The 62449-nt window shown below is 42.9% G+C and overlaps 6 protein-coding genes across 15 annotated transcripts in view; 3 read left to right on the top strand and 3 right to left on the bottom strand.

Annotated features, from left to right (window-relative positions):
- Window positions 1-2908: 2908 nt before the first annotated feature.
- Window positions 2909-5380, top strand: foxh1 (forkhead box H1). Its single transcript, XM_056434750.1, has 3 exons — window positions 2909-3379; window positions 4037-4141; window positions 4418-5380. Exons 1-3 carry the CDS (start codon window positions 2909-2911, stop codon window positions 5378-5380), a joined length of 1539 nt encoding a protein of 512 aa, XP_056290725.1.
- Window positions 5381-8382: 3002 nt separating this feature from the next.
- Window positions 8383-22889, bottom strand: oplah (5-oxoprolinase, ATP-hydrolysing). Of its 2 annotated transcripts, XM_056434523.1 has the most exons (29): window positions 22656-22889; window positions 22002-22208; window positions 21152-21436; window positions 20285-20476; window positions 19724-19838; window positions 19205-19328; window positions 18428-18623; window positions 18062-18227; window positions 17530-17668; window positions 16861-16928; window positions 16128-16303; window positions 15915-16031; window positions 15640-15752; window positions 15355-15525; window positions 15074-15211; window positions 14684-14822; window positions 14450-14562; window positions 13918-14069; window positions 13583-13743; window positions 13315-13416; window positions 13040-13214; window positions 12399-12583; window positions 12173-12319; window positions 11948-12082; window positions 11681-11830; window positions 11427-11584; window positions 11167-11327; window positions 10957-11054; window positions 8383-9128 (listed from the first exon to the last, which is right to left on the bottom strand). In XM_056434523.1, exons 3-29 carry the CDS (start codon window positions 21320-21322, stop codon window positions 8976-8978), a joined length of 3915 nt encoding a protein of 1304 aa, XP_056290498.1. In that variant the 5' UTR covers window positions 21323-21436; window positions 22002-22208; window positions 22656-22889; the 3' UTR covers window positions 8383-8975. The 2 variants fall into 2 exon arrangements, with proteins under 2 accessions (XP_056290498.1, XP_056290499.1); XM_056434524.1 differs by having other exon boundaries at window positions 15074-15208; window positions 22002-22889.
- Window positions 22890-34653: 11764 nt separating this feature from the next.
- LOC130206320 (histone-lysine N-methyltransferase 2D-like) lies at window positions 34654-36566 on the top strand. 4 transcript variants are annotated; one of them, XR_008834084.1, is made up of 5 exons: window positions 34655-34759; window positions 34897-35497; window positions 35597-35707; window positions 35919-35993; window positions 36102-36553. XR_008834084.1 is itself a non-coding variant. In XM_056434229.1 (4 exons), exons 1-4 carry the CDS (start codon window positions 35094-35096, stop codon window positions 36209-36211), a joined length of 318 nt encoding a protein of 105 aa, XP_056290204.1. In that variant the 5' UTR covers window positions 35079-35093; the 3' UTR covers window positions 36212-36240. The 4 variants fall into 4 exon arrangements, 2 of the variants coding, with proteins under 2 accessions (XP_056290205.1, XP_056290204.1); XR_008834083.1 differs by having other exon boundaries at window positions 34654-34759; window positions 34897-35707; window positions 36102-36555; XM_056434229.1 differs by lacking the exon at window positions 34655-34759 and having other exon boundaries at window positions 35079-35115; window positions 36102-36240.
- Window positions 36567-37874: 1308 nt separating this feature from the next.
- shrprbck1r (sharpin and rbck1 related) lies at window positions 37875-48840 on the bottom strand. The gene is made up of 14 exons (XM_056434226.1): window positions 47694-48840; window positions 46352-46526; window positions 45523-45600; window positions 45137-45278; window positions 44909-44999; window positions 44422-44743; window positions 43234-43334; window positions 42889-43059; window positions 41188-41348; window positions 40882-40993; window positions 40159-40338; window positions 39688-39786; window positions 39363-39506; window positions 37875-39122 (listed from the first exon to the last, which is right to left on the bottom strand). The coding sequence occupies exons 1-14, from the start codon at window positions 47967-47969 to the stop codon at window positions 39042-39044; spliced, it is 2133 nt and encodes a 710-aa protein (XP_056290201.1). The 5' UTR covers window positions 47970-48840; the 3' UTR covers window positions 37875-39041.
- A 5446-nt stretch (window positions 48841-54286) lies between these two features.
- prlh2 (prolactin releasing hormone 2) lies at window positions 54287-56248 on the top strand. Its single transcript, XM_056434132.1, has 3 exons — window positions 54287-54360; window positions 54823-55062; window positions 55896-56248. Exons 2-3 carry the CDS (start codon window positions 54900-54902, stop codon window positions 56099-56101), a joined length of 369 nt encoding a protein of 122 aa, XP_056290107.1. The 5' UTR covers window positions 54287-54360; window positions 54823-54899; the 3' UTR covers window positions 56102-56248.
- A 130-nt stretch (window positions 56249-56378) lies between these two features.
- Window positions 56379-62449, bottom strand: part of myripb (myosin VIIA and Rab interacting protein b) — a 110114-nt gene continuing 104043 nt past the window's right edge. For 4 of the 6 annotated variants that reach the window (XM_056434126.1, XM_056434128.1, XM_056434129.1 and 1 more), the window contains 5 exons: window positions 61304-61495; window positions 61043-61204; window positions 60791-60886; window positions 60524-60584; window positions 56379-59081 (listed from right to left, as the gene is read on the bottom strand). In XM_056434126.1, the coding sequence (XP_056290101.1) occupies window positions 59038-59081; window positions 60524-60584; window positions 60791-60886; window positions 61043-61204; window positions 61304-61495 (555 nt within the window). In that variant the 3' untranslated portion in view covers window positions 56379-59037. Of the gene's footprint in view, window positions 59082-60523; window positions 60585-60790; window positions 60887-61042; window positions 61205-61275; window positions 61496-62449 lie in introns of those variants that run through there. The other 2 variants (XM_056434127.1, XM_056434131.1) reach the window with 2 other exon arrangements.

Genomic DNA, 62449 nt, shown 5'->3' with positions numbered 1-62449 from the left:
GTGAGATGAAATACTGTATCTCTGCTTTTTTTAAACATGAATGTGCTCCAGTATTTTCACAATAAACTGTTAGGGTGTATTTGTCCTCTTGGTTATACTTTTATTCGACAATGTACTCAACACAAGCTGGAACGCTTGCGCCTGTAAAATCTCCTGCATTTAATAAAGAGAATACATTTTGAGATAGTTGGATGTGTGGCTGGATTCCATTATAATCTGCTGCCAACACAGACAGACAGTTATGAGCCGGAGATCTACTGATTTTAAAATCTTTTGGTGTGTGGTACACTTTGTCAACCTGCACACCACTGGAGGCCTCTCTCCCGAGCTTTTAGTTATATCTGGTGCAATCCTTGTGTGTGCCTGTTGAATAAACAATAGAATACAACTAAATGAGAGTAAAACAGAGGGGAAAATAAGACTCTTGAAGTCATGAAGCTGTGAGCGCACAATAAAAACGTCCTCTTGCTTTCCTGGTCTCTTTCACAAAGAGCTAAACTTCATTCCTCCTCTCCATCTCCATTTCAGGACGCATCCCAGAGCAGCTTAGGGGGGATTTGTGTGGACACAATCAGTCTATGTGAACAGCCCTGTCTTGGATGCTATCCTATTCATATGGTTTCCCATTCTTCTCATGCGTGGCTCCCTAATCCAGTCGCAACCTATTAACTGGCACTCTGGCAGACGGGAAGAGACAGCTTTACAGTTTGTCATTTAAATTGAGTCCAGACATCGTGTTGAGGTTTGCCTGTACATGTTTAACTGTCCAGCTCACTAAAAGAAACACAATTCTCCATCAAATCCACTTTCTGACCAGAGCAGGATGTGATTGAAGCGTCTCACCGACTTTTGGCCACTAGAGGGGGGCCAACTTTCTGGCAATGCAACTGAGTGTGTGGCAACCAGAGAAGAAAACCACTGGTACTAATTGCAGCAGGTGACGGAGGTTTCTTCCTCACCATGTCAGAGAAGACATCTGACCTGGATAGCATGTCCAAACATTTTGTGTTTTACTGCAACATTTACAAAAGCTGCAAATCCACGTGGTAAGTTTTCCCCCACAGGGCAATTAATTATGAAAACAATGCTTCTGTGCAAGACAACACAAATCAAATGGTCTCCTTTATTTCTGCAATCACCCCATATACAGGATATAATCCATTTGCTCTGTGAATCTGAAAGTTAAACTTAAATTATGGGGTGGTCAGGTGCGATTTGGGGTCATTTAAATTGAAGGGGATTCATTTCTACCTGGTTGCACACAAAATGCAGGTTAATTGACTGTAGTATGTATGGAAGCCCAGTTAAATTGTGTGATACCAGTTAGAAAAGTCTTACAATGTCGAAATAGCCTTGTTTACAATTCTTTTGTTTCTCTGTCTTTCTGCATGGTGAGAAATGTGGGTGGCACTTTAATCTGATTCAAGAGTTTCCTCGGCGCATCTGGATAAATATCTCTTATTGAAATAAAAATCTAGAGTAAATTAACCTACAGCTCAACGTCAGACGTCCCTACGCATAGCACAATATAGAAACTCACTGTAAATGGTTGATTCTTGAATTAAGTGAAGCCGTTTTTGTTTCAGAGCTATATTGAGGGAACAATTCCGGGCAACACGATTGCTCCTGCTTAAGGTGTGAACGTCCGAGCCAACAACGACACTTCGCAGCTTGTAAGCGCCAGAAAAGCCACAACTGGTGTTGATCGGCCTCCGTGTTTCCTCACATGCTAAGCAGCTCTTTTGGGCAGGAACAGTCTCGTTTGCCAACGGGGTTCCTCCTAATCCAACTTGTTTTCACTGTCTTGCTGGGAAGAAAGCTTTTGCACATTAGCACTACGTTAACATGAACAAAAGACATGCATTCCCGAAACTTAGTCTTTCAACACTGAATGGCTTCCTGCATAGTCCCAGGGAGACCCCACTGTGCGCAAAACACCCTCGAATATGGCGCACAATCAGAGCACCACCATAATGTCTCCAAATAATTTATTCTGGGTCATCTGACTAATTACAATTTGTAAATTATCTTCAAAATAGAAGAAAAAAAACGTGTGTGGAGTTTACATGTTCTCGCCTTGCTCTCTAGATTGGGGCTAACCTGGATACATAACAGCCTACACGGCAACGTGGCAATTTATTGTTTTCCTCGCAATCTAAAAGTTCGTCTGACTCAAATATTTAAATTTATTTGATTTAGCCTGTTGAAATTAATGATTGTTAAATGATGTAATTGTTTAGACGTTTGTATATTCGTCATTCTCTTTGTATATTGCTCACGAAAAATTGTTGATTGCACGTAAGCCTCAATCGAAATCCTCTTTCTCGTCCCCCACACCCTCCCCACCAGGTTCAGTTGTCCCCTCTTTCCCAAGTGTCACTATATCTCTCGATAGAAACGTCTTCATGGTTTGAAATGGAACACAACATGGTCTATGGGTTACATGTAGATACTACGATGAAAATATTGCTCTGGTCATTGTTCAAAATAAACGCAATTGTTTGAAGGGTATTTCCTAAACCACATGGGCCATTATAAGTTAGGCCCGTGTGAGTAAATCTTCTAACAACTTATTCCAAAGCAAACTCTGAATCTCTGCGTCTTAAGAGGCATGTTGATATTATCATAAGGGTTATTTACAGGTTTAGTGTCTTTCTCTCGCCCCTCCTCGTACACAGACCCTCCCCAGCCCCCCGGGGCGATCAGTCATTCTCCTCTCAGATAACGCGTCATTCCCCCCTCGATTACGCAGCGGGATTTACATGAAACTGTTAATTGTTTGCTCTTCAAATAGTCAGCCTGGAGCCAGCAGTCTGCCAGGACTTAAGGACAGACTCTTTGACCTCCCTCCCCCTCGCCGTGCTCCTGTCCGAACGTGCGAGCCGATCCTACCCTCCGGCTGATCAGCATGACAAAGCACTGGCCGGAGCAGTTTGCCCTCTTGGCACCAGCCGCTCTGTCCCATCTCGGAGAACATCACGGCCATCAACTTGACTTCCACAGAAATGCGCAGCAGAGTTTCCCTGCCAGCGGTGTAGCGAGGAGCTCCACATCCAGCAGTTGGCCTCAACAGCTGGCTCAGATTGTTCCCCAGCAGTCGTCGCGCCTGGAGAATCCCACATCGGGCCGCGAACAGCTCGCCAGTGCCACGACATTCATGGATACAGTTGGACCACCGGGCTCATCATACCAGAGTCCTCAAGATGCCCACTTCAAGCAGGAAACTATTAACCAGGACTCGTGGGAACGGGAGAAGAGTAGCACCAGCGGCGGAAAGAAAAAGAATTACCAGCGGTACCCCAAGCCCCCTTACTCGTACCTCGCTATGATTGCTATGGTCATCCAAAGGTCGCCAGAGAAGAAACTGACGTTATGCGAGGTAAGAACACAATACCATCGCATACATATCTGTGTTTGAGGGCCCAGTGCAAGGCGCAGTGCGAGAGGCAGTTCGGGTAGAGATTGTGCTTTACTCACGGTGCTTATTTCTTATTTAACAGTATTTTATTGAACAAAATAAAATACCCTGTAGTATTTTTAGTAAATACAGGACAGTATTTAGAATCAGATGGTTGCTAATACTTTACTATTTAATAAATCAATATCACACTGACTGATCATTTACAGTTCATGAAGTGACACAACACAGCAGCCTCTTGGTGACACTTGAGTGACTATCGCCCGACCATTCTTGGTTTGCTTTGATAAGATTGGACTGCAGTGAAACCAGACACTAATCTGTGTCAGGACAGTGATAACATGGTGATATACAGTGCATGCTTAAATCACAGTTCAGTTAAAGTTGTTTTTCTATTAAAGTACTGCCTAAAAACTTTAATTTGTATATTAATGATCAACGTTTTTTTTTTTTTTTTCATTCAGTGGGCGTTTACTTCTGCAAGTGTGTTACTCTAATTTGTAAACTCTTATCAGTGTGTTTAGATAGCATTTGCCTCACTGTGTACCCAAACTGAAATACAGTGAAGAGGAGCATCTTCTTCAGACCACCAGACTGAGATTTTTGTTTTATTTCTAGATCCTAAAGGAGATCAGTACTCTCTTCCCATTCTTCAAAGGAAACTACAAAGGCTGGCGGGATTCTGTGCGACACAACCTCTCCTCTTATGACTGCTTTGTGAAGGTATGTTAACACTGGTGAACTACTCTGTTTGAATTACTATTTATTCTCATAAGTGGCTGGATGGACCGAGTTCACAAAATACGGGCTTAACATTTGCATTGTCCGGAGCTTTGTTTGTAGAAATACGCTCCGAGGGCTTTAGATTGAACCTTCAAACCAGTCTCAAGATTGTATCCACTGTTATTGTGATGGTTAACAGTGAAACTGTCTTTCCTGCCTGACTCGCTCGTCAGACTTAAGTGCTCATCCCACTCTCCACCCTCCCTCAACCTATAGGTGCTGAAGGACCCAGGGAAGCCTCAGGGTAAAGGCAACTTCTGGGCAGTGGAGTTGAGCCGTGTTCCTCTGGAGCTCCTCAAGAGGCAAAACACAGCTGTTTCACGCCAGGATGAGACTATCTTTGCCCAGGATCTGGCCCCTTATATCCTGCAGGAACACCAGCCAGAATCGGAGCCCCCGCCGGCCCTCGTCACCACTTTGCCCGCCATGTGCTCAAAACAACCCTCCCCACCACAGGAGGACTTGTTCCGACCCAAGCTGGACTCCTCCTTCGCCATCGACTCTCTGCTACACAGCCTGCGACAACCTAGTGCCTCCGGGGAAGTGGATGCGTCTACCAGGGACTGCTGGGGCAAAGGAGAGCGCCCTCGTTCTTCACCACCTCCTCGACCTCGCTTCGCCTCCTCTGCCCATAGTGCCTCGGCCAGCTCTGCCAGCCCAGCCTCCACCTCCTCATCTGATGAGGAATGGAGAGGCACTTTGTCTGGGAAGCGTGTTCCTCTTGATGGGGAAGCTGGGTCAGACGGTTACGAGGACTACAGACCGCCACTGCACAAGTCGGCCCGCCGGGAGATGCTTGCACCTCCGTGGGAGCTCCCTACCTCCTATGCCAAGTATGCACCCCCCAATGCTGTTGCCCCACCCAGCATACGGTTTAACGGAGGTCCTCTAATGCCGCTTCATGGCGGACTTCCCCTTTACGGCTATGGTAGCTCCCCGGTAGCACCTGGTCATTTCTTGGGGCATGCCTATTGGCCCATACTCCCCAGTGGACGAGTTTCTGTCCAAGCCCCTCCCCTCATTATGGACCTGGACAACATGTTGCAATCTGTGCCTCCGAATAAGAGTGTGTTTGATTTGTTGGTACCAAGCAATCATAACTCTCACCCACATCATCAACCACCTGGTCAGTACACGCTACCGAACGGCCCTCCCATAAACGGGTATCCTCAGTACTGACTGACTCTGAAATAGTGACTTGTTTCCTGAGACTGAGCCACGCTGTCACTTAAATCCCACTGTGATGCAGGACGGGAGGTTCAATCAAGATCTGCAAAGGAAACTAATTTCTGTTGCAGATTTAGCTAAATCCAGTTTCACTACCTCCAGGCAAAGAAATGTTGATTGTTTAATATGCAAAAAGAGCGCTGACCTATAGCTGATGGGTTCATGTTAATAAGATTTAAAGTCTGTATTGTCTTAAGGACATCATTTTCAAAAGTAAAATCATTTCTTATCAATGTGTGGAGTATTAACTGGTTTCATAACCATCTACCTCAGGCTTTCAGGGAAATGCACTGTGTATTACTGCTGGCTCTTTGCACTGCCAATCGTATTTGCACTGTTTTATATGTTGCCATACAGTTGCTTTCTTACAAAACTTTCTTTTCCATGTTATCTTCCTACTGTGACGGCTGAATGTATTGTTGGATTTAATCTTGAATTTACAGTTTGTGGAAAACTAACCGCATAGAGCTGGATGGTTGATGGTACGTTTGAGCAACAAAGTATTAAATGCAATATCTTTCTTTACAGTGTAGCCTGCATTTTGAACAAAATATAGAAATGTGAGGTGAATTACTTTTATTGAAAATATGTTTTGCTCTATCAGGGTGTGTGTGTTTGCACAGATTAATGTGTACACATACACTTGTGTTATTTGAGAGTTTTGGTTTGTTTGTTCAGATGGTTAAATATGCTGGACCAGCTGTTTTGTTGTTGTTCCTGTCTTAATTTTTGAGAGTTTGGGCTGTCTGCATTGTTCCTATGCAGCTACATATATTAACCTGATGAATGGTAGCCCTATAATTGTCTTTTCCATCTGTCTGACTGTTTTTCTTTTACACTACAAAACCAATCCAGAATGCTGCATGTTGTCAGGACACTGGAGACAATCGACCAGTATCTACCTCAGGATTTACAGAAGTTACTTGTGGACTTTGCACTGACGGTTGTTTGCACTATTTGATGTCATTATTATCGTCTTACGAAGGAAATTGCTTTAAAAAAAAAAAAAAAAAAAGTCTACTTATACCCTGTCAGGTGGAAGTCCTGTTCCTTTTTTGCCATTTTCCTGTAGTCTTGTTGAAGACTTATAAGATACTGAGCCTGAGTCAAACAGCTCAGAGGTTGAAGTATCAAAAGAAGCTCATGGAGTTGAACAGGGTCTGAAATAAAATGTTTATTTTAAATGGGCTGCTTGGCATTGTATATGGCAATAAGGTAACTAAACCTGCAGAACTATTTCATTTTTATAGTTTGCGTTTGTAAATGTTGGATTCCACTTTATAAGTTTATCATTTCTATGTCGCTCTGTGTTCCTGTTTGTTCAGATGGCTGAGTCCTGGTTGGTTTATTTGCACGACTGTCTGTCTTTAAAGCTGGATGTTAGTAGTTCTGCACAAATACAACTCGACTAACAGCCGTCTAAATTATACCATAAATCTGTAGATCGTGAAGTCCAGGATTTCTGGGTTCAGTGTACTTATAGGCCCTCTTTGTGGTACTGTTGGTAGCAGTTAAGAATTTGAAAAGCATCAATTCTTAACTTGGCTCAATTGTCATTTCTGTGCCTAAAATGTAAAGCGTTTATAATAGTAGCAATACAAAAATGTTAAGCAAAACTGAATTAAATGTGTATTTATCAAAAGTGAAGATTATGCAGAACAATATTTTAAATAAAAATCCTATTGTCATTTACCTAGTTACTCCATCTGTCAATGATAGAGTAACATATACATTTATTTAACTCAATCCATTGGCTTTCCCTCTGAAATATAGTGAAATCAAAGTAGTAAGTCACAAGACACATTGCTTTGAGGTATAACCATGTTTAAAAAGATTAGTTCAGTCTGCCACATGAATTCAAAATGTTTAAATTATGTAATTTGCACTCATTCTAATATGTGTGTTGACGACTAAGCTAATAGCTGCATCCTAATCTCTCAGTTTTCATGTCCTATTAAAAGCCATCGAATGCTCTGACTCTATTGGTTATGTAGAACCTTACTAATGACATGCTATTTGAATGATACCAACGGTTTATTTTGTGGACGCTGTGTTTCCCAGATATGTTTAATTCTACGATTAAGAACTTTCTCTTGATTCATGCTTGTTTTCTCTCACACGGAGTCTCCCATAATGAGAGCACAAATCCCCATAACCTAAAACTGACTATCAGCCACAGGATGAAGATGGAGATTGTCCCAGGCAGCAGGGGGCGAGTCTCAAGTCCTCTCAGTATGAGAGATTGTTTTACCGCAGGAATTGCGATCACTAAAGAATTCAAACTATCTTTGATCCACAGTGCATAGCATCCGTATGAGTTACCCGCACACAAACATGCACACAATGCCTGCTGATTTACATTAACCGTCCGGCAGCCATCAACCTCCTGCTGTGGCCACTATCTCTTTATCAGCTGCCTACGCATGCCTGCACTCCCTCGCCATCCTTCCTGCTCTCCTCGATCATTCCAGACCCAAAGATGGGAGGAGGGGGCCACCACTTAAACGGGGACATGCACCCCTCCCCCAAACAGTCCCTCTGGGTTGCATCTCAACACACTCCCCCTCATCAATTTACATGTATGACTGGCCGTCACAATGAGCCTCTGTGGCTGGTTGTGTGCATGTTAACAGCTCCAAGTCTCCGCCCAAGAACCCTCGGAGTCAGTAAAGTATCATTTGAAGAAATACCATTGAATGAGCCAAATCAATGTTAATGAACAACTTGACCAAATAACCCTTTTATAAAGAGCTAAAAGTAAAACGAGTGACATTATATACAACTCATCTGGTATGGTAGATGGAGCACGCCACAGGGACATCACAACTGCTACATTGTGCCTTCCCCAATAAGATGTGCCCTTCAGACTGTCTCAACACATTTCTTCCCGACACTCAAAAACGTAGAAGTGAAACTACTATTTTCTTTTAAAGAAATAAAAAGACGACAATATAAAAAGTACAAATGTGGTTTATTCGTCTGTCCTATTAAAATAACAGAAGAACAGTAACCGCACTTTGAGGTGTTAGATAAGTGGTTGTTCCAGTTAAAGCACTTTAGCAGCTGCTTCACATGTTTGGCTTCTCTCTTACAGAGTTAGATGAGATGTCATTTATTAAAGCCAAACAAATACACACTGTCTTACCTTCCATGGCAAATGTGTCGCTCCTTAATTTGTTTACTGGGATATGTATTATCAGAAACTAATTATAAAATCTTATTTCCTCATCAGAAATACATTGAAACTAACCATTGGAATGTTACATTTAACTGAGCAACACATCTTATTTGTCCATCACACAAATGTGATTAATGAGCTATCAGTCTTTTGAATCAGTATGTTAGCACACATATTCTGCTAAACAGTGTTATTGTAATAATTTCTGTTATAGGGATGTGGACTTTAATGATAGTTGTTGCAACGAGTACCAACTCGTTACCACTTTCTTTCCTCGGTATTTTTTTGCCGTTTCTGTTTTTTCGCCCACCTCATTCCTTCTTCTCCTCTTCTGGCTTGTCCGTCAGCTCTCCCTCTCCTTATTAATTTTCACACACCCTCTTGTGCCATTCGGTATTCAAAGACACTGCCTCTCTCAGGGAAAGACTCATTCAGACGCCTTTGCTTGGTCTGGGGTCGGCTGGTTGTGTCCTCCTCTCCTCCGTAGCCCCCTCCTCCAGGGGTGTAGAGGCAGAACATGTCCTGTAGGGGGAGACACACACAGTGGATTCAGCTGACAAATCAGTTTATACTAACAGTTGTAAAGGTAAAGAGTTAACCAGAGGGTATTCTGATTACTTTCAGACTCCAGGACCATATTTTAAACACAAACATGTAGCATATATTAGCTGACTCTTTAAAAACAGCAGAGGTTATTCAGTACATTCTAGAAGTCATCTTAAGAAGTTTGCTTGAAGTTTTATTGGAATAATTATAATGTAAATAAAATTCAGTTTATTTTGTATAGCCCAGTATCACAAATTACAAATTTGCATGCATCTTGGAATTAAATTCTGTTGTCAGAAGACAATCTTAAATGCAAAATTATTATGCAGTCCAGGGTTTTTCCTGGGTCAAAATGGGTCTTCGGTGCTCCCAAACAAATTTGCACGGTCTATATTGCCATATCACTGTAATTAGCAGACATCTATGTATTTACTATTTTTTTCTTCTTTTTTTCACATAAATAATGGAGGCAATGCTTGAGGAAATCATTTTGCTTCCACTTTAGATTAAAATAGATAGGCTAATAGATTGACAATTAGAGATGCACCGATCAGGTTTTTTGGTGCCGATCACCGATCACTGAAATCAGTATCTGCCTATCCGATAATACCGATCACGGTGTCGATTGAAGCATTCTATTTATTGTGTAGCATTATTGCCTCGGACTATGAGGAAATACATATATAAAGCACCTCAAACATTAAAGAAATTACCAATTTCTTTAAACATTTAGGACTTTTACTTTGAAAAATGTCCTAATTGATACATTAAAATTGATTAATTGCCAGTGATGGGGATTTCAGATATGTATGGAACACATCTGCATTATTCATTTCCTGGAACTCTTGGGGAAATCTATATACAGGACTTTTCTTAACATACAAAAGTCTGACTTATTTTTATAAACTCTTCCTTGGTACAGTAAAAATGTTTTAATGTTAGCATAATTTAGGCTAAATCTCAGAAACGATCTCTAAAGATACAAAATCAGTTCATTGTTTACTTGTGTATGATTTGTCGAAATCTTATTTTGATAAACGGATGTTGTTTCACGTGGTTCTTTCCGCTAACTTTGCAAAACCGGATGTTGTCACTTAAATCCTTCCGCTAACTTGATCAAAACCCTCGCGCTCCCGATCGAATGCGTTTACCGTCAACATCAGTCTATAGGGGCAGACATGTGAGAGTCGGCTGAGTTGACCCAGTGATTCAACCCGGGGAACAGGGACGCTGCTCGCTGCGTGAGGATCCCCTCTGCACTCAGCCGGCTGGCCCTCGCCGGGTGCATCGTCTCCGTTGAGGTGCGCCGGGATTGAAACGTCGCTGATAGTTTTTCTCGCAGATTTTATGTCATCTGATCGGCCAGTTTGATCGGCCGTTTTGAGAATGCCGATCAAAACCGATAATGGGAATATCGGTTGATATGGATCGGCGCCGATCAGATCGGTGCATCCCTATATAGTCCAGGTGTATTCGTGCACGTCGGGCTGTTGAGTGAGTGACCAGCAGCTGGCCGCTCTGTCCATTCGCGCACCTCACAGTTGCGTATTGATCAGACAAGAAGACATGCTTATGAACTCGATTACTATTGATCAAAACAGAACGAGGGTTCGGCTGTAGCCTCCTTGAAACATACTATTGAGAACATATTCGCTGACATGCACGTGATGAACACAGTTTTTTTTTTTTTTCCATCGCAGACTTTTTTTGCCTTAGGCGCTCGGGATTTGTCATAGGCGTTCGGGAAAACGGCTTAGGCGCGCGCCCAAATTTTCTCTATGCAGGAAAAACCCTGCAGTGTTACCCCGGGCTGAAGGTCGACACTGGTTTTGGCACCCAGGTTGAGGACTCGACCGTCCGCTCTGTGAAGCAGGTTCAGCCCTGATGCTCCGTCCTCACCCCCTAACCAACAGAGGGAAGTTAGAAGAGTACAAACAATAGAAAAAAGAGTGACACCACCAGCCAACAGCTGTTATACAAAATATGAAAATGGCTGGTCAGGGTGAGAGTTTACCCTGGAGGCCGTAGGGACGGGTGGAGCGCCTCTCGGTCAGGACAGAGAGAACCACCTTGTTCCTGAACAGAAGTTTCCGGACCACACCGTCTCCCCCACAGTATTTTCCTGCACCCCCGGAGCCGGGCCGCAGAGAGAACTGCTCTAAAATGACGGGATATCTGAACAACATACAAATCAATAATATCAATTCCAGTATCATCATCACTGGACACAAGAAATATAATTTTCTATCACTAAAATTAGAACTCATGTCAGACCTCTTCTCCAGAATCTCGGGGTCAGTGATGCGGGTGTTGGTCATGTGACTGTGAACGCCACTCCGCCCCTTCCAGCCTGGCCCCGCCCCTGCTCCCCCAGCAACTGTCTCGTAGTAACCTATACTCTCATTGCCAAATGAAATGTTGTTCATGCAGCCCTGATGAAAATAAGGAATGACAATAAATAAGCATAACACAGAAGCATAGTTAATATGGATATATTTGTTTCAATATACAAATCCAGTTTTTCTCACCTGTGAAGCAGAGCACACCTCAAATGCCCTAAATATGACATCGACCACTCTCTGGGATGTGAGTACATTTCCTCCCACCACAGCTGCATTCTGGGAAGGCTGAAGGATTGAGCCAGGGGGTATGATGATTGTGACTGGTGCAAGGCATCCCTAGATATGAAAACAAAATGTGAATACAAGTGCAGGAAGAACTACTAAATAAATATGTAATCAAACCGTAAACATCCCTGAGAACCACCAGAGAGGTCCCTGAATAAACTTCCTGACCTGATTAAGTGGAATGTCCTCTCCCACCATGCAGCGCAGGCAATAGATGAGGGCTGAAAGGGTGATGGCGCGTGGAGCATTGCAGTTCCCCCAAACCTCTGTCCCCGTCCCTGTGAAGTCAAACACCGCACTGCCCTGTGGTGATGGAGGTTTTTATGTGAATTGATCAGTTAATTGTGCAAGACAACATGTTTGGACTACCATGAAGAGATTCTCCCTGCTCACCTCTTCCTCATTAATCTGAACCCGCAGTCTGATTGCTGTCCCATCATCCATGAAATCCTCCGACTCCACCTCCAAGGAGCCAGTCTGTTGCCGTCGACGACGAGCAAAGTCTCTCAGCATGTCCCTCACTGCCAGCTCTGCGTTACTCTGAAGCATTAACACAAAGGCTGAAGTAGCACACCGCCACCAGAAGTGTTTTCTATTCTTCACTTGTAGCCACAGTTACCTGAATGTATCCCATGTAGGCCTGGACCACAGCTAACCCGTAGCTGTCAATCAACTCCCCCACCAGCTGGCTGCCTCTCTGATTGGCCGCCACCTGAGCCCGCAGATCTGACAGGTTGTCATGGAGATTACGAGTCCCAGAGGAGTCTGGGTACTGGGCCGGAGCCATCAGAGCTTCAGTTAGAGCTAATAGGGAAGCAGAGGGAACAGGCAGGAGAGTTTCCATGAGTGAGTTTGGAAAAGGAGACGGAAAAAGAGAAAAGCACGATAGGAAGTGAGATTAAAGAAAGTAAACTTAATAAGAGAACATTTGATCAAAGTTAAAGCTAACAGAAACAAACGGTGCGAGGTGATTATGTTGCTTTCTAAGCTCACTTATATCACTCAACTGGTGATTTAGCATGCTCAAGATGATTAACTACACAATTACTCAAGATTACCGCTGACAATTTCCCAAAGTATTCAGTAAGTTTATACACTGATTCAGACCTTCCAGCAACAGGTTTGCAATATCTTAAATATGCAAAAAAACTATAGACTATAGTCAGACTTCTATAGCGCTTTTCTAGGTACACAGAGACGCTTAAATATTACTATGTTACTATTTTACACTGATTATTGGTTCAGCTCCTCCTCTCTTACCCTCTTCCTGAAAGACGCCGCCAGTGACAAGTTTAAAGGAGGTGAACACTGCCCCCTCCTGCTGAAGGGTGGTGGAATGGGGGGGCATGGAGCCTGGCGTGATGCCACCAATGTCAGCATGGTGCCCTCTGCTGGCGACAAAGAACACCGGCCTGCTCACTCCTTTCCAAAACACCTGGGAGGAAAAGGGGAACAGATAACGGAGGAAAGTAAAAAGGTATGTAGTAACAAGTAAGATGGATAATGAGGAGAGCAAGAAAGTTGGACAGACTGACCGGTGTGATGACTGTGAGGTCTGGCAGGTGGCTGCCCCCGGCACACGGGTGGTTGCTCAGAATCACATCGCCTTCTTTCAGCTCGTTCCCCAATGATCTGAGCTGCACAGAGAGGAAGTAGAAGAAGAGAAGAAGAAGAAGAAGAAGAAGACGTCGTCATCGTCGTCATAATGTGTCATCATGGAGTTTTTATTCTAAAGTGTTTCAGTAATATGTTGAAAACTCAGAACTACAACCCCGCCCCCCGCCCCCACCCCACAAGAGGTACCTGGTACTGGACGGTCTCCTGCATGGCCCCCAGGTGAACGGGGATATGAGGTGCATTGGACACTAAACCGCCGTCTGGTCCGAACACAGCACAGGAGAAGTCGAGCCGTTCCTTGATGTTGGTGGAGATGGAGGTTCTCTGGAGGACTCTACCCATCTGTTCTGTAGAGGAGGAGAGGTGGAACGCTACTGAGCAAGCTAATAAGAAAATAACACAGAACATAATATTCGGACACACAATCACTGCGCTCCCTAATGGTCTGCCTTCCTTCTCCTAGTTTCTCCCCGACAGCGTCCAGCTCCCGTCTCATTCCCTCCTCTCTCCTGTTGGTGTACCTGCGATGCTCATGAAGCGGTGAGAGAAGATGGAGAGCTGCACAGTGTTGAGCTCAGTGCCCAGAGCGCAGTGAGGGTCAGAGCTCACAGTCATACAAATGTCGCCCCCTTCTGTTAGATGGGCCTCACAGCACGGCTCCACCAGGATGGTACTGATGGAGGAAATGGGTAGGAAAGAAATACTTTTAAACAAACACAGACGTTTATGCAGGTAAGTACAGGCATCAAAAGGGGACATATCTCGCTCGCTTTATAGGTTCTTCAAGAAGACGTTTACATGCTTTAATGTTAACAAATAATTTAATATCTAATGTCGTCTGTCTGAATACACCTGTATTTACCCTCTGTATGAAATGGGCCCTTTTAGCAGCTGTTTCTTTAAGCCTGAAGAAAGCCCAGTTTGATAAAGATAAGATATGATGAAGATAAAGGTAGTCTCAAGCAGTGGGTTGAAATACTTACAGATACATAATCCTGACTGAATCAATGTTTATTGGAAAGCTAGTAATGGCAGTAAGGGGGACATGCTTGCCTGTTCTTGTCAATAATGATGGCTGGTCCCTGGATACGATGACCACATGGCAGCTCCTCCCATAGATACACACTGGTGTCCAGGTAACCTTCCTCAAAGTAACACTTGGTCATCTACGAAAAATAATAGATTGCCACAAGAAGATTCATTACTTTGAAGACACGTACATTCATGATGTTATCCATCGATAGCATAATGTATATTAGCGACATGTATGTGGAAGACAGTCTGTACCGTGACTGGTTTGGCCTGTCCAAGCCTCGTCTTTGTTTTGAACACAGATTTGATACCAGATTTCCCACAACCCCTCACTCTGATGTCATCAACCATGATGGCTCTTTCTGGGATGGTGAATCCAAACTCCTTCAGATAACTAAAAGGAAACAATTAAATAAACAGAGGAGGCAGAGGAGAACATGTATGAAGGTTAGAGATCATAAGTAGTGTAAACAAATGTCAGCAAAGTCGAGTTGTATCTCCTGTGGACGACGGTGTGTTTGCTTTACAACATAAACGGAGGGGACAAAAGGAGCAAACGTGTAAATGGCAAAATGAATATGTGATCCAGCCAATAGGAGAATGAATCAACAAATCATCAAGCAAATGAGTAAAGAATGAACGCACCGCTTGGTGAAGGCACTGCGGAAGTCTCCAGCGAGGCAGGACTCGGCGTCGGCGGGGTAACCGGCAGCGGTAACCATGAGAGCGCAGTCAGTGCCCTTGTAACGCAGGTGGAGGAAGATCTCAGTGGTTATCTGACTGCTGAGGAGGACAAGAAACAAAGGGCTGCGTCAACACTTGTTCAGTGTTTAGGGAGTGTGACAGGGACAAGGCATTGGATGAACACACCAGGATCCGAGGGGCATGAGAGTTACCCCAGACCATGTGGGGCTGTGTGTGCTGACCTGGTGAAACCGCGTGCGCAAAGTGTGTCGTGGCAGCGCTTCGAGAGATGCTCCACCCTCCCATCGAGCTTGTCGAAGGAGCGCTGCTCGTACTGAAGCGAGCACGGCTCCTGCACCTCCTCCACCACGTCAGCTAGAGCCAGACCATAAGCGGACAGCACGCCGCTGTATCTGCAACACACAGAGACGCACATTACAGCCACACACATTGTGCAGGAATACAACTCTCTTAGACAAGCACACACACACACACACACACACAAACACACAGCATATCACCCTTACTTGTGTATGAAGACAGACTTCATCCCCAAGGCTCGGGCAATAGCACAGGCATGTTGACCACCTGCACCCCCGAAGCATGCCAACACGTGCTGAGATGTATCATGGCCCTTAGCCTACAGCGGGGCGGGGTATGGGAGGTGGGGGAGGAGTGAGGGAGCACCGGAAAAAAGAACCAAAAGGAAAACACCTGATTTTAAATGTATGACACACTTAACATCCAAACATTCAGACATATTTCCACGAAGAGGCAGCTACGTCTTGTTTAACCCACATACCTGTGTCAGTGCTCTGATTGGCCGGCACATGGCCTCATTTGCAACACGAATGAATCCCATGGCAACCTCCTCCACACTCATCTGTGACTTGCTGTTGCCAGCTCCATTTGCGCTAACCTGCCGAGGAAATTAATCAAGAATTATTAATAGTATTATTAAGACGGTTTGACAGACAGGCTGCATATTAATTAATATCCCAGTAAATATGAGTGCCTGTGATTGGTTAGAAGACAAGAAGAGGTTGATCTCCTGGCTCAGATGATGGAACTGATTCATGGTTTCTTCCAATGACAGTGGCTCATTCTCCCCTGGCCCAAAGATCTTTGGGAAGAAGGACGGGAGGAGTCGACCCAGGGCTAAGTTAGCATCGGTGACAGTCAGAGGGCCGCCTAGGAAAATCCCACAACGAGTCAATACGTTTGTTTTCCTGACTCATGCTGTTCTAACTAAGTCCACACATTTAACCCAATTAAACATGTTTCAATGTGGTGTTTTAACATATGTTATGTAACTCTGTGCAAAAAGTAAGATATTTGCTGTATAGTATGGAGCTACTCAACTATCCTGCAGGGAACATCTACAATGAAGTCAGAGTCATGTGTCTTTTTGTTCCAACTGAGAACTACAAGGCAAGCGTCAGTTATATCATCTGACACTTGGGCGTGTGCTAATTTCCAACCGTCAAGCTGCTAAAACAGGTTATAAATCCAGAGAAGGGGGAAGGGAGCAGGACATGAGAAAACAAACTAACATCCACACAGAGCTGGGATTTCTGACAACATGGAGGGTGGAACATCTGGATTCAATATGATTTAAAGAGCAAAAGGTTCATGATAAAACTATAATTTACCATCTACCAGGCGTGAAAAGAAGAAGTCACAACAATGCATTGAGAGAAATTTGAAATAATAAAACAGAAATAAAAGGGAGTAATGGTGACTTTTACCTTTCCGGTAACAGGCTGGTCCTGGATGTGCACCTGCAGACTCTGGTCCAACCACAAACATCCCTGATCTGAGAGGAAGTCAAAGGAAGGAGAGAGAACAGAAAGGATGGAAAAACTGTTGAATTAATTGTGTTTAATTTGAAATCAAAGCTAAACCAAACCCAAACCAGTAGAACGAGTATGTGAGAGTACATGGTCAATCTTGTGTTAATTAATAAAACCTCAAACATTCAAAGCCCTACTACCGCTTTTGACAAGTGATCAATTCAACATTCATCTTTGCAACTATTTAGCTTTCAGACACAAATGCATATACATTCTTTAAGAGGTGGTTATTCTTAGTCACAAAATAATCTGTGAAAAGCAAACATCGAGCAAAGCTTTCATTTCTCATAGCAATGCACTTTTCTAATCACTGTGCATCTATTCTTGATTCATTTGCTCTCAAGATGGACTACAACCTGCCTCCAGAAGGCAATTTATCAGACTTTGCACAGCTCCCTCTGCAGCCACAAAATGCTTTATACGACTTAATTTGATCACATATGTAGTAGGACTCCTCAAGACCTGTAAACAGACTTTAATGTGCACAGTTGCTAGATCTCCACAACAGTCAAAGTCAAATCCAGACACATACATCAAACGATGGGTCAAGACTGACTAACCAACCTGAAGAAGAGCCGCGACCCTCCGCCTGCAGCCACAGTGTTGATGTCCAACTGCGGCGCCTGCAGGGTGACTCCGGCTGTGGTCGCCTCAAACACGTGTTCATACTGGCCAGCGTACCGACTGACATCAGTGGATGTTCCTGGAGAGAAAGACAAGACAGCGGCAGACAGAAGGACAACAAGCATGAACAGCTGTACAGGTCTATCAAGCACAGAAAAATCAAAGAAAAAGATTGTTTCCCTCCTTTTAATTTAATATGTAACAAATATATGCACTTTATGCCATTTGTAACACACTTTTAAGTGAAAGTCAGAAATATAAGAACATGTAACGTAAGTAATCCAAGTCTTAGACAATTTATATGCACAGTAAATTGAGCTTTCCTTTGTGCAGATCTTTTAATCCGCCGCTCCACTGAGTTCAGTGCAGAAAAGAACTAAGAGCAAGAAGCTCCGCACATAGTCTGTAAACTCTGTATTTGTTCACGGTACTAACAATAATACCCATAATACCCAGCATTCCTCCTACTCACCACCCATGTCAAAGCCAATCACAGGTTTTTTCTCCGTTTGGCTGTATGAAGTGATGGCGTAGCCCACCACCCCTCCCGCTGGGCCAGATAGAACGGCCCGCGAACCGCAGAACTGCTCCATGGGAGTCAGACCGCCATCTGACTGCATGAACAGGACGTCCACATCCTGAGGAAAAGAGGTCAGCTGAAACAGGGTTTTTAACTTACACTCAGCTACTGGAACATCTGGAAAATCCTGTCTATGAGCTATAGGTTCATGAGGGAACACATAGGATTTTGGTAGACCAAGCAATTGAACAAAAAGAAAATGCTATGTTTTGTATCAGCAACAAAAAGCAAAAACACATTTATTGATGTGTGAAACACCTTCAGTCCACCCTTGAACCCAGAGGTAAAGCCTTTTAAATACTGATGGATTTTGGGTGTGAGGTAGGCGTCGGCGCAGACAGTGTAGCCCCGAGGCACCGCCCGCACCATGGGCATGACCTCACTGGACAGAGACACCTGGGTGAAGCCCAGACGGCGTGCCAGGGCGCCCACTGCTTTCTCATGATCAGAAAATCTGAAAGGGAGAGGGGAGAGGAAAGAGGTGGAGCTTGGAGTCAAACATTAATAAAGCTCTTATACAATTTAAGTGCGCCTTATCACTTTAAAGCTTTATCTGTGACAGACGAAGCCAAAATGTTGGTTAACTGCTGGTTTATTGAAGGTGCCCTTTCAACTCAACCCAAAGGCTTTGAAAACATTTTCTGTCCTTGGAACTGGAGCGAATTACATCCAACAACTTTGAATCTGTGAATGGATTTTTAGGAATACATAGGAATATACTGTACTTGAAGTTAAGTGAAAAGAAATGGGAAGAAAAGCATGAACCTTCACCCATTAACCACATGGGTTCCACATACAATAGAAACAGGCTATATGTCCAGAGTGCATACCACTCCTCCCACAGAGACAAGGAGTCTCAGAGCAATAGTCGTGTTAGAAGTTAAAAGAAAAAATTAAATCTTTTCTTGGGGAGATGGTCTAAGAAGGACAGGAAGCTAACTGACAAAAGAGAGGACACGCGATCAGATTAGGCTCTTTTATGTATACACTTCTCTAGTGTATACCAGAGTTATAAAAACAAGACGCACTACTGACGTGTATGAGTGCAGCAGAAGGACGGCAAGACTGGTTATCCCGCGAGACAGAATTCCCCTGAGGTCTTTTTCTACTCGCTCAAGATCGAGCTCCCTCCACACCTCCAGAGAATCTCCTGTACTGCCTGAGGGGACACCAGCACACACACAAGGGTTCATTATTTTCAGCCTTTAGGCAATGCTCTGCTCTCAGACTGAGCTTACATTCACAACCAAAACATATAGGGTATTGCCTTTGTTGTAGTCCTATTCCCACTGACATATCAGTTGGAAGAGCGGAAAGACATGACATTTCATTTAGCTGACACTTTTATCCAAAGCGACTTACAATCATGTTAGATTAATACACCGTAGACACAGCTAGAGGGATAAATTCAGGGTTAAGTGTCTTGCTCAAGGACACATCGACTAGGGCGGAGATTGAACCGCCAACCCCCTGATTGAAAGACGGGTCTGCTAACCACTGACCCACATGAGAACTTGAAGGGGGATTTGGAGGTCGGGTTACAGTGTTTCACACCTGTGACAATACGTTTGGGATCTTTTCTGGGCAGCTGGCAGCCATCTTGCTTGAGAACAACTCGCTCATCCACCTCTATTACCTCTTCATACAGCACTTCAGGAACCACCACCTCCTGCATACACACAACAACACACACGCAAGGCAGGTTAGAAGAATGGATGCAACATATTGCAACTTTGCAATATGAAGGTCCACAACAGAAAGTGGATTTCTTGACAGATCATCAGATTCATAGATCAGTGACCATTTAAACCAGTAATGGTACAACTGTTACAGGGGCAAACTCCAAGACCTGCCCTTGTGTCTGTATCTGTAGCACTAAATAATACCTAAACCTTGTGTTGCAGAGGCACTATAGAGCTGTTCCAAGGCTACTCATTAACACCACACACAGTATAGCTGAAGGGCATTATGTGGCTCTGTGGTTAAGCGGTTAGGTGAGCTCACTAGTTAAACTGGCTTTTCAGTTAATGTCACATAAGCCGGTCAGTACTCACTTTGCCTTTTAAAACGTAACATTTATGTATTCCTGAGTTAAGAAAAGCAAGCATTACAAACCAAATCAAATAGTTTGGGCCTGGCCTGCGTGCCGATGTGCAACAAATCCTTGAAGCCCAGGGTGACCAGCAGCGCGGTCCTTTCTCCCTCTCTCTCCAGGAGAGCGTTGGTTGCCACCGTTGTGCCCATTCGGATCCAGCCAATCAGAGCGGTGTCTACGGGCTGCTCCCGAGGAAAGACCCGCCCTGTTTCCTGTCAATAACAAACACATTTATATATACAACTCATATAATGTTCTGTTCACCCAGATGATGATGGAGAGGTGTAACTGTGATTAACATGATCTATTCGGAAGTCTTGATCTGCTGCCTGCTCATTAATATGCATATAGCATAACTCACGAGAATGGGCACTCGGTAGAGCGCATACCTTCGCATATCACAAGATTGGGCATTGAATTATGAACATGTTGGCATTAGTTGCATGCCAATTGGACAAAAATGTATCGTGCTATGGTAAAAAAAAGACTTTGACCTTTCCATGACCTTGACCTTTGACCCGATTGATCCCAAAATTTAATCAAATGGTCCCCGGATAATAACCAATCATCCCACCAAATTTCATGCGATTCAAGAAGATTTTGACCTGTTCATGACCTTTGACCTTGACCTTTACCCGATTGATCCCAAAATCTAATCAACTGGTCCCCGGATAATAACCAATCATCCCACCAAATTTCATGCGATTCGGTTCAATACTTTTTTAGTTCTGCGAATAACACGCATACAAATAAATAAATAAATAAATACACGCCGATCAAAACATAGCCTTTCCGCATTTTCAATGCGAAGGTAATTAACTACAAAGTTCTTACTCATATTACAGAATATCAGCCTTTGTTTTAATACATTCATTCTCTCACGTTACCTCCTCCAGGACTCTGCGGATCCCCTCAGTGGGAGCATCTTTGTAGTTCTGGGGGTCCCAGGACAGCAGTTTCAAGACTCTCTCTCGACCATCAGGCAGCCGGGCAAACACATCGGTGAAGGTGCCACCCCGGTCGATGGCAAAGTCAAATTTCCCTTTATTCTCAGTCATAGTGGAGAGATTTATATAGGGAGAGGGAGAGAGAGCGAGGGAGAGAGAGAGAGAGAGAGAGAGAGAGAGAGAGAGAGAAGAGCTGCTTCTGAGTCTGTGACTAGCTGGAGGAACCTACGGTGAGAAAGGGGGAGAGATTAGCCACGTTCACCATGCAACACTGTAGGTCAACTGAGAAACATATTCATTCACAAAATGACTACATCAATACACTAGTGGCGTTTCTTAACCTATTGCTCATCTGCCTCTCACAGTCTTATGTGTTTGTATTATATTACATTGCATTTTGTGTGTCCTCTACTTAAAAAAAAGAACCAAAATATGTCATAATTGTGCGTTTAAACATGCTATTAAGTCTCTATAACGCATGTTTTTAATCTCACAAATGTAAATGCAATTCTAAAGTGGTTTTGCATCATTAGCAACACATTGCGGTACCCAGAGAACCGGACGACTTTAAAGCAGCGGACTCTGCAGGAACAGGCTCGTTTTTCTTTGGGCTCTTTCAAAGATAATAAACACCGCCAGTGAAATAACCGGGAAAGCTGCACCGCCTCGAAAGGAGATCAACACAAAATATCACGACACGTGCCCGGTGTGCGTGCAGAGGGAGCGACGCACACAACGAATCCGAGGCAACGAAGCCGGAGATCTGACCGTACACGACATCAATACTCACCGGAACGCCGCCGCACTGGCACAGTGTCACTCTCTGGTCATCCGGTAACCGGTCAGATTCTCCTCCCTCGCCTCTGTGACCGGCTCATTACAATAGGAAAGGCATTAGGAATAGGAGCTGCTCGCTCGGGTTTAGACTCCGCCCCTCTGGGAGCAGCCGTCTGCCCCCGGTCAGAGGCGATCCCCACACGGAGCTCCACAAAGGAACCTAATCACGGAGATTGCACAGGCTGCAGTTTTTTTTATTTTATGATCAAAAAACCTTTCAGCAGCATTTATTACCAGAGACAAGTCAGTATACTAACATTGTTATCGCTTCACATGATTCTGTAAAGTGAATGGCCTCCACGTGCACAGGCTGTGCACGCGCTCACCCAGGGCCGGTGTTACGGTTCAACCTGAGACCCTGTTAACTGGCGACCTTCGGTCGAATGCGTCTGTTGTTGTCGTAGTTACGGCAGATGTTGATAATAGCAAGAGAACACGCAGCTGTCCTCGCGAATGCCGCACTGTTTAGTTCTACAATTCAATGAGAAACCTTCTCGTGTGCTCCATGGCAGGCGCGTCTCTAGGATTTGGATACATCCGGGGCTTAGCCAGTGCGAGCGTTGTCGACGGGGGGGTGCTAGTGAGTTTTTCGAGTGAGTGTGCTCACCTGTGTGCGCGGATGTGTCGGCGCGTATCACGGCAGAGCGATGCGCGTTATGGGAGCGGCGGCGCTGGGCTTAGCCCAGAATAGTGAAGCAGCGAAATTTGTAGACATAGAAACACTCTCAGGCAGCAGCTTGCTGTTACGTGCGCCTGCTGCCAGTCTGACTCCGCTGTTTTGGGTGAATGACGTCACGTGCGACCTGGAGGTGTTAACCACTTGTGTACCAAATCTTTTTTTTTTTTTGGTTTAAAACATTCGGGGCTAATGAAAAAACATCCGGGGCGAGGACAGCTGCGTGTTCTCTTGCTATTATCAACATCTGCCGTAACTACGACAACAACAGACGCATTCGACCGAAGGTCGCCAGTTAACAGGGTCTCAGGTTGAACCGTAACACCGGCTCTAGCCCTTTGGTTGCCCAAGGCGAGATTGTGTTTTGTGCCCCCCCCCCCCTCACACACACACACACACACAATACATTACGTCACTGAAGAGACATTTAATAACTTAAAGGGTACCTGTAGTGCAAAACAACAACGTGCTACATCCATTCGGCGCATCAAATAAATCATATTTACCCGCCGCTATTGTCAACAAGTCACGCATAGCCCGAGGATTTACATTTCTTTGTCAACATTCCGAGTCCGTGAACGCTTCAGGGTGCAGCCATTTTGCTAGTTATTTACTCATGTCAAAGCTAACTATGACGTTGAGTCGTTGAAAGGAATTCAGCCAATCCGGAGCCACTTCTACACGCGTTGCTTCTTGGGATAGATCGGTGGCCTCAATAATTACACAATCTATATCAGGGGTGCTCAATACGTCGATCGCGGCGACCTGCCAGTCGATCGCGGCGTAGTATTGGTAGATCGCATGACATTAAAAAAAATTGGCCCGCCCCCCTGTCACTTTCTCTATAGCGCCACATTACAGCAGCAGCATGTCATTTCTGTCTCTACGTGTTGCGTTAACAGTCCTCTGCCCGCCGTCTCGTGCGCCGCGGAGCTCCGACACCGGTTTGCGCGCATCGGGACGGACGGAGCAAAGAAAAAGTCACTAGCACCCCGAACATGTCGGCCGAACATTGCATCAATGAAAGACATCTCCAGCGCTGGCTTATGCGCGATGTAGCTATCAAGCTCACTCTTTTGTGTGAAGCAGATGAGGTCTAATGACACTATATCATCGGACATAAGTTCGTGCTCTTTACAACAAATGCACTCTATGTCTGTTTTTTGTGGCACATTTCCCACAACTGCACCAAACGTCCGCCGACTTGCGTGCACGGTCCGCACGGTGAAGCATCTGGACCGACGGTCCGTCGGCATCAACTTCATCTGAATCATCGCTATCATCGCTGTCACAATTCACTAAATGGGGATAGTCTGCTTTTAAAGGTTCAAACAAGTATCCAGTTGCTGAATCAGACAATCTTTCATCGTCCATATTATCAATCTCTCAGCATTTGTTTGCGAGCGCTCAACGTTGTTTATATTGGTATCTGAACACATCCGCTGTGGCTGGCTGTCGATCTCTCAACGATGTGACGTCACACCACCCGCGACATATTCAAGCTCCAGTGCACTGTCGCATGTCGGAGTTGAGGACTTTGAACAGCCTAAACTACGTATTGTTATTGAATACTGGACCGTCAGTGCATGAATAACCTTTAGAAACACATTATCTTTTGATCTGGCTACATATTCGTTTTCACTACAGGTACCCTTTAACTGCTTTACTTTGCATAGCAGTTTGTCACCCACTTATAATTCTACTATTCTACATTGCAGTTCAACAATAAATGGTGCATGTACAACAAACACCAGAATAGTTTCAGGACATTTTCTTTTTTATTATTTTAAATAATTTATTGCACAATCAAAGTTAGGATCAATTATTAAAAACATAACTTAACGCAACCGCCCCAAATTAGGAAAATATCGACAATAACCATTAATTCAATCTAAAAATCAGGTTGACAAGTACACTTGTGGCTGAAGGGGCGCCCTAGGATGATCATGATAAATAAACATGTTTTAATATGCTTGTTATTCTAACTATGATTAATGGGAGGTCTAAGGGTGACACTCGAGGGCGCCCCCAACCCATTTGTCGCCCTAGGCAGTCGCCTAGTTCGCCTATAGCAATCACCGGCCCTGCTGACACCTGTTGACGGTGCTGGTAGTACAGACTGACAATAACATGGGAAACGTGCCCTCTCTTATGATCTATTCACTCTTTCAATAAACACATAGAGATGCAAGAGAAACACACTTTATAGGCCATGGAATATATACAGTGGTGGGATGTAAGTGAGTACATGATATGCATTCTAGTCCTCTACTTCAATACAAATTCAACATGTTATGCAACTTTAAACTGTATACTACTTTTTATTCCACTACATTCGCCTGACAGATTGTGTAACATTTTTAATTCCCTTTCTGGTCAGTGAAACCCATTCATCTCCAAATTAATTGAGTTGTAATGTTCATTATTTTTTATTGATATACTGAAGTGTTCCTTTACGAGTTGATAATAACATTCTTTAACTAGCAAATGTTATTTGCTAGTTATCTGAAAGCTTGAAACTGAAAAATAAAAACTAAATTGCTGAAAATGTTTGAAAATAGCTGAACATTTCTGAAAACAGGGTTTTTCCTGCATAGAGAAAATGTGGACGCGCGCCTAAGCCGTTTTCTCGAACGCCTATGACAAATCCCGAGCGCCTAGGGCAAAAAAAAGTCTGCGATGAAAAAAAACAAAAAAAACCCGCACCGAGCACCCTGTCCCGCCGAAACTGAGGTCAACTCAGCCGACACTCACATTTCTGTTCACCTACAGAATGATGTTGACGGTAAACGCATTCGATCGGAAGCGCGCAAGGGTTTTGATAAAGTTAGCGGAAGGATTCACGTAACAACATCTGGTTTTGCAAAGTTAGCGGAAAGAAAAAAACAACATCCGTTTTTCAAAACAAGATGTCGACAAATCATACACTAACATATACAAGGAAACAATGAACTTATTTTGTATCTTTATAGATCGTTTCTGAGATTTAGCTTGAATTATGCTAAAATTAAAACATTTTTACAGTACCAAGGAAGAGTTTATAAAAATAAGTCAGACTTTTGTATGTTAAGAAGAGTCCTGTATATAGATTTCCCCAAGAGTTCCAGGAAATGAATGATGCAGATGTGTTCCATACATATCTGAAATCCCCTACACTGGCAATCAATACATTTTAATGTATCAATTAGGATATTTTTCAAAGTAAAAGTCCTAAATGTTTAAAGAAATCGGTAATTTCTTTAATGTTTGAGGTGCTTTATATATCTTTTTCCTCATAGTCCCAGGCAATGACTGATGCAGATGTGTTTAAGACAGTCCTGTCTTCTATTACCCTAATGTATCATTTAGGAGATTTTAAAAATTAAAAGTCCTAAATTTTTACGAGAAATCTGTAATTTATTTAATGTTTGAGGTGCTTTATATATATAGCTGGATGTGACCTCTGCAACTGACTGTCTCCCCTTAGCATAGTTTGTATAATAAAAATGAATAGTAATAATAGATCAACTTGAATTTCAGAATTTGTGTGTTCCATTTCTTTGTGTGTTCCATTTCTGACATATATATGTAAAGAGGTAAACCTTGATAATCTTTGAACCATACATGGGGCTTGGACTATTGTCAATCTATTAGCCCATCTATTTTAATCTAAAGTGGAAGCAAAATGATTTCCTCAAGCATAGCCTCTATTATTTATGGAACAAAAAAAATACATGTCTGCTAATTATGGTCACATGGCAACAGATCGTGCGCGCAATAGCCCACGACCACCCGGTTCCAGGCATGTGCTTTTGGTCCCGGTAGTCACAGGAATCATCCCGCTATAGGCGTTGGAATATCCAAAATCGCCGAAACTTTGAAACGCTGTAACTCCTCAGGGAAAGGTCCGATCGACCCCAAACTTGGCACACATGTTCTGGGTGGGTAGCTGCGTCGTCAGATATTTTTTGGTAAATTCGATTTACGAAACTTTGAAACGCTGTAACTGCTCAGGGAAAGGTCCGATCGACCCCAAACTTGGCACACATGTTCTGGGTGGGTAGCTGCGTCGTCAGATATTTTTTGGTAAATTCGATTTACGAAACTTTGAAACGCTGTAACTCCTCAGGGAAAGGTCCGATCGACCCCAAACTTGGCACACGTGTTCTGGGTGGGTAGCTGCGTCGTCAGATATTTTTTGGTAAATTCGATTTACGAAACTTTGAAACGCTGTAACTCCTCAGGGAAAGGTCCGATCGACCCCAAACTTGGCACACGTGTTCTGGGTGGGTAGCTGCGTCGTCAGATATTTTTTGGTAAATTCAATTTACGAAACTGAAACGCTGTAACTCCTCAGGGAAAGGTCCGATCGACCCCAAACTTGGCACACGTGTTCTGGGTGGGTAGCTGCGTCGACTCACCGGGTCAGATATTTTTTGGGAAATTCGATTTAAAGGTCCCAGAGTTTCTGTGTCTTTTTCGTGTGATAGCCCATGACCACCCGGTTCCAGGCATGTGCTTTTGGTCCCGGTAGCCCCAGGAATCGTCTCGCCATAGGCGTTGGAATGCCCAAAATCGACGAAACTTTGAAACGCTGTAACTCCTCAAGGAAACGTCCGATCGACCCCAAACATGGCACACATGGTCTGGGTGGGTAGCTGCGTCGACTCACCAGGTCAGATATTTTTTAAAGTCACTTCACAGCTTCTCCATCTTTCTCACCGGATGTAACAATGTCATGAAGGACATGGAATATCTCGAGGAGATGAACAGCCCTAGCAACCTGCGGATCGTCCTCTCAAAGTTGCCTTTCAGACTTTGTGAAAGATGGAGAGTCATAGCTTTCGACATACAAGAAAGGGAAGGAAGAAGAGCAAAGTTCTCTGATCTCACGACGTACATCAACAGACAAGCTAGGATAGCTTCAGACCCACTGTTCGGTGATGTCAACGAGTACTCCGAAGCGAAAGAAAAAGGCAGGTCAAGCTTTAAATCTGCCCAGGGAGGCGGACCGAAAATAACCACTGGCTGTGCTACGAGTGTCAAGCCAGACGAAGGGGATGCCTCAGAACCAAGAAAGAACAAGCAGACAAGCAACACGTTTCAGGAGCCATGCCTGTACTGCAACAACAGACACACCCTGAGCACATGTTACAAAATGAGGAGTCTGCCAAACAAAGAAATAATTGAGTTCATTAAAGGTAAAGGACTTTGTTTTGGGTGTCTGACCCAAGGGCACATGGCAAAAGACTGTAAAAAGAGAGCCACTTGTGAAATCTGCAGCAAGAAACACCCAAGCCTGCTTCACAGCAAAAGGGACGAGAACACTGACCAAGAGAACAGCAAGCCTGAGAAAGGTCAAAGCTCTACCAGCGGACACTCAGCTCCACAAGAAGACGCGTCAGTCAAGAGGGAAGTCACGGCAGTCACCGGGGTGGAGGAAATGACTGTGTCCTGTCTATCGTGGCCGTGCGCATCAAATCCAAGAGGAGCAACACGACAATAGAGACGTATGCGTTCATGGATAGTTCCGCTACATTTTGCTCCGAAAGGCTGATGAGACAGCTCGGCGTCCATGGTAAGAAGACTCAAGTGCTACTCCGTACTATGGGCCAGGAGAAGCCTGTGTCCTGCTACGTGCTCTCAGATCTGGAAGTGTGCGGTCTGACAGAGAACAAGTACATAAGCCTGCCAGACGTCTACACCCACACAGACATACCTGTAACGAAGGACAATGTTCCTGTTGAGAAGGACTTGGAAAGATGGCCGTATCTGCGTAAAGAAGTACGATTACCACAGATCGACGCAGATGTTGAGATACTGATTGGAATGAACGCTCACTCTGCGATGGAGCCGTGGAAGATAATCCACAGCCAAGGTGACGGGCCTTACGCAGTAAAGACGACTCTCGGGCGGGTCGTTAATGGCCCTCTCAAGAAACGTGACGATCACCACAAGTCAAGTCACTGCAGTCAAAGGGCTTCAGTCAACAGAATCTCAGTCAGTGGCGTGGACAGCATGCTGTTGCAGCAATACAACCACGACTTTCCGGAGCAAGCCTGCGAAGAGAAGTCAGAAATGTCACGAGAAGACGTTCAGTTCATGAAGTCTGTGACTGAGACAATCAAGAAAGTCAATGGGCACTACAGTATTGGGATGCCTCTCAGAAACAAATATGTGGTGATGCCAAACAACAGATGTGTTGCCGAGCAACGGGCATCAAACCTGAAAAGGAAACTCGCTAAAAACTCCAGCTTCCACGATGACTACAAGACCTTCATGTCAGAACTGCTGAACAAAGGCTACGCAGTGGAAGTTCCTGAAGACGAGCGCAATCGCAACGACGGCAGAGTGTGGTACGTTCCACATCACGTCGTGATCCATCCACAAAAGGGAAAGCTGCGGGTTGTTTTAGATTGTGCCGCTTCGTTTCAGGGGAAGTCACTGAACGAGGAACTGTTACAGGGTCCGGACCTCACTAATGGTCTGGTTGGAGTCTTGACAAGGTTTCGACACGAACACATCACACTCATCTCCGACATTGAAGCGATGTATCATCAAGTAAGAGTTTGTGATGAGGACTCTGATCTTCTACGATTCCTTTGGTGGCCACAGGGGGATCTGAGCCAGCCTCCGCGTGAGTACAAGATGGTGGTCCACTTGTTCGGGGCCAAGTCGAGCCCGAGCTGTGCCAACTATGCCTTATGACGGACCGCAGAGGATGGAAAAGACAGGTCATCACCTGAAGCAGTAACTACAGTCTTAGAGCACTTCTACGGCGACGACTGCCTGGTCTCGACGTCCAACGAGAAGAAGGTCACCGCCTTGGCCAAGGACCTCATTGCACTGTGTGAGAGTGGAGGATTCCGCTTGACTAAGTGGTCAAGCAACAGCCGCGAAGTGATGTCATCACTTCCCGAACAAGAAAGAGCAAAGGAGATCAAGAATCTAGACCTGGACAAGGATGAACTACCTATGGAAAGGGCCCTTGGAGTGGACTGGTGCATAGAATCAGATTCCTTCAAGTTCCGTGTCCATGTGAAGAACATGCCCATCACCAGACGGGGTATTCTCTCGGTCGTACGACCTTGTCAGCTCACGTTCCTTGATTGACATTCTTCTTGCGAAGACCATCGTCCAGGGTCTCTGTCGAATGAAACTTTCCTGGGATGAAGAAATTCCAGAAGACATGGCAAACAGATGGTTCGCCTGGCTGTCCGATTTGAGCCAGTTCACCAGCTTTTCTGTCAGGAGGTGCATCAAGCCAGAGGGATTTGGTCCAGTGATGTCAGCACAGCTGCACCATTTCTTCTCTCTGTGAGTGAGGGGGGGACGGGCGTCGCGTCACGTGCCGCACTCCCGAACAGCCACGGTAGAGTCCACTGCTCATTTCTTTTAGGGAAATCCAGAGTGACGCCGCTTAAACCTGTCTGTGGACAGATAGCACCACCGTCCTCCGATACATCGACAACGACAACGCTCGTTTCAAAACATTCGTAGCAAATAGAGTATCGACAATCAGAGAGAACACAAGGCCAGCACAGTGGAAGTATGTCAACACGGCTTCTAACCCAGCTGACTACGCATCAAGAGGAATGAAGGCAGAGCACTTCATGAAGTGTCAGAGCTGGATTGAAGGTCCCGACTTCCTAAACAAGAGTGAGTCTCACTGGCCTGTCCTATCAGAGTTCTCAAGAGAGATAAGTGAAGAAGACGCTGAAGTGAAGCGTATGATCAGCGTGAACATCATCAAGACTGTAGATTCAAGCACAGACCCTCTCTTCAAGCTGTTTCATCATTACTCCGACTGGCACAGCCTGAAGAAGGCTGTCGCCTGGATGTTGAGGCTGAAGGAACTGCTTCAAAGTCTGTGCGAAACAAGGAAGAAGTTTGGGTCTCAAGCCCAGTCTTCAGAAAGTCAAGACGCAAGAATTAAGACAGTTGAAAACCACATGCAGAAATGGAAATCTACCCTGAAAGGAACCCATTTGACTGTCAAGGACGTCAGAAGGTCAGAAACTGCGATCATTCAGTTCCACCAAAGTCAAACCTTTCATGAGGAGCTTCACGCTCTGCAGAAAGGTGAAAAGATCAGGAGAAGCAGTTCTATCGTGAAGCTGGATCCCTTCCTTCAAGATGGGGTTCTCCGGGTTGGTGGAAGATTGCACCATGCGGCCTTGCCAGAACACACAAAGCATCCAACTATCCTGGCCAAGGATCACCACATCACGACCCTGGTCATCAGGAATGCTCATAAGGAAATCGGACATAGAGGGAGAAACCATACCCTTGCTCGGCTGAGACAAAGGGTCTGGATATGCAAAGGAAATGCAGCGGTGAGAAATGTGCTTTCAAAGTGTGTGAAATGCCGCAAGAGTCAAGCTGCCATGAGTGAACAGAAGATGGCGAATCTACCACCTGATGGTCTATTGCCTGACCATCCACCATTCACTAATGTCGGTGTAGACCAGGGGTGCTCAGGGTTTGCGCGCATCGGGACGGAGCAAAGAAAAAGTCACTAGCACCACCCCCCCGTCAACACCTCTTCTGCAGGTGAGCACACTTACTACCCCGTCGGTCAATCGCCTTGACTTGGTCACATAATAAGTAGCTCGCATGCTGAAAAAGTGTGAGCACCCCTGGTGTAGACTATTTCGGCCCCTTCGAAGCAAAGCGTGGACGCGTGCAAGTAAAACGTTATGGAGTCCTGTTTACATGCCTTACAGTCAGAGCAGTCCACATAGAAATCGTACACTCTCTCGACACCGACTCATGTATAAACGCAGTGAGACGTTTCATAGCCAGAAGAGGACAAGTCGAGATTATGAGATCCGATAATGGAACGAACCTGGTAGCTACAGAACACGAGATCCGCCGGGCGATGAAAGAATGGAACCATTCCCAGATCTCTGAGACTCTACTGCAAAAAGGAGCCACTTGGATCTTCAACCCGCCTGCTGGGTCGCACCACGGTGGTGTCTGGGAGCGACAGATAAGAACAGTCCGGAAGATACTCACCAACCTTCTGAAGCTACAGTCACTCGACGACGAATGTCTGCAAACTGTGATTTGTGAAGTTGAAGCAGTGATCAATAGCAGACCCCTAACCAAGTCATCTGATGACGTGGACGACCTTGAGCCACTAACGCCAAATCATCTTCTCCTTCTCAAGGGAAAACCAGCACTCCCTCCAGGTGTGTTTCAGAAGGAGGATCTATACACCAGACGACGATGGAGGCAAGTGCAGTATATCTCCGACATCTTCTGGAAGCGCTGGTCTCCGCCCACTGAGACTCCTTCCACTCCTCCTCTCTACCTCCATCTGCCTGATGGATCATGGAGGTCTCCATCGTGGAATATGCCGACTACGAACTATTCATACACTCTGTCATATTCATTGAATATATTTTAACTCTAAATCTGTCCTTCTGTACAGATTACATCTATTGCACCTGTCCATCCTGGAGAGGGATCCTCCTCTGTTGCTCTCCTGAAGGTTTCTTCCCTTTTCCCCCCCTGAAGGGTTATTTGGGAGTTTTTCCTGATCCGATGCGAGGTTTTGGGGCAGGGATGTCTATGTGTACAGATTGTAAAGCACTCCGAGACAAATTTGTAATTTGTGAAATTGGGCTATACAAATAAACTGAATTGAATTGAATTGGTCCAGAGAATACTTGCCCCTCCTACAAGAAAGGCAGAAGTGGCTGGAGAAGAAGAGGAGTGTGAAAGAGGGAGATGTTGTACTCATCGTGGACCAGAGGGCTCCAAGAGGGTCCTGGTTGATGGGAAAAGTGGAGAAGACAATCCCCGATGCCAAAGGGTTCGTCCGTCGGGTCCTTGTCAAAACGAAGACCAACACCATAGAGAGACCCATAACTAAGTTGTGTCTCCTGCTCGAGATGGCAGAATCCCATGGACAATAAAGGACATTGTTATTTAGGACATTATTTCTACAGTCGTCATTTTTGTAGGCCTCATCTAGACTAGTCTAGGTTGTTTATGTTGGCTTAGGCCTTAGTGAAAGAGTAGAGAAATGTTTAGAATATAGAAATTGATTTAGTTTAGTTAGGTAATTGTCATCCCCATGATGAGCAATTAGGGGCCGGAATGTTAGTGCCATTTTCTATATTGAAATTGTAATTTAGACTCAGATTTAGACACTATATTATTTAGATTCATATTTAGATTTTGTTCGTTATAGTGATTGCATAATTGTATGTTATAGTTTGCATTGTTTAGAACAGGGGTCCCCAAACTTTTTCCTGAGAGGGCCACATAACGTTCCCTTGTCTGCTGGAGGGCCAGCCGGGGGGGGGTGCTAGTGAGAAGTGAGAGTGTGCTCACCTGTGCGTGCGCATCACGGCTGTGCAGACAGCATTTAACGGAGCAGCGCGTGCGCTCTGATCGCTCTTTTAATGAAGTATCGATCCTAAAAATATGCTAAATCACATCGTTTTTAACGTACGGGTACTTTGTTAGTATCGCTACACCGTGCAGCGTGACAGCAGCAGATGTAGCGGACTAACATTCAAGCTAACCTAACTTCCCAAACGCTGTCGACATCTGAACGCTGATTGGCCGAGACGCGACACGTCCCATCAAAGATGCCGTAGTTTGGGGACCACTGGTTTAGAATAATCAGAGGTGAGTTGTGACGTATTGAGCTCGCGCATTGATGTATCAACGGGCGGACTTGTTTCACGGTTGCACCAGAATTCAGTAAAAAGAACGGAGCGAACTCACTGTTTTCTACCATTGTTGAAACACACTACATGCGTAGACTCGTTCTTTCCATCTAAGAGTGGTTAAACAAATGGAGATGTCAACAAACATTTACTGATGACACAAAGGTGGTACAATTCTACACGGCCATCGTTGAGTCCATCATCTGCTCCTCCATCACCGTCTGGCACCCTGCAGCCACAGCCAAAGACAAGTGCAGGCTGCAGAGCATCATCCGCTCGGCCCAGAGGGTTATTGGCTGCAATCTGCCTTCCCTCCAGGTCCTGTTCACTTCCAGGTCACTGAAGCAGGCCAGAAAGATTGTCGCTGACCCCTCCCACCCTGGACACTCCCTGTTCGAGTCCCTCCCCTCTGGGAGGAGGCTGCGGTCCATCAGGACAAAGACCTCCCGCCACACCAAAAGTTTTTTCCCGTCGGCAGTCGGGCTCATCAATGGAGCCCGGATCCCCCACTGACTGACTGTCACCCCCAGGACTACCACCTCTTCTTCCACCTTCCTCTCTCCTCCTTCTTCCCGCTCCTTCCTCTTCCTCCTACTCCTCCTCCCTCCTCCTTCTTCTTCCCTCCTGGAGGCCTCCTCCACACACGTCACTTTAACATGCACTTTAACTTGAGGCCTCCTCCACACACATGTCACTTTATTTATATGCACTTTAACTTAAACACACGCCACATGTAACATACACTTTAAACTAAAACACACATCACTTGAAGCACACACCCAAACACTTTCACATTATTTGTTGTCTTTCTGTCGTGATGATTGTTGTTTGTCATGTCCAAATGTTGCACCTACCGCCAAAAAAAATTCCTCGTTTGTGTAAACATTCCTGGCAATAAAACTGTTTCTGATTCTGATTCTGATTCTGAAGGGAGTTTTAGGGTTCTACAAGAACACACAATTTAAAGTTTCTCCAATTTAATATTTTAAGTGTTCTGAACTTAAGTACATGAGTAGATGTAACTATCAAATGCAATATTTTAAGTAGTGTTAACTTAAATACATAAGTACATCTGAATAGTAATGTTACGTTTGACAAACTTAAGATATCACTTTGAGTGAACTTCTTATCATAAGTTGACACAACACATTAGCCCTTAGTTGAGTGAACTCAAAAAGGCTTTGCAGCTGGTTGCCTCACTTTTTTACGTTGACTCAAATTTTTTTTTTTAGAGTGTACAAGCGCAAATGCAAGAAGATATTTCTTTCTTTCTTTCTAACTTGTTTGTTTGCATCACAGTGATGGATGAAGATGAAGAGCTGGAGAGGATGATGCTGAGCATCTCTCCTTCAAAGCAACATGTGCAGAGCTGTGAGTATACATGTGTTCTCTTTTATTTATTTGTTTCCCCTCCCTGAAGATTCACAATCGTTTACAGTTCAGACGATTTGCTATTAATCCTGTATTCTATTCAGCATATTTGATATTGTTTTGTGTGTGTTTTATAGCTGTTTCTGCATCTTCGTCATCCTCCTCATCTGCCAGACGACGAGAAAGAGGTCTTTAACCCAGAGCACTGTGCCGCCCACCCACACAACTGGGACCATGAGTTCCTCTCCCACATGAAGCATGACTCGTCTGGTGTCGACCGTGTTCTGGTCGTGTTTGTCTTTTGGTGTTCCACCTGTTGTCCTCGTGACGATGAATGGACTCCGGTCCTGATGAGGGTACGTATCCGTCTTTGTTTTCTGATGTGCATGAAAAGAAACTGCTGTGCTCCTAACACCTACTTGCATGTGTTTGCTGTGTGTTTGAAGTCAAGGTGCTTCCCCTGCCTTGGTGACATAGTGATGACTGGCTCCTGAATATTAACCCATTGCAACATGAACACATGTGTATGAATGAAATATACTCTGTACGTAATCATGTTACAAACAGTCTGATTGGATTTGGCTGAACAAAGCAGGTGAAGAAAAGATACGTTCTGCCATTACTAACAGCAGTTTTTGTGTACTGTCAAAGTATAAATAACAAACAAAGGTTTTTCCGTTGCAGTACCATCTGCTACACAGGCAGCACCCGCCAAGGCTCAGGGTCCACCAGTAGATGGTAAATGTATCAACATTGTGCACATTCACTGAAACATGATCTGTCCTGAGTCCACTGTGCAAGAAGTGATTCTTGTTGTTTGATCCTTCTCTCTTGCAGCTCCTGCATCTCCATCTGTGAAGAGACCTGACCCCGTTCCCCAGGAGCTCGTGTGTCTGATGCCAGAAGCAGCACATCATCCTTTAACAGAGCCGACTGTCACACTTCCTGGTGTGTAGTACTTTACCTTTAGTTGCATCCTACACATATACACATGTAGTGCACATCAAAGCCGTTGTTTATTCTTTAAAAACTTTATGGTTGTAGACTAGATACTGGTGCAGCTCGCTGAGTTTCACCAACTACAGCGTAGATGTCATGTTACATTTTGGCTTCATCTTGTCAACAATAATAATAATAACATGTTCAATGTTCTCTACAGTGTCAGAGGCGCTCCTGACTTCTCCCGAGACGTCTGCAGAGCCCGGTCAACTGCCAACTCCACAGAGAGGGCAAAGTCAGTATTTTAATGCTTTTATTTTATTTAGTTGTGTACATTTTAAAAAGATGAAATAAAGTCACACCTAAAATCATACTCATTTCATCTTTATTCTCATCTGACCAGGTGAGCCATTCCCCAGGCCAATAGCCGTCCCCACCGGTCCTCCTCCACAGCTTCCTGGCTGCCACCATGACGTCAGCCAGCTGACCTGTTCACAGCAGCAGAGAATCTGATGAAGACGAGCTGGAAGCTATGGGTCGCTTCTGTGGGATGGGACTGAAGCAGGGCCCAAACAGCCCTCACATTCACACCGGGTTCCCAGGGGTAGCAGGGAAGTACGTTTATTGTCCTGCCAAAGTACTTTCCCTGTACAGAGACCAGGGCATGGAGAAGGAGATGACGTGGAGAGAGTTCCAGGCGTCTGCCTTCTATGAGATGGGAAAAACAGATGGGCCATTGACAAGAGCAAATAAGAGAGATGAGCAGTGTTTTGTCATGTATATATCTTTTCTTATTTTAATAATTACATTCTTTTATTATATAAATTATATTTGTTTTACTATTTTTATTGTTTTTATTGTTTGTGTGACCTTGCACTATGTGTGTTCAATATTTACTGTCCCTGTTGTGAATAAATATATTTCATGGACTAATGTCTACATGTGTCATTAATATGTGAATCATTATAGTGAACAGTCAAGACATATTTAATTTAAGTAATTGCAATTCAAATGTTTATGAGAAGAAAACTAATGTTACATATAGGTTATAAATAAGTCAAGTACTGATATAATCTGTCTGCCACTGGGATAAAGTGACACTCCAAAAATAGCAAAGTAGGAAACACTTTTCTTGATAAACAGCCCAACTGAGTCTCGAACCCGCGTCCAAACTTGGCTTTTCAGGACATTGGACAGCGTAGATAATACTGCAATTTCATTGGCTGTCAGTGAGTTCCCACTATCCACGTCTTGCCTCTGATAGAACGTGTTGCATTTCTGTTTATTAAACTACCAACAGTACATTAAAGAGTCAAAATTAGCCCGACAGTAAACATCTACAGCAGTAAAATGTAACGTAGATATTAATGAAGCAGTAATGTTAATATAAAAACATCTTATATAAAGTCAAACACTGACCAGGGACATTATACTGTATAAGTACAATTAGCTGATACTTTTATTTAATTAAGGGAAGATATTGACAGTGTGGTATTAGCACTTTTACTTATGGAAAGGATCTGAATACCACTGAGTAATTGTAGGTAGGCAATTTGAGGTCAGCGTGTGAATGGCCAACAATGTATTTATATAGCACCTTCCTATGCAACGTCACAAAATGCTTCACTCTAAAAAACTAATAATAATATCCCAAAACACAAGATATGAAATATGAAAGTTTGAGTGACAAACCAGGATGTTGTGACCATCAGGACCCTGCCAGAGGATGTCATGCAGCGATAAGGCTTATCGGCAGTTAGCAGGTCACAGATCAGGCTGGAGCCTGAATGACCTGATCTGGGTTAAATGTCTCAGTTGGATGAAGTAGGATTTTACCACTTTAACTACCTGAACATCAAGAGACAAATATTAGTCAGAAAGTACAGAATTACAGCAAAAGGAAACGGTGATACAAACAGAATTAAAAAAGGAAGAAGGGAAACACACACGGATTTCAAAATCACGAAGAATAAGAACTCACATCTTTCAACTTCCTGGATAAAACCAGAACTACATTTCGGGGGAGTCTCTAGATTAAAACATTGGAAATGTGTTCTTTAAAACTAAAACAATCTCTCAAAAGGTGGAGAAACAGCCTTTATTCAAACATTATTATGGATAAAACAATCCTTTAAACGTTGTTGCATCTAAATAAAGTAAAGAAAAAAGAAGTATGTGAGGTTAAATATTATTTATTGATAATTAAGGCACAACTGTACATCAGCAACACAGAGCTGATATTCTAACACAAATAACAGTGAAGACGTATTCGTGGCTCGTCAGTGGGGGCAGTAGTGGAGTCGGGGAGGGTCTGAACAGGGAGTGCAGTTGGTGAGCCGATGTGCTCTCATCCCAGTTAAGGTGATACAAAGTACGCTGTGGATGTCACACTTATGAATTAGGATAACAACTTCATGTATAGATGAATAAGAAAACAGTACCATGGATACAAAGCTTTCTCATGAAAAAAGCGGGCTAATAACACCATATGCAAGTCATTCAGCTCCGTAACAGGAATATTAGCTTATTGACTAAATGTGTTTACATGTGACTTCTCAGAAAGTATTCAAGTATGGCAAATCAAAATTTGACTATTAATCAATCCGCTCAGCTACACAGCTGGTCAGCAGCACCTCAGTGACCTCTGCACCGCTTGTTAATGCAAACAGCAGTCAGGTGGTTAAACAACAGACTCACAATCAGACACACTTCCAACCTCTTTGGTAGCTAAGACATACACACAGTCAGACTATCACACAGTCGCAAGGAATAGAACCATATATAACTACATACAATCTCTATGCAGAACATTGCATATCAAGAACACAACTTTGATTTTGTCGAGTACATCAGAAAACGTCATCAGAAACACCCTGCTACAGCTTTTGTGCACTAGAATAAGGCCACTTACGATCCGGTACGTAACTACCAAAACAGAAAACGACACACCTGTATTGCTATATCTGCAGTGCAATCATTGAGGAAAAAACCTTCCCTGCATACTTGTAAACAAACATATCGCCATTGCCGCCAGATGTGGACATTTTATTTATACTGAACGGTGACTTGTTAAAATCACACATCTGCATGTCAATATGTGTGAGAAGCAGAGCTAAAGGTCAATGTCTAATGTTTGATCCTGACTGCACTGAAAAGCCCAGGAAAACAAGCGATGGTTAGACATTTTCTGAGAGGAAATTGAGGATGCTTCCAGTTATACCAAGGAGGATGTATTGTATATAACAATCCCGCAGTTCTGACCTAAATGAATTTTTCCTCGAGGATAGTTTTTTCTCCGTTCAGTCTTTTATTCCCTTCTACAATCTGACCGTTCTTGAGATTCTCAGTGGCAGTTTTGGCATTTAGGATGGCATTTCTGATTGTTGATGTTGCAGCGACATCCTCCGCTGGTGTCTCCAGGACCCTTGGAAAAGATCAGAATAACAGTTATCAAACATTTAACTTACTTAAAACAAACCATTTTTTATTTCAAACCACGATGTTTTGGCTGTATTTTGGTTTTATGACATGTTGCCTTCATGGTCAAAAGGTTTATGAGTCAGACTTCCATTCCACAGATGTAGACCACCAACACAATGTGGCTCATAAATCATATTTACAAATCCCGAGGGTGCCATGAGGAAAGGAAGGAAGCATTTCTTACCGTCGGGCCCCAGCGGGGTCCTCTTGTTACCCAGCAGATCTCAGTGTGACAGACAGTGCAGCGCAGCCAATCACATCCATCTCTCTTCTGCACTATGATGCCACACTGGGGACAGTGCATCGCCTCACCTGACTGCACCAGAGTCTAAATAACAGACAATTAGTGTCAGTTTTCATTTGATCTGAAAGCACATAAAACACACAAAGCCATCTATCTATGGGCTTCAGCGTAATCTCTGCATATTCATCTTATAATGAAATAGCAGTTCCAAAAACAGCGATGGACTTTTACTGCATACACGGATGCTCAAGTGTATTCAGCTCGCCTTGAGTAGCTGTGTCGTCCGCCTGGCAGCAGAGTCATTTATAGCGCGGGCTGCCAGATCATCCTGGTATTGCTTGCAGTTCATTCCCTCGTGGATGGACTGAGGAGAGGAAAAAAGTATTTTAAAAAAAGAAGAAAAAGAACCTCAATGAAAGTCTGACGTATAAAGATAGAAACATGTCTGTGTCTAAACTGAAGGGAGTGTGAGGGGACAGGACCCATTAAACTACATTAAAGTGCGACTCTCGTCTTACTTCTTTCAAAGAAGACGCTGCTGTTAATTATCTCTGAGTAATTGATTAGTGCACATCATAATCTCTACCCCCATTTGTACCATGGCTGTGTGTCTGTTAATATTTACATATTAATGCACAATCTCACGCGTTTCAGTACATGCCAATTTCATAGAAACTATGAGAGTAAATGAACCTGCTGATAAAATCTACGTGTATATACTGCATATACTTCATACCTTGCATATCAGGCAGTTGTGTTTCCTGCAGACGGGGCAGTGGAAGACATTGACCGTGTCCTCGTACACACACCAGCCCGGACAGTCCGGGGTGGCACAGTGGTAGCTGCCCTCACATCGAGACTCTGCCACCGACAGACCTCTTTGCAGCCAGCGCTCGTACTCCTCTGCTGGCACCAACTGTGAAGGAGAAAGGGAAAGACATTGTGGGGGACTACTGAACCCTAATGATGCTACAAACGGACAACGGTGTCGTCGCGTTTAGTACACAATGCATACATTTTGTGTGTAAATGATGTGTCCACGTAGTTAGAATTTTTAAGGCAAATACTGTATGTCCAGTTGGAATCTCAAAACCCATGGTCTATTTTTAAACGACACATCTCGCTCTTCAAACCATTGCCCGACTTCAGCAGTCCTGGTTGGACCACGTTTCAGAGTTTAACCTTTAGCAGCCGGGGAGGTTTTCTAACTCGGGCTTCATATTAGCTGAAGCAGCTGGAATCAGTCCAAAGGAAGAGCGGTCAAAGTCTGGCAGCCTTCTTGGCTGGTATTGACAGAGTTGGAATGAAACTAGTGTTTCTTACTGAACTAAAACTAAATGTACAACAAGATTGATGTACATATATTGTGATACTTTGTGACCGACTCACTACCTGCTCATATGCCAGTTATTAAGATAGTGTCTCTTCTGTAAGAGAGTAAATACATGGAGTAACTCACAGCCCTGATCTCCCTCTCCTGCAGGCAGCAGGCACAGGAATACGTGTCATCTCTGTAGGGACAGGCCACCTCCGGCTCCTCACTCAGCATGATGACTGAGCGTAAGCACTCTCTGTGCAGACACACACGCAGACAGAGAAACATACAGCAGATTCAATCTAGCGCAAATTTAAAAAAAACATTTTAATATATCTTCTCAGCTAATTAGTGGACCCTTCCTCTTTCTCTTGGTAAGATACCTCCTTCCCACTTGTGATACATCTTCACTGTTTATTTTTTTTATATCCCCCTCCTCCTGAGTCTTACCTGCAGAAGCAGTGGAGACACTCCCTCAGGAGGACACCCTCTCCAGGCTTCAGGTCCACATAGCAGATCCTACAGTCCACAGACTCTGGGTTAGGCAGCAGGTCTTGACCATCCATCATCACTAGCCTGGCAAAATTCTCCCTGCGCTCCTTTTCCCTTGCCTGGTCAAAGGGTGGTGTTGTTAAGATGGTTAAGCTAATAATATGTAAACAATTACCCTCACTTTTTTATCATAGGGGCACGATGACTTTGTCAATGCAGACAATTAAAGTATTGTTGGCCAACTTACACATGCAGACACGCTCATTGTGTATAAACATTTTATTTCAATGTGTTTCAAAGAGTATAAACAATTAACAGTGCAAAATTAACAATCAGGTTAATACATTCAACTTGGCGGCATACGTGGCTCTTTAGGCGTTTATTATAAAAGATCACTTATTGCTGAAAGTCAACAGTGATCATGATTATCAATATACGGCACCATCTTTCAAAACCTTTTCCCTAGACTTTGACCAATCTATTTGGCGCTTGTACCCACTAAGTGAGGTAAGAGCCAGATATCTTTGGGCTTCACTAAGCTCCTACGCAGGTCAACTTCAGAGGACTACGCCAACACCTGAACACAGCCTGACCCTTGACGACCTCACAGGAAGTTCAGAGTCCTACAGGACCCTGACAGGGACACAAGAGATTACAAGTGGTGAGGCCAGGGAACCCCAAGAGAGCCAGACTAACGTGAGCTTGCTCCGTGGTACAGGCTGCAGGGCCAAAACAAGTGTTTATGTGACAAAGGAAAACTACTTCTTTTAAACTCAGATGTCAATATTAGTCTCTGACATCCAGTATCAGTCAGGCACTACTTTTCACCAGAACGGAGTTGCTACATTTGAATAACCTTTGACAGTTACTGTTAAATCGTATGAACATACAAAACACTGGAGCCAGTGATGCACCTGTGCCACCACCTGGTTTACTTATTTGACCAATATTAGGATGAAATAAGCCTGAAATAGACTTTGGTGGTATCTGTGAATCTTAAAAATAGTTATTAAAATTCAGGGTAGAAATAACAGAAACATATGCTTTCAATTAAAGCACATTGACAGTTAGACGTAGGTTACGCACATACACCGTTAGGCACATGATTATTTCTTATTAAATCTAAAAGTGAGTGTCTGCTGAGTGCAATGGAAATTATGCTCGAAGTTCAAACTGTCTGTGAAGGAAACATAAATAATACATGTGTCTGTGTGTGTTCAGTAGTCCTGGTCCAGGTTATACAGAAGGGAGTCGTTTTGAGCCCCAGCACTCCTCAGCACCTCTCTTCTCCCTTTCTCCTTCAAAAAAACAGACAGAAGAGAAGAGAGTCAACCTGAGAGGGCCTGCAAATTTGAATTCAAATGTCGACTTTGAATCAATTTCATACTTCCCGTCCTTAGAAATTTGTCATATTTGGAGCCCTGTGTTCCCTCTGAGCTTTTTTTTTTTTTTTACTAAATAGTGTTTGACCGAGGCTTATTGTTGAACCCTTCTGTTTAATGCTACCAAATGGGACGCCACAATAAGGTTTTACTCAAAAAATATATAGAAGAAAGAATATGCTGGTTCATACATCCAGATGTATCATTGTATCCTGTATGTAAGACTTTGGGTGCACGGTATGCTCGGTGGTGCAGGTGTGATTGAGCTTTTCCATACCTGCTGGTACTGTTGGACAGCCTCCTTCTCCTGCTGGATCCGTCTGAGTTCCAGTGCATCTGGTCGGTATCCCCCAGGGATGACGTAGCTGTCGGGGCGGTTTGTACTGCAGATCTCGCAGCCCGGCCGTGTTGGTTTGTTAATGTAAGTGCAAGAAGGGCACGACCAACCCTAAGGCACAGAGCAGATCGGTAAAGAGAGACGAACAGCACTACCTGAAAGTTCTGTCTCATCGAATTACTTTTCTTATAACATACTTTATCCCCAAAAAATGAACATTTTAAAAACAGTGTGTGACTAAAGAAACACTAGTTGAATGTAACCACCATAACTACTGTATATTACCTTGGTGGAGGCTGTGCTGGGGCTCAGTGCTTTATTGAGTTGAGACATCTCCAGGTTGATGGGATCGCTGATCTCACTGATGTTTCCTCTCTCGTTCCCACCTGAAACATTGAATGAGTTCAAAGTTTAAAAAAAGTAGAATTACAACTAATAAGCAACCAGTGACATTGAAATATGTGCATTCATTACGTTTATTAATGTTTGTGCCTCTCTGTATGCGACTTTTGATTTGTACTGTATGCAAGTGCAAACCCTCATGTACTCAAACAATTCTAGCCACAGTCTGTTCTCCTGACCGTCTGTGGTTTATTAATCCAATAGGTCTAAAAGAAATAACATTGCATTGTCAATTACTACATTTACAAAATATTCCATTATTGGGATATGACATAAAAGGTCATTTAAACAGCATATTCCATCTGGATGTGGATATGTTAAACAACACTAGAATATCACATGTATAGAAGATGTTTCAAGAGTCACAACACCACTAAGGTGGAGCTCGAGCCAACATGTAGTTGGGGCAGTGATCTCTATACAGTCAGCGTTGGTAGAATTACACAACTTTCCCACAACTAAAAAGATTGTGTCTTTTTAAATATCACGCTAGAAGAGTATATAGTTATTACAAGACATTGGAGCACATTTAGGTGTTAATGCAAAGGTGATATCTTCTTGTATTGCTGCATCTTTTCCTACTTGTAAAGCACTGCTTTAACTTTGTGTTGGGCAGCTGCTCTAAATAGCGCAGGTCCTAAATATGTTATAACTAAAATTGAAATATTTTCAGGCTACTTCTTATTTCTATTACTAAAAAGAGTTTGACATTTACAGTATTTAAAGAAACCGAGAAAAAATACACCATTGGGTTTTTCATAGGCATTATTGGTGATGGGAAACAAATTACACTCATGAATCCATTCGCTGGGCACCAAGTGTATCAATCCTTTATTGTGTTCTAATGCACGCCCTGCGATAATCTGCCGACCTGTCCGATTTGTACCAAATTTCAGCTGGGATCGGCTGCAGCACCCCCACGACCCTGAACAGGATTAGCGGTTACGGATATTGGATGGATAGATGTTTAATAAGCAAGTATAAGCTCATGTGAGCTCAATGACATTGAAAAGTAAAAGAAAATCGTAACTGATACCCATCACAAAGCCACACGCTGATGCTCTCACTCACCAGTGTTGCTGCTGGTATGGAGTTTTGTAGGCAGGGTGACGTAAGGCCTCCGGTCCAGGGATGAGGGGCCATTTGCAGAGGTAGCAGTGAGGGGAGGAGTGGGGAGAGACAGGGATGGTGGACTGAGGAGGAGGGAACTCTCCTGGTCCTGCTGGAGGACTTGGAGGGTTAAGCGAGCATGACGGGCTGAGAGGAGGTACAAGAAGGCTGTGTCCCCAGCCTGACGGACCCCGTATGACGCCAGAGAGCGCTGGTCAGTGCACAGACACTGGCCAATCACCCAGCGCTGCACCCGCGGGTGAAAGCCATACTCAAGAAACATCTGAGGTGGTAGAAAACCAAACAAGACAGTGAGAAATGTTAACCTTTTTGATAGACTATAATGGTTCTTTTTTGTAAAATGTGATTCGTGATTTTGAGCTATATAAATACAGTTGACATGATTCTTACAGGACACAAATGAAGAAGAGACATCCTTCAGACTAACCTGCTGTTTTAGTGCTGCGGTGGTCATATGCGGGGAAACCTTGAACGTGACACAACAGGATGAAGACGAATCTTCTACGGCAACAGCCAAGCTGTTCAATAAAATCAAACACAAGACATTAAACCACATTTAGTTTAAACTGTGCATCATGAGCTACTTTGTCACATTTTGAAAATATAAATCAATCATTAATTAACAAATAATAATGAATAATGTGAAAGCTCTTACTTGATTTCTGTGTCTTCATAGTCTCTGTCAGACGGCTGAATCTTGAGTGCGGCACTTTGTCGGGCGAGTGTGGCAGCAAAGTCAGAAGCAGACTGCATGTCTCCTGCTTCTATGGCTCGGGTCAGCTCTATGCAGGTATCCTCTACAGATGGACACACACACATACACACACAAGGAAATACAGACATGCCCCCACGGGTGAACATACGGGCAAGTGTGTGCAGAGGATGTTTGCATACCTCCAAACAGCCACTAGAGGGCCAAAAGGATTTCATGAATGAATGAAGGAATGAATGAATAAAATGAGTGAGGTAGGCGATGAATTAGTTACATCATATCTAACTGCTAATAATCCATATTGTATGGATGATGCTCAACGTTCACACCTGTTCGTTGCAAGGCCACGGTGTTCTGATGATGGAGACCATCTAGGAGACGCTGTGGATCATTATCTTGAGGGGCGACTGCAAAATGTGGAAAACCAAGGCAAAGCATTTGTTAAAGAAAGAAAACCCAAGAAAAAGACACACCAATCAACATGTCCACAGCCCCTATTGTCTAATGTTGTTTCTGTCTGTTGCTGTGAGCGGAAATCTTCAACTCTTCGTCTACACAGGAATGGAAACATTTATCTTAACGGAGACACTTTCTCGTACAACAGTCAGGAACATAAAAAACACGGTGAATACTTTGATCTGATCTCGGATGGTTATTTATCATTGTATGCCAAGTTAGTTGAAAAGCATAGGCCTGAAGTTGTGTTACCGACACTGTTGCTAACCTAAAAAGCAATAACACCGTTTTTTTATTATTCCACAATAACATATAGCTTTTATACTTTCTTTCATCTTTCTTTACTTTTATTTTATTATTTCCATGCATACGAGTGAGCAAACATGGACATATTATGTAAGTAAGCAGACTGATTTATTGAAATCCCCCTGAAGCCAAAGTATGAGCAGTGAAAAGCTCTTTTGTTAAAAAAAAAATACTGAACAAACATGACTCAAGAAGCTCAATTAAGTTCACTGAAGGGCAAATGAAATCCACCAAAGTACACGCCACAGGGATTTTGTCCTGCCCGTTGTCCCATTTAGGTTTAGAAAGGCTCAAAGGAACATGTTACACGGTTTGACGTATCTACATTTCCCCCACCTTCTTGCTGTGGTTGTTCTCTAAAATAACAGTGAGCATTTAGGAAGACAAACAACTGACCTCTGAGTGCTTCTCTTAGTGAAGAAGTCACCACTGTAGCCCACTCCTGAGCCTCCTGCTCACAGCGGAAATTGAAGCTGATGCGGTCATGTGGAGGCGCCACCAAACTCAGCTCGTGGCACTTTGGTGACTTCACCTCATATTTGACTGTCCTCAGATCAAACTCAGCGACGGCCTGGGGAAAAGGAGGAACAGGGAGTTAGAATAAAGGTGATGAGGTAGGGAACATTGGGTTGGGTAACAACTTTAAATATAGATGCACTGTTACAGTGTGTGGCCAAGAAAATGGAAAACAGAAAATGCCATATTATGTCAATAAACATTTGTTTAAGAAACTGCAGTTATTACAAACAATGAAAGGCCTTGCAGAGTTCTCCATAGGTGCTGAATTAGGATGAGTGTAGAGCACAATTTTTCAAAACCCCTTTTATTGTAATGAGATGAAAAATCAGCAAAACCCACAATCTACAGCCTCCAAACCATATCATTGAGTTATATGAGTTTCAACAAACACAACAACTATCAATTTGATGACTGTAGGACTTATTGGAGATTTGTTGAATTACACTGAATCTGTTTTAGTTTGGTTTTCTACGAAGAGCAGAGTTCAGCATCCTCAGCCTCCTCAAAGGGATGGGTGCTTGCAAACAGTGGCCTGAACACTGATCATCTGCACCTGTGCTCTCTAACCTGAGGATATCTCCAAGGTGTCAGAAACACAAATGTGAGGGGTCGCTTGATTATTATTCCCTGTCGTCTTAATATAGTAATAAATAAGAAAAAAAAGTCATGCTTCACTAATGTGTAGCATCTTCTGATTTCCACTATTCTTAGCTTTTTTCCTGAACCTCTTCAGGCCTGTGACACGTATAGATATTAATATACAACCTATATTGAGAGGTCAAGTGTAGACATAGCTTCTCATTACAGGGTCCCCAGCAGTGCTGGATTACCAACTGGGCCCTGACCTTCTAAAGGTCCAAAAGCTCTTGGTTCCTGGCGTGGCAACTACTTTAATCTTATTGGAAGTTACTGTGATATGTACAAAAACATGTCTTTATTCTATCTTGAGACCAGGTTTAATAGATTGAAAATGAATTCCCATGTTGCGTCATTTGTACCGAAATAAACATTTGATGACACGTCACCAAAATAATCTGAAGCCCTGGTAACAAGCCAGTATTTCCACACACTAAAAACCCTTGCACTATGTAAATGAAGTCATATCTATTACACAAAGTAATCCCGTGGACACATTTGTCAAATGTCAAATGTCCCCCCTCATTAATACTGGACCACGACCACCACACCAACTGTACTTTACGTGGTGCCCTGAACTCACCACACTCCGGCCGGTCCCGCTGCTGTCCTGGAGCGACAGCCGGAATTCCCCGGATTTCCCCGGGTCCATGCTCAGCTGCAGGCGGAGTGATTCATCGCCTGCTCCAGGAAGACACAGCGGCCGAATACCGGAATGGCACACCGACACCCGAACCGACATGAGGACGGTTCGGCAGCCGAGTTGGGACTGCGAGGCCCCATAGTGAGCGAGGAGGGCGGCGGACTGGTCCGGTGTGTAGCCGGGGGGTTGAGTCCAACCGCCTGAACTCAGCGACATCCTGGCAGCAGAGGCATAGAGGACACAGAGACGCGGTACAGTGGCTCGTTTACCTCCTGCTGGCACCCGCCCTCGGTTGAACTGTCCGTCAACGACCTTTCTTACATCGCATCTCGTCGATGAATATTTAATAGGCACACTGACAACAAGAAGCGAGCACGTCGTCTGTCAACTGTTTGGAGCGACTTCCATAAAGTGGAGCCCCAGCTCGAGGTTTCACTTCTCTCTTCTTCCGTTTTTGTTCAAGCGTCGCTTCAGGCAGATTCAGTCCTTCCTGTTGGTTGAGAAGCAATAACAGTAGTTACTCTTCGAGATACCCCATTCCCTTTGCAACACTGAGGTTATGACCAATAGATGGACCCTGGGAGCGATGAGTGTGTTGTTGAAGTGTATCTAGTACGTATGCTTTCGTTTCATATTGCGCATGCGTGGTAGGTTGTCTTCTTCTCTGAGTTTTAACGACAGCTCGCATCCGTAGTTTTGCATTGCTGCCACCTTGTGGACGTAGTTAACGTACAGTGTGCGGATTGTCAGCTTTTTCTCCACTTAAAACTGATATAATCTGCCTTGCAGTGGCGGCTGGCCAATAGAGGGCCACCTTGAGACACCAAAAAAAGTATACCAAAATTATTATTTTATAATAATATATATATATTCATGATACGAATTCTCAATATTTGTATTTTGGAGATATGGAATATACCCAGTAATATTCGTAAAATAGGATATCTGCGCAAAATGTATGCTTTTCCTGCACTTCCACACGCGTCTGTACTTTGACTTTGCATGAGATCTCGTCGCAGGAACATTTTGCAACATTTTAATGTGAAAGCAGAATAACAAGGTTCATATAATAGCATCTTAATAAATAAACATGTTTTATATATATATGTGATTTATATTGTAGGATATTTATACATGTGATTATATTATAGGATATATTTATATATAATAACCTAATATACTGAATTATATGAATAAGATGTCCTTATGTCAGTGTTGGGATAAATGTTACATATTTAACTGCAAAGTAGAAATGCGTGTTTGATACCTTTATTTGCCTTGAAATGCACGGGTATATTCACTGACATTGATTGGATGGTCCAACCACCACTGCTGCCTTGTTCATTTCCATTCCACTCCATTGTATTCTTTCATGCTGCTCTTGTTAGCACTAACCTTTTCATCCATCACACATCCCTGTCTACATCACTAGTGCTGAGGTAAAGTAAGTGAACATTTTTAGTTCCTGGGAATCACCGTCCCAAACAACCTGACATGTTTTTCACACATCGCCATCCAGATGAAGCTCAAAAGCAGCTATATATCTCTTGGACATTTAACGGTCAAGCTCTTGTTAACTTTGACAGGAGCAACAAAAAGCTCATGGCTATAAACATTACAAACTGGCATGGGATGTGCATGGCCCTGGACGTCCTCTACCCTCTACCACAAAGACAATAAATGAAACCTTGAACCGCCCTGTTCTGCAACTAACGGCTTTAAACTGAAAAAGTAGAAATATTCTTCTGTTTCTGTCAGTTTACCTGCGGTGTTCAAAAAGTAAGTGCCTTTCAGATTAGCGTGTCCTATTCTTAAACTAGTCACTATTACCTGCTCTTGTTTCTTTTCATCACACTTTGTACTTAGAACTGAACATAAATAGCTTCCCCTTATCTACTGGTCGCAGTGCTGTTTTCTTCCATCTGTATTTTCTTTTTTTATCTTGACTTTGCCTTAATTGTTTTTTAATACTCAGATATGTTGCCATTATTTCAAATAGTGAGTTCTGGCAAAGGATGTACCTGATGTAAGATGCACAGAGGAGTCTGAGTCACAAACAACTATAACTTAGTTTTGTTTAATTTGTTTGATTGATTCTGAAGTAATCAAAATGTCTACAACCAAACAGTTTACACACTGAAGAAATTAGAATTGTGCGTGTCTATTTAAACTCTTAGGCTAGAACCGCAGAAGTAGATCCTGTCAAGAATCAATAAACTGGAGCCAAAAAGCACGACTGAGACAGAAAGATGAATGTATTTACTTGAAAACAGGCAGGGTCCAAATCAGGGGATCAGTCCACAGGGCAAACACGTCCAGAAAGGGGCAGGCGGAGAAACAGAGGTCAGGGGAGGCAGGTCCGGAATTCACATTCTTAACGCTGGAGAACTTGGCAAGAAAACACAAAACAATCTGGCAGAGGACAAGGGCAAGTGAGGGCCCCTAAATACTGACAGACTAACGAAGGGACGGGCTGCTGCAGGTGAGATGGGCGTGAGAACCAGGTGAAGGGAATTAGTAATGACCAGGTGTGAATGGCCGGGTCTGAAATTATATGAGAGTTCATTAAACCAGCAAATAAAATGAAAACAACTAATATGATGGAGAACTTGTGACAGACCCCGTGTTTCCTGTGTCTGGATCTTATCATATAGCCTGTATATTTACACTCCACTATAAAAGTAACTTCCTAAATCTGCAATTTAATTCCAGATTCATAAACTTTACTTCCATATTCTAACCTTTATCTAATTATACACACATTTATATATATATATATATATATATTTCAAGGATGAAATATTTGCTATCCATGCAGTGAAGTAGAAGCCTTTAGCGTTATATAAAGTATATGTGTGCATATAGTTTTACCACAAAGGGGCAGCAAAACATCTCATATAAAACATTATAAATCCTCCCCTCTCTTCCTGAAATTAATTCTGCTGTTGTGTATTTTTGTTGTCTTATAGGAAAAATATTAAAAACATTCAACCAGCTAGTAAAATATGGTCTGGCAGTATAAAGCAAATAAAATGTGTCCTATCTCAACCTCCAACATGATACATGCTTCTTACATCAATAATGATATAATTACAAGTACACCTGTAAACTAATTAGGTAATTCTGTATAATGAGATACAATTTGCTATGTGACATTTCGACCTACTTGTAAGTACTTTTAAATTGTGGTATTGCTACTTTTCTTGAAATAAAGGAAACGTCTCATGATCCCCCTTCTCTTTATACAGATGTTGCTGTATTTTGTGATATTTATCTATTCATTATGTTTTTTATGACCCGTGGTGCACATATGAGTTTATCTCTATGCTGTAACTTGCTGCCTGTATACTTTAACAAAACTAGTATATTTATCCATTGCAAAACAGAATAGTTTATTTGCTGTTTGCAGTAATACTTAATTAAGATTTGATTCATAACATCCACAAATAACCAGTACATCAATGATGTCCTTTCTCACAACAGCAGTTTAATGCACATAGGTTAGCAGGCCCTGTGTGCAGTGTAATATTCTACTTTATCATTTTGGATTACAAGGATTCACACACTGTCACAAAGTAATCTGAGACACAAAGCTATGGCATATTCAGGTCATTCCAATAGTACAGAGGTTTTTACATGAGCAGATCATTTGGCCTTAGACTGTATGGGAAGCCCAGACATTGATGAAAACATTAAGTATGGCTTCATTCTAGTCAGGCGTCCCATCATATGTGAGCCGGCATGCACAATAAAACCAAAGCGGAATTTCAGCCATCATTGATTACTCTATTCAGTGCTTTTGTGCGCTTTTCCTGCTGCGACATGTTAAACTGTCTTCTGCTAAATGTTGTTTCCAATCACTTCATCCCTGCAGTGGAATGATTCTAAACAGGCTTCAGGAGGAGGAGGAGGAGGATGTGGTCACGACCATCCAGGTTGAGACCCCTTTCATTAGAACCTGTAACCTCCAGCCCTGGACGCTAACACCATGTCAACTTTGATGGGCTGTAACACATTTCCTCATTAATCCATTGTTGAATTACTTTATACACAGCGTACAAGTTTATGTGAATGAAAAATACTGCAAAACTTTTATCTAGGAAACTTGCAATCTCAATGCCGTTTGTTCTGAAGGAAACCCTGAACACATACCTTCAAAGAAATGTCCCCGCTGACCACTGGCTTCCCGATTGAAAGCATTTGAAGACAGAGGGTCACCCAAACCTGGTCAATGAATGTCCCTGCCCACGCACTCTGTGGGTCACGAATTATGAGGCAATTAAACAAAATATACGGTAGCGCGTATAAGGGGAATGATTTAGAGCTCCGTGTGGCCGGTTCAGGCTGTTAATCATTGGGCAAGCAGGGTTTTCTCAATCAATACCACACACACCTCTGTGCCTCCATTCACAAAAACAGCGATAACACAGAGGAGATTAAGCCATTTAATCAGGTGCTGATGAGGCCGTGATGTCATCGTGTCACATGTAAGATTATGATACAACGGAACCGATCTTGAGAGTGGAGAACGTGGACCGGAGCAGTGTATTTTTTAACCAAATACAGTGATTATTTGAATTTAGAGCAGTGGTGATTAGGATACATACAAATTAGGTTTAGAATGAAAAAAATATAACATTGCAATGTAGAAAATATATTTGTCTTGATAATTATTCATGAGTAGCATCATAAAGATTACATTTTACCCACAAAACAAGGATGACTAAACCTTTCACACCTGCCTGTACCGGGGCACCAAGAAGAAACAACAAATCAGTTTTTTTCAAATCAAGGCTCCCGATAATAAATCATATTACCTTCATTATTTGAGGATTATTCCATGTTATGGCGTGATTAAACATCCGCAGGTAGTTTTCTTCTCATATTTGGAGCCACATGCTCTCTCTCACACATACACTCACATGGACACACACGTACACACATGGACACTCACATACAGCCCTTTAGTCACTTGTGATGCAGGCAGTGACATCATCCCAATGTTCTTTAATACAGTTTTACATATTGTAGAGGGAAAAGTTTATTTCAACTGGATCGTAATGATTCACCCACCAAAAATACACATTGTAAGGAAACTGACATTTCACTGTTATTCTGTACAGTTCTTTGTATTAAAATGTCACAGTCGAGATGCAACTAATTTTTTTGCATTATAGATTCATCTGTTGATTTCTTTCTTTAAATAATCAATGAGTCGATTGTCCCGATTGATTATTTTCGAAAAAGAAATTGAGCAGCGGATATTTTGTATTTAAATGACTAATTGATGATACCGATGTGATTCAGTCGATTAACCAGATGATTCATTGACTAATCTGGCATTGACTAGCCAAATCAGTACAACAATTAATTAATTCCAACCTCCATCAAATTATTTATTCGCAACAAGTAGATCTATATGACATGTTATATTGGGGACTAATATATTGTGACTTTAGTTTTTATTATCTGTGTTGACCACACCTGTTTTTATTATTTGTAACTGTTGTCAACATGTGAATTTAAGCATGTTCATGTTTAAGTGTTTGCATTATCTATATTCTCTGCGTACATGTGGACTGTGATGCTGGCAAGTGTACTGGGAGATGCAGCGGCTCGGAGCCCAAGACAAATTTCCCATGAGGACAATAAAGTATATCTTACCTTATCTTAATCATTGTACCTCTACATCTACTGCAGAATCCATCAACTTGGTTCTGCAAATGAGCTTCACTAATTTACAAAAGAGCCCCATCCAAATTGTAGTTGAAATGAATGTATTATGGTCTCATCTTAGTGATTCATTTTGAGCAGAACCGTCACTCAGTGTCGTGGCCTTTCCGGACATCATGTTAGGCCATGAGGACTTTACACTACATGTCAGTGAGGGAAGTTCTCCTCCCCTTGGCCTCTCATCACTGTCACCTCTCAGCACATTCTCAGGGTTTGACACGAATATGACTTCACATGCATCTCCACGTATGTCTTGTATATTTAATGCTCTGCCTCCGCCCTGAATCAGTTTTGTATTGTGTTTCTTGCTTTCACTCATTTAAAATATTACCTTTCCAGCTGCAATACTAAAATTATCATACTAAGTACATACTAAGCTCTCTTTGGAGCTGATTATTGTCAAGAAACTTCAAAAAGTGGAGTTTCCGATGACGAGAATTCACGGAGGTTTTTGCATTAGCTGCTTATGTTCTGCCTTGCTCCTTGTGATCAGGCTGATTGATGGAAGGATCATCAAAAAACGCCCACCACAGCCTACTTGGGGTGTCCGGTCTCTCCGTGTTCACTAATTCTAAGTTGTCCGTGTGTTATTGACCTCCTGATGGACTGCCCTGCTGCGTGACAGACATCGGGAAATTTCCCAAACCAAATCTCCTTTCTCAAAGAGATGTGGGGGTTTAAAGAGTGGGAGGAGATGAGGTGGGAGGTGGCTGATGCATCCTGTAGTCTGGGACCACTGTGGTTGACTGACGTTCTTGATTCATCATCCAACAACACCATGAGCAGCATGGATATATAAGCTGGAGCACACCTACTGAACAATAACAACTCCAGACCTCTGCCAACTGACCTCAGCCTGGTCCCAAAGTTCAGGGTAAGGAGCTGCTCTGTGGGGTTTACATTATTCTTTTCTTTTACTTATTTTTTACAGCCGGACACATTCACTGTATTACAGATAATGAGGATACTAATAGGTTATTTGCTTATTTTTCTTCTTTAGAATAGATACTCCAGTTGAATTTGTGGTAACTGTTTTAACACTATAACTGTTGCTACACCACATTAGCCTGTTCAATTTGGTGAATGGGCTCACATATAATATTGCTATATTGTGTTTTTAAATCCTAATTTCAGATTATTATATTATTATAGGAGCTTTTGGTACTCATCCTTGTGATACGATTGCAATGACTTAATCCTATGTCATGGTATTTGTTAACCTCTTATAAATAATTTCCTCCTATGATTGTATGATATTAAGATATTTGTATAAGTTTAATTGTATCAGTTTCAGCTTTTTCTCCTGGTTTTATCTCACGGGTCTTTCTGTTTTCAGTGTCCTAAATTAAACGGTGAGTGATACGTGACTGACCATCCGTCCAGATCCTCTCGGGTGCGTTCAGGGACTGCAGCATGCTGCCGTGCGGAGCGGTCGATGTCCGGCACTGCGTCCTGACCAGCCGCTGGCTGCCCGCCGCCGTGGCGCTGCTCCTCCTCGTCTCCTGCAGCTTCAGCCGCGCTCACAGCGCCACGGTGGAGCACGACTTCCACATCGTTCACAATGTCGACAACAGAAGTAAGACGTGATTTTGTGTGTTTATTGTAACCCGAGGGAGACTTGTGAGACTTGAGAGGAGAGACGGAACAACGGCAAGACACGTTTTAGAAGATACACAATGTGTATGGCTCTGAGTGGTGAGTTCAGGGACTTATTACAACTTTTTGTTCCCATAGGGATTTGTTGTAAGATACTTGAACATATCCTTCTTTTTTAATATTAGATGTAGCCTACAGAGTCCCCGGCTCGGGCGTCTGTTTTTTTATGAGTATGACTGTTTGAGTCACATTATTGCATTTAATTAGTTATTTGATTTAAAGGGCGATGCTCAACACTTTAGTTCGCTTATGAGAAAAATCCTTCTCCCCAATGTGTGGAACTCTATAGCGTGTCATCTAATCTAGCAAGTGTATTATTTTGTTACTTTATTTATTTGTATTGTACAGTGGTCCCAGTCATGTGTGCATATTAATGTATTTTGAATGATTTATTATATATTGAACAGAACTTTAAGAAGGAAACTTGTGTGATACTATGTTCTATATACTTTACCATGCTACAGTAATACACCATAAATGTATAGATTTTTATTTGTACTTATACCACAATGACTTCAAAATAATGTCTCCATATAGTTCCTGAATATATCAAATCCGCTTACAAAATCATCTTATGTTAACACAGTGCTAATCTATATTAACAAAAAAGAGACAAACACTAATTTTTTCATTTTAAAACAATATTTTTAGTTTTTTAGAACCACAGGACTTATTGCCACTCGAATGGTACTAATAATGTGATATTATTGTAAACATAATTAGCTCCATTAATCTTCTTGGTCTGGTGTCCAGGTCCAGAGATAGACCCATTCTGGTACGTGGGCCGTGGGGTCAGACCCATCGGGCGCTTCGGGAAGAGGCACAGCGGCGTGGGGGCTGTGGGCAGCAGAGCGGTGCAGCCGGTCCTCCTGACGTTAGGGCTGCTGCTCAACAACCTCAGAAACAAGGACAAGTTCGGGACAGTGCTGGATGGGGAGGACAGGGATTGGTTACCATGACAGCGAGTCCTTCTCCCTTCATCTACAAACTCTAGAGTGTCTTCATTTAAAAAAATCTTGATTGAGTTGATGAAGTCGTTTGCTCTAGCTCTTACCTGTATTTCACTCTGCTGTCTGTTGTGAGGCCTTGGTTGATAGGATCCTTGATATATGTACATAAAAATGCATTCTATATTGATTAATAAACCAGGATGTTGTGATTATATCTGTTCGTCCCTTTGCCTGTAGCCTTTCTGTATTTGCAGGTGCAAACCAAACCATTTCTTTCAAAAAGGGAAAGCTTTACATTTGCAATTTTTATTCATTTTATAATACATTTTTGTCTCGGAGTACTGTGGCACATAGAGAAACTGTATTTTTTGCTCGTTAGTATTTTCCCTAACATATGGATTGCAACAAACGATTGCGCGTTAAATTGAATGGCCCACCTGTGGAGCTGTGCACAGTGAACCTCATCGTATCATTCACACTGAAACACGAACACAGGTAGCATCTGTCTTTAGCTCTGCGTGAATATCTGGGACACAGTTACATATTACATAGACGTCCTGTGTGAATCCAGCCCTACGAGTCATGACAATTATACACAGTCTCTTGCACACAACACTGAAATATTGGTCAACTATGATTGGGCAATACACATATTATTCTATATCATATTCATCTTTTCACACATTTACATATATTAATAAATTCTGTGATGAGATTATTATATATTTTTTTACATTAGAAAAATACAGGACACTGATGATTGGACCCTTGTGGCTGTGCTTCTTGTGGGGAATTTTACATACAGTACATTTTGATAAAAATCACAAACATGCTTTTAAACATCGACACCTCCGGCAGAACAAGATTGACAAAAGTACAGAATCAATGTGCAAAACCCGAGATGTGAAAGGCTGGGATGAAAAGGTCACTAATAGAAGGGGCAGAGCATTCACACAGAAGATCACACCTCTTAGTTCAAGCAGTCCATTTGGAAATCCAACTCTGCTCTTAAGATGCTCGATAGCCACAGCAACAACGTTGACAACTAGTATGCATGGCTAACCGAGATTCTGACTTATGTAAGTGGTCAGAGTAAAAATAAAAAAATAAAATGAAAGGCAGAATTCTCAAATCTCGTGTTTTAGGAGTACAAATACAATATGAATCGCACAAGCCGCTCAAAAAATGCCTATTGTCACCCAAGCTTTTGTAACATCTACCACCGTCATTACTGGCAGAATATCAGATGGTAAATGCATCGCCTGAGGTCTGATAGGACTGACTGAGGAGGGCTCCATGAGGAGAGAATAAAGCCTTTAATTTGCAATAGGACTTGTTTTAGTAGTATTGCTTACAAATGCTCAGTAAGTACAAAAATAAATTGCTTGTAACAAAATCATGGTTTTATGGCATTTGTTATATAGCCCGTCAGACTTCATTTTGTAAAAATCTTTACAAGATTTTCTGAATGTAACACAAAAGTTCAGACGTGACCCAGCGAAGGGACAACATGAGAATACATTTTTGTTGAAATAAAAGGCCACAATGTTGGAAAGTAAACAAAGAAGATGACTTTGGGTTGAAGAATACTGCACAGCGGACGGCTGTCAGACCAAAAGCTGAATGTCAAACAAAGACTCTCACGTTCAAACCTCATCTCAACTCATTTCAATGTGAAAGCTTCCACATTAAGGCTGTCTTTTTCTAAAGGGAGAGCATTTCTCCAGTTAATGTTGAGAACTTGCATTTATCTAAGGAATAGTTGGACATTATGGGAATTGCAGCATTTCTCTTTCTTGCTGAGAGTTAGATGATACATTTGGTGCCACTTGTGTGTCTGTAGTTATCCTAAAGATAGGTGACTTGCTTAAAGACTTAACGGCTGAAATAGGAGGAAACAGCAAGTCTGGCTCTCTCTGAAGGTAACAACATCTGCCTTTTTGCACAGTTTAAACAAAAGAAAAATGGGTTTATCCGTGGGCTTTAGAAGTGCTACTTGGCTAATATTTGTACCTATTTAAACCGAGTCAATCCAGCTGTTTTCTATTGTTTCCAGCCTTTATGCTAAGCTATGCTAACAGACTACGTATTCACTGTGGAGACATTACAGTGCTATCAATCTTCTCCTATAACTCTTGGCAAAAAACTAAACCAAAATTATTCGTATGCCTATTTTCTTTGAGGCTGTTATCAAAATTGAAAGTGTGCTTTGTATTCTATCATTGCCATCAAGCAAAAACGATTTTGGCCCGAATACTTTGTGTGTTTCTAAACACTTTATGGTAGGTGCATGGATCATTAAAATGGTTAAAATGTCAAAAGGTGTAACATTGTTCCCCAAATTAGGATTACTATCTGCTGGCTGTGTGTCTGTGTGAAAAAACAGACACCAAAAAAGATCTTGAGGGGCGGACAGTATGATGACATTCCTCATGACATGTCACTGAAGATGCAGTATAAAACACGGCTCAGCCTCTTTTTGGGATATTGAATCACAGAAAGTTTCACATGATTTTTCCACGTCTTCATTATACAGTAAATCACAATACTCTTGCAAACAGACAGAAAAAAGTAAATGAGTTATTTTTGTCTGTACATGTATTCTTATTCAATTGGGTCATGAAGAGTGTTCACGGATGTTTAAGGCAGAGACACAGACTGTTGAGTCATCCTTGCTTGATATGATGTGCATGGTGAGGAGGAGAACAGGAAGAATGAAGTGGGAAGAGGAAAGAGAGAGTCATCCTTTCTGAGAGGCATTTGACTGACGGGGTACCGTGCCTGGCTGAGGGCTGAGTGCTTGGTGGGTCACATGGGGCAGGTGTTGGCCCCTGCTTGGCCTGCAGCTGGAGGCGGACACTGGGTCAAGGCACTGGAGGAGACGGACCCTCGTCCCTGGGGCTCTGAAATTGGGCCTGAGGGACTTGTTGTGCTGTTGACTGCAACTATGGCTGAAACACTTTAACCTGCTGCTCGGGCTCCAACTTCACTGAAATGCAAAAAAAAGAAAGAAAAAAACAGCATTTAGCAAATAAGACTTTAAAATAGATATCTCCAGCAAAAAGCTAGATTGTCCAGAAAAATAAACTATTATTAACATATGATTCAGTTGAGCCCAGCTGACTTGGATCTAAAGGGCAGCACAGTCTCCCCAGCCATACATCTTCAGCATAATGTATGATGGATTGACAAAAAAGGACATCAATCAATGATGATTACATGTCACTGATTTTGCCCCATTGTCCTGCCGGCTGTCTGTCTTTGGAGCTGTGAGGAAAAAGCCACCCTGAATCAGCGCTATTGTATGAATGCTGCCGAAGAATGAAAATAGACAGAAATGCAAATAAAGACAGCCCCAACAGAGAAAGGCCATTCACTGACATGAAAAGGAACCAACTTCTTGGTGGTTGATACAACAGCCGTATCCCCTGTGCTGTGCCTGTTTTCATTTGGTTGCTTTACATCTAATGGAGCTTTTCAGTGATTTTGTCCAATTTTAGCAGATGTATTCACTTTTACATCCACTTAGATGCCAATCCCATCTTTTAGGACAAAATGCTAAGTGTGAGATGTTAACTAAAGGTCCCCTCGTCTCAGTCTCACTCCCCATCTCCGGCTGTCTTTGTTTTACACACAGAGCATGTGTGCCCAAAGCTGTTAAGCAGTGATTCTGGAAAGAAGAGTTTGCATAGATGATGGTACAGCGTAGTGTATGAGTCAGCACAGGTTCCAGGTTTTACGTTACTTTTCTTTAACCCGTCTGATAAGTGGAGGGATGTACAAAAGAATGAACAGCATCCAATGCGAAATGATTCTCTGGTTGGTTCCATGTCAGTCTGACTTGATGTTTATTCATTGGTTGGATCCTTTTATTGTCTTTGGGTTTTGTCATGACTCTGTCCTCCAATTTGTTATTTGTACTCACTTTTTACTTTTGTAACAGCTTTGTTGTATTGCTTCCTCTAAATGCCTTTATGCATTGTCTGCTTGTTTGTTTTGTTATTGTACTTATTTGTTGTTAAGCACTCTAAGGTGCATTGTATTCACTATATTATTATCATTATTTGGTAATGACTGAACATAATATCTGTTTGACAGTAATTGAAGATATATGATGTGTTGGTTTGTATCCATTTCTGAAAACATATGAAACTAGTTTTGCACCATTGCTGACAGCTTTAAATAATCAACACATAGAGCGATAAGCTCATCCAACGCTTTAAATTTTAGTTTCAAGCAAGCACTATGCCCTATATATACTTTAGTTATACCAAAACACAATACAACAGTGAATACTTATTTCATTAGAGGTTTGTATTACTCATTGTTCAGACTATGATATTTCTTATCGTTTTACATTTTATTTATTTATGCATTCACACTCGTTTTCTTTGTGTGTAATTTTGTACAAAATGAAAACTTGTGTGATACCTTTCAGTGGCGGGGCAGGAAGCTTCCTCCTTTGATGGCGTGATGAGTCCAGGGTTTGAGGCTGTAATCGGAGTATCTGTATCATACACTTCATCAATCATTTTCACTTGCATATGTTCTTATTCAGTAACAGGTTTAGTGATTTCATTATTAGTAAGTTGTGTGCACATCTCCACAGAACCTTAATGGGATAGGAATACATCGTCAAACATACAGTATTTAATGGTAAAAACAAGGATAGTTGTCGGGTTCTCTCGGGGCGGTTACCTTCGCGTTTGGCTTGAACCTGGAGAAATGATTGCAGACAGTCACATTCATCCCAGCCGTTTTCAAAGCTGATATCCTCGCCTCGATGTTTGAAATCTTAAAAGGGCCCACAGACTTTATTTAAAGGCACAATTGAATGCAACATTAAAATGTAAAGAAAATCAAAGGTATCAGTGAGTTTTGAAATCTGTTGGCACAAACACAACTGAACATGAAGACGGCTCCAGAGAAAAGGGACACGTCCTCCAGTACCTGGAGTTCAGAGTGCTGAACCTGAGCAGCTGCGGTGGCCACCTGGTCCTCCAGGAAGGCCAGCTCTGTGTCTGTGGTGCCGCTCCTAATACCGCGGGCACACTGCTCCAGGTCCCCCAGCTCCCCCTCAAGCCCGTACACGGCACCAGCAGCCAGGTACACCTTTCAGGGGACAAGGAAACATTTAGTTGCAACTCAACATTCAGTTTACAATAAGAATGAATCTCCACAACCTTTTGTTATTGGGGAGAACATCCTTACATTCTCCTCCATCTTGGTCAGCCTCTGGTTCAGCTTGCGGGTCTCGGAGCTGTTGGAGATGGGAGAAGCACTCATGGACTCAGTCGGGGTGGAGCCCTCGCCTCCTGCCTCATCGATCAGCTCCTCGGTAGCATTCAGAACTTTCAGCAACTCGGTGGTGATGCTGCAGAGAGAGGCCGCCGAGTACTTCTGCTTTATTTGAAGAACACAAACACAGACCAGCTGTCAGTAATACAGTCAGTTAGATTGTTGAAGCCACCGTATTGAGAAAGGGAGCACAAGGACGTGATGCAGTAGAGAAAATATATTTCATTCAGTCACAGTTATGGAACATTATTACATCATTAGGGGGAAAACGTGTTACAAATCACCATTTGAAAATGATGTAAAGGGCACTAATTAACTAATTAACTCAAGGAATAACCTGAAACGGTTTGTGTTTTTATCAGCACGCCATGAGCTTCACAGTTCAGTTATTTAAAGAAGACCATTGTGAAGGTGACCCTAAGCACATGTTCATCACTCATCTCTCTGTTACCTATTCAGTTGTTTTTGTTAACATGCACATATGGACATGCTTACAACCCCAAAGTGCAGCATAGAAAATGATGGAGGACAAATACTTAATCATGTTTTGTTGTTGTGTTTACTGCCAGTCAAAGTTAATAGGAGCAGCTTGTTCATCCAAATCCAAGCTTGTTTCCAAATCCAGGCCGCCTCTAAAGAATAATAATTAAATGGGGAGGAAGCCGAAAGAAAGCAGCTGTTTTTTAATGAATATATGAAAACCGTAAACAAGAAAAGAAAAGAGCAGTGAAGAGAGACAGATGTAATTCAATAATGAATGAATCACTGGCTGACGCTTTGACCAGTGGGATCGGAGGCGTATTGATCCCTCTCAGCCTGCAGTGTGAAAGGAAGTTTCAGGTGGCAACTAGAGACTCAGGGAGAAGATACAGTATTGGGTAAGAGATGAGAGGTATCAAACCTCTTATCTTAAAAAAAGAAAAAAAATCACTATTGAGTGGTCTTAAAAAGATTTGAGAAGCAGAGATGGACGGTCTGAGATATCGGCTTGGGTTGGTCGATGGAGAAAAACATCGAAGGTTGGTAAGAGTGTGATATTCTCTTCCTTGCCAAAGAACC

The sequence above is a fragment of the Pseudoliparis swirei genome, chromosome 16 (assembly GCF_029220125.1).
Source record: "Pseudoliparis swirei isolate HS2019 ecotype Mariana Trench chromosome 16, NWPU_hadal_v1, whole genome shotgun sequence".
NCBI lineage: Eukaryota > Metazoa > Chordata > Actinopteri > Perciformes > Liparidae > Pseudoliparis > Pseudoliparis swirei.
Note: the sequence above shows the minus strand (reverse complement) of the source record. Positions and strands in the feature narration are given on the sequence as shown.

Bases quoted from the DNA above. Each gene is read 5' to 3' on its own strand.
- foxh1 (XM_056434750.1), top strand. From the start codon at position 2,909: ATGACAAAGCACTGGCCGGAGCAGTTTGCCCTCTTGGCACCAGCCGCT. The intron at 3,380-4,036 runs GTAAGAACACAA...TTTTATTTCTAG, and splicing joins AGAAACTGACGTTATGCGAG to ATCCTAAAGGAGATCAGTAC. The intron at 4,142-4,417 runs GTATGTTAACAC...CTCAACCTATAG, and splicing joins CTTATGACTGCTTTGTGAAG to GTGCTGAAGGACCCAGGGAA.
- oplah (XM_056434523.1), bottom strand. From the start codon at position 21,322: ATGACTGAGAATAAAGGGAAATTTGACTTTGCCATCGACCGGGGTGGC. The intron at 15,212-15,354 runs GTCAGCACACAC...TGTCCTCCTCAG, and splicing joins TGCGCACGCGGTTTCACCAG to CAGTCAGATAACCACTGAGA. The intron at 14,070-14,449 runs GCAAGCATGTCC...TTCCTCCATCAG, and splicing joins ATCATTATTGACAAGAACAG to TACCATCCTGGTGGAGCCGT.
- LOC130206320 (XM_056434229.1), top strand. From the start codon at position 35,094: ATGGACTCCGGTCCTGATGAGG. The intron at 35,708-35,918 runs GTGTGTAGTACT...TGTTCTCTACAG, and splicing joins GCCGACTGTCACACTTCCTG to TGTCAGAGGCGCTCCTGACT. The intron at 35,994-36,101 runs GTCAGTATTTTA...TCATCTGACCAG, and splicing joins AACTCCACAGAGAGGGCAAA to GTGAGCCATTCCCCAGGCCA.
- shrprbck1r (XM_056434226.1), bottom strand. From the start codon at position 47,969: ATGTCGCTGAGTTCAGGCGGTTGGACTCAACCCCCCGGCTACACACCG. The intron at 45,601-46,351 runs GTCAGTTGTTTG...CACATTTTGCAG, and splicing joins ACTAAGAGAAGCACTCAGAG to TCGCCCCTCAAGATAATGAT. The intron at 43,335-44,421 runs GTGAGTGAGAGC...TCAATGTTTCAG, and splicing joins CCATACCAGCAGCAACACTG to GTGGGAACGAGAGAGGAAAC.
- prlh2 (XM_056434132.1), top strand. From the start codon at position 54,900: ATGCTGCCGTGCGGAGCGGTCGATGTCCGGCACTGCGTCCTGACCAGC. The intron at 55,063-55,895 runs GTAAGACGTGAT...TCTGGTGTCCAG, and splicing joins TCACAATGTCGACAACAGAA to GTCCAGAGATAGACCCATTC.